Below are 72,089 nucleotides of genomic sequence, written 5' to 3' on the forward strand. Positions count from 1 at the left end.
AGGTCCAGTGGCTCAGCCTCCTCAGTCACCTGAGCTGGGCCTTCTAGGTGCTCCCCTGTGTGGGTTGCGTGCACTGTCCTGTTGTAGTTGAGCCTTGGTTGCTATTGGTATCACTGGGAGGATCTGACCCCCAGACCAATCAGCTGTGAGGACCAGCTGCAAGTACAGCCAGAGAGCTGCTGTGCTGGAGACACCCCTATGGAGCAGGATTTACTTCAGTGGGGCTTTGGTGTTCACCAAGTGCGCCCCTTGAGTGTGTCACTCGTGGGTGTGGTAGGGTTGTAATCCAGCGTGGTCCAATCTGACCACCAGGTGCACTGTTTCTGGGGCCTCCGGGGAGGTGCAAAGTCAGCCTCTGCCAGTGCCTTGCCCAGGGCCACCCAGCATGAGCTACACAGCAAACTGTAGTTGGCTGCTACTTGTGCTGGGCTTGGAGGTGTCCAGGAGAGGCCAAGCTGTGAGCCAATGCAGGCTGCTGCTAGTGCCAGGCCTGGGGCCACTTATCAAGCCGTATGGGGCCCGCTGCTGCTTGTTTGAGAGATTTTAAGAAAATCCTAAGCATAAGGCTTGAGAGACCACTTGCACAGAAAAGCCCCTGGAAATGGCCTGGATGAGCTGCAGGTGGGGAGGGGCGGGGCCTCCGGGAATCACGGGGCGGGGCCAAAGGTGAGTCAGGTGCTGGCGATTCAAACATGGCGCCTGCCTGCCGGCTGTGTGCGGGGAGGACTCGCCACAGGAGCAACGGCCTCTGCCAGCCCTTCTTCCTGGGAGGAAGCCGCCCCTCCAGCTCTCGCCCGGATCTCAGGCAGGTTAGTTCCTCCCCGAGTGTCCCGGGTCCTTTCCGGCTGCTGCCTGGCGCTGGGCTCAGAGGGAGCGTCCGAGTGAGTCCGTGCCGGGCCCTTTAGAGGAGCTGCTGGGGCTCCCTCACCCTCCGCGACCCTCAGGGACAGTCCCCGCTGGTTTCACAGCCCGGAGTTGTGGGAACGTGTCTTTCCTGCCCTGGATCCCTGGGCTGGGGGGCCTGCTGTGGGGCTGGGACCTCTCACTCCTCTGGGAACCCACCACCACCGAGATGTCCTCCCGGGTTTCAACTGGGGCACTGGGTGTGGGCCCGCGGCCACGTCTCCATGATTCAGCCCCGATCCGCCCGCGTCTGGGCCCCTCCTACCGTCTCGGTGCTGCTTCAGCTCCCTGGCTGTGGGGCTTCTGTGCAGCCGGATCTCAGGAGGCTCTGAGTGACGGTGGTTCTGTGTTTAGTTGTAATTTTGATGTGGTTGGGGAGGCGGCGGGCGCAGCTGTGACCTACGCCGCCATCTTGTCTCCTCCTTAACTGAGGTTTTCTTTGTAAACACTTGTAACTGTGCCTGGCACATAGACTCTATAATGTCAGTTATTTATTAATTAATTACACCTTAAATGGGAAGGGAGAGACAAAATAATAGATGAAAAACTCAGTTTGCAAATTAAGAACAAATAATTATTTTCTAAACTTATAAAAGTCATTCTAAATTCAATACCAAGATAGCAGAAATGAAGAACTGTAGTGAGATGACAAGAATGGAAATGTGAGTGTGCTCTATTTACTTCAGTATGGTAACTACTAGTATTGTGAGTGTTGGGGGAATACCCCTGCATGTGTCCCTGACAGAGGACTCCCCTCCAGGAGGCATAAAACCTCACAAGCAAAACATCCAAAAAACAATTCTTTTCAGTAAGGTTAAGCCATCCCCAAAACATCAAGTTAAGGTACCCATTTTATCTAAAACATGGAAAGAGAAACAGTGGCATCATGGCAACAGCTATCATTAACTTTTCAAATGACCACAGAATTAGCCAATGAAGTGGAAGCTGCAGGCTGTCAAAACAACAATTAGTCCTCACTGGCTGAGTAAACACAGACGGGGAAGTAGTCACTTCTAAATGGTTTTTCATTTTATCACTTTCAGTGGTGTCAAATACACTACAATTAAGACTTAAGTACCATGTTAAGTGACACTGGTCTCACTGAATCTAAAGATCACTTTCACAGTAAACACTTTGTTTAGAGGACCATACACCCAATGGGAGAAAATAAATATTAAATGGAAATGATACTGATACCTAAAGTATCATGTGTTGGACGTGTTGACAGTCATCTCAGCTGGAATGCATGGAAGCCCAACTGGATGTCTAGTCTACTCTGCAAGTTATACTCATCAACAAGTTGGGAAGCATTTTTGAAAGAGAGAATTAGTGACCAGCTGTTCTTCCTCTGTGTTAAGATGAGAGGGGAAATGTAGCTGAAATGCAGCAGAAGGGATGTAAGTTATATGGGAGAAACAATGAACTCATCATGGACAATAGAAATTATTAAACACAGGAACTAGCAAAGGTGACTGTAGAATCTTCTTTAAAGATATTAAAAAATCAGTGACAATCTGTGGAGATTCATGTTCAGTGATGCTTCAAATTAATATATATGGATGAAAGTGAACAGATTAGGGTGAACTAGGTGCTTTGTGAGATTCCTTTTATCCCATAGTACTGCAAAGATTTTAAGGATGCAAATACTGAGAAAGGGATATGGCACTTAGGCTTACTTAAACTTTCTATAAATCTCAGGGACTGGAATCCAAATTCAATTATTGCAGCCACTTTTTACAGCTACTTTCTGCATAGGAAGTCAGTACTATCAAATAATTTGGTGGATATTATAGACTAACAATAGATAAAGTATTTAAAATTCCAATATGACCATAATTTATTAGATATCCTGTGCTATAAATCATGAATTATCCAGAAAGTTCTTTCCCAATGAGTGACTTAAATAAGAAAGCTCCAGTTCATTGTTTCTTTTGTTAAGATTAAATGTTAATTAAAATAGAATACAATGCAGTGATTATTAATATTGTGTAGAATAATATTTAGTGGGTTTAAGAAAAGTTTGTGATATATTGGTCTTAAAGAAAGTAGACTACATAACTATATAAATTATCATTTTTAATTAAAAACGTGTATAAGCTCATGAAAAATAAAAGAATAAAGTAGATATATTAGTAGTATCGCTCATGTATAAAATAAAGGTAGCTTTTCTCTTTCCTTCTTGTGTTTTGTAACCTGTCCAAGATGAATATATATTATTTTTATAATGAGAAGCAAAAGCCATTATAAAAATAAAGAACATTGTATCTTACTGGTGAAGGACAGGTGAACGAAAACGCTCTGGTGGAGCAGAAAACGCTATCACGATGAGGGTAATTTGCACCCTTTCATCTCCTAAACCTCCCTGCCAGCCTGGGTGGAGGCAAGTATGTTCTGTGGACTGAGAGGAGAGGTGATAACATCTATTTAAAAATAGCTGGCTTCACCGAATGTTGCAGAAATAGCCTGGCATTTCAGGGTCTAATGAATCATTTGGGTGGGAACTTATTCTGTTGAAATAGAACTACCATCATAAAAATTGTGCCTCTGCAACCAAACTCAAATATATTCAACATGCTTAACTTTACTGATGTGTACTCCAATCATGTGGCATTTGTAAACATTTGAAACAAGCTAAATTATTGCCTTAGCAAAATCTTTCTCCACATTACAAATGACAGGGCTAATGTTTAAATTTCACAAAATACACTTCAAACATCACTTTTTTAATTTATTAAAGCAAGTTCCTTATGGAATACTTACTTCTTGATCTAACTTGAATTATATGTACTTTGCAGTAATAAATTGTGGTTTTCCATTCAAATATAGCATAGTTTTTTAACAGTTGTTAATTTCCATAAAACTTTCACATAAGAATCATAGTATGACCATATAAAGGGTTGAAAGAGATGTTAGTTGCTATCTAAACCTCTTTAAAGATCAAGAGCAAAGGGAATCAAACCTTTGCATATGTACTTTGTATAATGGAAACTAACTGTTATTTATTTTTAAAAAAAGTATTGAAATGAAGATTGGGTGTGACTAAGGTCTAGGGCCTGGATTTAGAAAAGGGACCAGTGCTTTATGACTAGAGCATTAGCCTTTGGTGGAAAACACAAAGGTAGCAGGATGTCTAAGGGAAACCCCAGATTTCTTTAAGGGAATGTAGGGATGTATGCTTTATTTCCCAACATGTAGTTTCAGGAGGCTACAGCTTCTTGGAGAAGCCTCATGACCAAGCAGAGCTTCTGAGCCCTAAAGTAGCAGCTCTCTCCAAGAGTGGTCACCCTACAAACATCATCACCTTCACCTGCAGATTTGGGACCCTACCTCAGATCTACTGAGTTAGAAACCTGGGGGCAAGGATCAGCAATCTGCTTAGTAAGCCCTCCTGGTGGCTCTGATGCACACTGTAGCTGAAGACCCACTGCTGTGGAGTAACCATGTCAAGCAAGATGGAAGTCTTTAGTAATTCGCACTTCCCCAAATATTCCTTATTCTCCTTCTGGGCCTGGAGTGCTATTACATTTGCCTTATCCTAGAGGTTAGGTATGGCCATTTGATTTGTTTTGGCCAGTAAAATGTGAAAGGAAATTCCACGTTTCATATTCAAGATGACATTTGTTAGGTCCAGGAGGGATGTGGAGCAAAGGTCCCGCAGACTCTTGAAGAATATGTTACAAGAGCAAGAAACAAACCAGTACTTCTTTGGGAATTGTTTGTTACCACAACATAGCCTAGCTTATCCTGACTGATACAAGAGGTCCAAGGATCATGCACACTGTTCAGACCATTCACAAACATGGTTGATGATGCTACATACATCTCAGGCAGTTTCATCACCAACATAGCATTAGGGCATCCTAAGAAAGAAAGGACATGGACAGAGCAGAGAAGAAAGGTAAATTGGAAGAGGCAAATTATGAATTCAAAGTAGATTTTTAAAAAATGTGCTCAGACCACAGGTTGCAACAGAGACAATAGGTAACTGCAGCTAATGTGAATGCAAAACTCAAAGACCAAGCACAGCAGAACCCCTCAGCAAAGGGAGCTGGTGGGAGGCCTTTCCACGGGTGCCATAAATATGTGAGCCCAGATGACATCTCAAAAGAAAGAATGCAGAAAAGGGAATGGCAGCAACAGGAAAGACTGAACATTTATGTCAAAGTCATAATTGATGGCTTCTGGCTGGGTGTAGCTCAGTGGTTGAGCACCGACCTAGGACCCAGGAGATCACTGTTTGATTCCCTGTCAGGGCACATGCCCCAGTTGCGGCTTGATCCCCAGTCCGGGGCAGGTAGGAGGCAGCTGATCAATGATGGCTCTCTCATCACTGATGTTTCAACTCTTTCTTTCCCTCTCCCTTCCTCTCTCTGAAATCAATAAAGATATTTTTAAAAAATAAACAAAACCTTCCCATAATTGATGGCTTTAAACTATAGTTGACTATATTTCCTTGAATTTGACTTACCTCCTATACATGCAAATTAAAGCTCATGATCATGTTAAAGAGAAATGTAAAAATCTGCATTTGTCGGTATCTGATTTGTGCTATGATTTTAGAAATCTTCTGGTTAAGGAAACAAAAATACATATATCATAGAATAAGAGATGACAAGGAGAAAGTAATAGCACAATGAGGTAGAGGAAGCTGGGGAGATGGAGCTACCTTATAAAGGGTGGTTCTGGAAAGCTGCTTTGGGAATTGACGGAAGTCTTTTGAGCTTCTAGGGAAGCTAAAATCCTGGCAAAGGAAAGAGCATGTACAAAGGCCTAGAGGCAGGTGTTAGTGTTCAAGTGACAACAAGACTATTTCTACATCTACACTTCTTTCTAGAAAGGTTTCTCAACCAGAATTGCCAAGAGAGTTAAGCCCTATAAGAAATGATCTGAGTGAGAACTTTCTCAGTTCTCTCAAGTTTGGTACCATTCCAGTTTCACAGGAGGAAAGTCATGCACATGTATGTTTAAGGCACTATGGCTAATTCTCTCACAGAACCCCAGTCGAGAAGGACTAGCTGGAGAGGGGGATGCTGGAGAGACCAGATGAAGTCAGGGAGGTAGGCAGCAGCCAAGAGAGGATTTGGGGTTTTATTCCATGTGCAATGGCAAGCATTGGGGGCTTTCAAGCAGTAGAATGCTATATCTGACTTGTAAAACATCACTGGCTGCTGTTTCAAAAACGGACTACAGAAGGAAAAGAGAAAAGGCACTCAGGAGCCTTCTGTGTTATTCTAGATGAAAGATGACAAGACAAGAATGGCTGGGGTGGGAGACGATGAGAAAAGTCAGATTTAGAATATAATTTTAATGCAGAGCCAGACTTGCTTATGGGCTCTATAGGGGGCCAGGTAATAGAGGATGAGATTAGAGAAAGTCATGAATCAAATATTATTTCTGAGCAATTCATGGTTGTGATGTCATTAAAGGATATGGGGAAGATGAGAGGAAGGGTGGAATTGAGGATGGGAGAACCCTGTGGAGATGCCAAGTAGACAGTTGAACAAATGAATTTGGAGCTCAAAAGAAAGGCAAAGCCTCGATATGTAAATAAGAGAGTCCTTAATATATAAAAGTATTTAAACCACATTATGGAATGAGATCACCTAATTCTATTAATTTGTCTTTTAAAGCCTCTCAAATTTATCTCTTGCTCTTATTTCTACTGCCATTAATCTTTGTTTCTCATAAGCCCACTGCAGTACTTCTGTACCTGGTGGGTGGTCTCTCTCTCTCCTCAGCAGTGTTTCTTGTTCATAACTGTATAATTTATCATCCTGTTACAAAAATTAGATCATCCTTTTATTCAATAAAAGCTGAGTACTCATTATGTGCAAATCTCCCAGTTAGGTGCTTTGGTGACTCAAAGATGGATAAGAAATAGATTCTGATATTAGGAGCTTGGAGTCTACAGAAATGACAGTTTTGTAAAGCAACTGTATTTCAGGGTATCAAGTGATAAGATCCTTAAGAAGGAAAAGGAAATATTGTGAGAAATTTAGAAGATGAAGAGGTGACTTTTAACTCTGTGATCTGAAGTCTTTGTTAGGAAGATGGTATTTGAGTTGGAAGGAGATACCAAACTGATCTCTTGACCTTGTTGACGAAATTCATGGTTCTCCGTGGTTGTCTGTCTTTCAGGATCTGTTTAATGGGTTCTTATTCCACCCTCTGACTTTTAAACACTGGCGTTTTCAAGGGTTCAGTGTTGGGCTACCTTTTCTCTGTGCAACACTCATCTCCTAGGCAAGCTCATCTTTTCTGATGGTAAATTTATCATGTCCCTCCAATTTACTGCCAATACAACATGTTTTAAAATGCAAATCTGATTCCGACAGTGTCTGCTGGAGAAACATGTCAACTCTTGCTGCTAGGAGTAATATCCAAAATCTGATCTCCACCAGCCCACCTCCTGCAGGTCTCCTCTTCCCTCTCTGAACTCCAACCACTCCAAGCTCCTCCAGTAAGACACACTTCATTCTGCCTCAGTGCCATTGTCCTTGACATTCCCCGTGTTTGCAAAGTTCCTTCATTTCCACCTTCCTATATCACTCAGCTCACTTCCATGGCTTCTTAAATTAAATGGCAGCCTCAGGAAGCTTTCCCTGATTTCACAGGACTTGCTGTTATACATTCTCACAATAGCTTGTATTTTTCCTTTACTGTACTATAAGATTTATAACTAATTTATTTACTTGTGCAACATTTGCTGTCTTCTCTGTCTCAATAGTCTATAAGCACCAACAGGCGTGAAACCACGTTGCTCATACTCGGCACTGCATCCACAGCACAAGACCTGAGTCATAACAAGTGCACTTTCATATTTGTCACTCAGTGCTAGCATGCTGTCCCACTGGTTGCTGATTTGACTTTATGCTCTCTCATTTCTTGTACACCCCCCATTATCTACCACTTCAATGCCATTTCTTCTATAATGTTATACTTCACATTTCGATCTGTTAAGACTCCAGCCATTTTGAAGGGCCAGTCTGTCTTCTCCTGTGACCATGAAGTCTCCCCTGATCACTTCTGTCTGAGGTGGTTTGCCTCTACTCTAAACACGTGGTACATTCCCTGAGTTGTTCCCACTGACATGGATCACTACTGCCAAGTTTTATGATGACTTGTATGCATGTATTATTACCTCTGACTTTTATATACTTATATTATCAGGCAGTAAAGCGTATGTAATCTGTAACTTTGTGTGCACTGACAGCACCTACCATAACATTGTAGAATTTGGGAAGTATTCAGATCACACTTGCAAAATGAATGGTTATCTCCACTCTCCCCAAAATGTTGGCACTTAAAGGGTTAATATTGATATTTGGAAAATTCTTAACTGTAGGACACCTCATTCCTGCACGAGGTTAGATAAAGAGAGAACTACCATTCTTGGTTGTGGACTATGATTTCCAAAGAGCTAAAAGAGAATGGTCTTATTTTCTGATCTTGAATAGCATAGATGTTCCTAATCCACTTGTTGTCAGGATAATGGGATCTTGTTAGAGCAATGACAGCTTATATGACTTTCCATGGCCAGATGGTCAGGGGACTTAAACCATAACATAGAGGGACCAGTTGGAGTTATGCAACTGGTTAGCTCATTAGAAGATATAAAATGAAAGAGAAACGGGCATCCTGGCTATCTTCAAATATTGAAAAGGTTCTGATAGAAGAGAAATTAGGCTTATTTAAATGGCCCCAAGAAACTTTTCTAGAAATAATGAATAGATATTTCAGGAGGAAGGATATTGACTTACGATAAAGGTGAGCATTACAGTATCTGGAACTTTGAGATGATAGCATGAATTACCTGCAAAGGTTTTGAGACTCCTTTCACTCGAGGCATTCAAGAAGTTGTATAAATATTCACCAGAAAGGTTAGGAGAGATTTCAAACACTGCAAGTTTGGATGGAGCACCTTTTACACCTGAGATTCTTTAATTCTATCATAATAACAGCTACAATGTACAGAGCATTAATCGCAGGCCACATCCTGTCCTGAGCACGTTATATGTATTATTTCATTTCATTGTCACAACAACTATTATTACACCCGTGATTAAAGAGAAGAAAACTGAGGCACAGAGACATTAAATAATTTGCCTTAGTTCCCACAATTAGTAAGAGTTTGATAGAGGAAACCTTCTTTCAGAGCCCAGGTTTTTATTGTGTCTCTCATTATCACACGACAGATGTGAGTCCAAAATGGGCAAGGGCTTGCCTGGAAAAGTGAAAAGTAAGACAGAGAAGTGGGATGAACTCCGGAAGGGTGTGCGAAGAACAGGTCACCTTACGAAACGACGGCCCAGACATTCTCAAACAATGAATCCAAGGAATGACTCGAGGCACTTACACTCTGGGTGATGAGCACAGAGGCCACTGAAACACACAGTTTCACACTGCAATCTTGGGAATATGAAAACAGTGCATTTTGATTGTCTGTATAAATTAATTTTTCTGGGTCATTAAGACTAAACTCTGAAACCTAGTGTCCCAGGAATCAAGGCAGTACATGGGATAAAAAAGAAAGGGGACATGATGTGTGGGGACAGGAAGGAGAAAGAGTGGGGGAAATAGAAAAAGAAAGCAAGAAGCCCTATGCAGAGGCCTCACGCAGGTTTAACCTGGAGGGAGGGAGATAGAAACACCCCAGGTATGTTGAGAAGGGTGCTGAATGCACAAAGTCTCTTGCCCTGCTTCCCATTTTGGGAAGTCTCTGAGAGGAGACTGTTGTACCTGATGTCACTGCACCCACAAGGAGCAAGTCTCTGCACCAACATGAGAGCAAGAAGGTAGCATCCCACTAGGGCCTAGGTGTTACTGAGCATTTTCAATGGGAAACATCGAAAATAACTGAGTCAAGAGCCAGAGGGGCTGTAAGAAAGTTTCCATCATCAGGGGTGAAACCGCCCCCAGAAATCAAAAGGTGGAGTGTACAAGCGGGAGGCCAGCTGGAGGGCTTAGCAGAGATCCACAAACAATAAACACCAGTAAGAGAAAGAGACTAACTGGGGAGACGAGTATTGAACATGCTGATGATGGTCAATGCCGAGAGGAAGAGACTGACCAGCATGGGGCAGCAGGGTTATCAATGACCAGGCAGGGCAGGGGACAGTCCAGGTGTGGCATAGAAAATATTCCATGTGGTAAGGATGCAGAGGAGAACATAAGAACTTGTGCCAGGACCTGAGGCTCATTTTGTTACCTTAAGGACACAGTTTGTCTCTATCCAAACACTGTTTGGGAGAAGGACCTTGTACAAACACTAAAATAATAATAATAATAATTAAAAAAAAAAAACACTAAAAAGTAAAATCTGTGCATTTAAACAAAAGAGTCTGAGTTAACCAAGATGAAGCTAATTCAAAATCCAGAAACTGTTCACTTAATTCATGATTTAAATGCTTTCCCCTCACTGTCCAGTAGGAATTCACAAGCAAGTTGGGATCATCAGCAGATAAATAATGAACTATTGCAGTTTTTCTTTTCCACATTCCAATTTGCTAAGAGTTAAATTTCCCCTCTAAATGCTCAATTAAAAAATAAAATTAAATATATTGAGCTATTTTTGCAAGAGATTTTAATTTATAAAATCATTTAATTTACTTGGGAGACATTTCTCACTGTTCTACTAAAGCAAACCTAACTGGGAGGAAAATACCAAATCGGCATCAGGCCCACTAATGGCTGCACGACATGCAGCCTCCTGACCTGACAGCCTCATGCCGGGAGCCGCATCAAAGGTGACTTTCAGTTCAGGGTTCTTCTCACTCCCAACATTTGCCAAATGCATTCTCCCCTGGAGCCTGAAGAGTGGCCTGGCAATTTCATTTAGGACTTATCACTAAATGTCTTTGTGCTCACATGCAGTTTTGAAAGTGTGCAATTTAATAAAGACAACATTATTTTAATTTCGTAATCCACTGGTGCTTATATTCTGCTACCTCATTTAAAATTATTGTACTTGCTAAAAAATTATATATATAACAATGTAACAGGATGTGAAATAGGAACCATCTATATGTGCCTTTTGAGCATATAGAAAGGTGTTTTGTTTCTATGTTATAATGAGAAATAATATAATTCATACAGTTTACAAAAATTGGAGAAAACTAATATATTGTAAGGGAAAGTGATGAGTGAGATATGAATAGTAAGCTAGGTTTGGAAACATTTCACTTTAATTTGAGTCAAAGTGTAATACGGTGGCAAAAAAATTCTAATGCAGGAAACATCTTGTCACATGGTACCTTAGTAACTACTTGCAGATCTAGTGTCTTATACTTTGGGAAACACTGGTATATAAAATTGAACAAATAAAGGACTGTTGCAGCAAGCAATTTTAAGACTATCTATGTGGTAAACTCAACTGACTATATTTGGAAAAATAGAAAATAAGGTTCTAGTCTTGGGGCATGCATTAGTAATAAGAACTGAGGAAAACAAGTATCTCAAATCCTGTGTGACTCCCTCAATGAGACTAATTTTCACAATGAAAAAGGCAGGACAAATATTCATGAGAGGAAACCAAACCCTCAGGTAGATGAGGACATTGTAAGGCAGTATCCAGGTACTCCAAATAAATATATACTATTATATATATATAATTTCATATAAATTATACCTAAGCATAATATAAATATATAATTAAATATTAAACTTTATATAATATATAAAATTATGTATATAATTATAATAAATATATAATTACGGTATACACTATGAATAATCTATATATAACTTATATATATAATTCTGAATATATATACCATATAATTCTAAGTAAAAATAAAATTTCTGCATTACTGTTATAATCTTTGAGGAGCTATGGATACTGGAGAAAGCAGGGAGAGAAGGGAAACCCATCAACTATAGATAAGTGAGCTAAATATCAAATCTCAAAGTGGATTATTAAAATAATTATACATAAGCATTTAGAAAAATAATTCATCATTTAGATAATTTTCTTTATACTCTTACTAGGACACATCGATGGAATGTGATAGACACTAAGTACCTTCCAATATGGTGTATTGTAAGCAACAAAGGGTAATTGCAGCCAATAAAATGACAATTCTTCAATGATGCAGCCTAACCAATTGCTCTTGTCCTAAGTGATGTTTCTTGTGGAAAGCTGAAGAGCTATTTTTTTGCCCTATCTGATGAGCATTTTTTAAAAATGTATCTTTTATTGATTTCAGAGAGAGGAAGGGAGAGGGAGAGAGAGAGATAGAAACATCAATGATGAGAGAGTCATTGATCTGCTGCCTCCTGCACGCCCCTGACTGGGGATGGAGCCCACAACCCGGGCATGTGCCCTGACCAGGAATTGAACCCCGATCTCCTGGATCCTAGGTCAATGCTCAAACACTGAGTCACGCCAGCTGGGATGATGAGCACTTTTGTGTCTTGCAGACCACTTCTTTTTAAGGAAAAGAAGTTAGGATCTCCTTAAAATTATATTGAGCAATGAAATTTTTATGCAAAAAAAAAAAGATTCCCTTTTATCATATCACTTGTGAAGTCCCATATATGGATGAAACAGTTTTCCCATTGTATCCTACTTCTTGTGTTAGTATTTGGATGTTCTTGCATGATAACATTTATAGCAATCCCTGTTTTGAGCATATTTGCTCTTTCTGCTGAAAATGTTTGCTGATTTAACACTGGTTACTCTAAATAACGTTCCCCAAAATCATAGTTACTTGCATGCCAATGCCTTCCATGTAGACATAAATGCAAACTCCTCATTAGGACAAAAGTCACTCGCACGCCTTATCTCCTGACTCCGCTCTTGTACTGACCAGTACACCCCATGAAGGTTTAGCCACATACAACGACCTGTGTGCCCTTGTGACTGTTATTTGTTTTCTAGTTCCTTTCCTACTCTTTGCCTGGTGAGCTCTGGATGATGAAATATTTAAAAAGCAAATTTAGATGATGTTTATTTAGATACCATTCTATTGTAAGTTATAGAAATTCAATCTAAAAGGGAAAAAACTTAAGAAACTTATTAGCTTATGTAAATTGGAAGGTCCAGAGTAACCCATGGGGGTAGAAACATATTACTGGGATTGCCTTTCTCTCCCCGTCAGCCAGTTTGCTTGCTCTCCTGCTGTCCGAGTCGAGCATTACCTTCACTATCCACAGTGCCAGAGAACGAAGTGGTTCTCTTCATAGCTCCAGCAAAAATCCTGTGTAAGGGCATTGACTGGCCTGATTTCAGCCAGAGTCTGTCTTATCACTGAGGATGGAGCCACTGGACACTTTGGTTGGCCAGCCAGAGAGCGGAGGCCACCTCTGCGGTAGAAGAAGAAAATGAGAGAGAAGTCGAATCATGGCCAAACCACATGGAATGATTGTGCACAAGAAAGGAGGGCGTGGTTGACTAGACAAGGGAGGGGAGCAAGTAAAATGACACATTAATGGAATCTAAGGAACCAAATAAACTGACGAACGAAACAGATCCAGAGACAAGGAAGCATGCAACAGACTGACAAATCTCAGAGGGAAGGGAGGGACGGAACAGATTAACCAAAGAGTTTATATGCATATATGCATAGCCCAGGGACACAGACAATAGTGAGGTGGAGGCCTGGGGAGGGGCCGGGAGTGGGCGGAGGGGGGCACTGGGGAAAAGGGGACATCTGTAATACTTTCAACAATGAAGATACATTTTTTAAAAAGGACAGATTGAAAACCATGAATGCAGCAGTGCACGTCATTGTCTAGGCCCCAATGTGAAATTCTATACTCGGATCCAAAATGAAAAAGTGTAAAAACATAAAAAGGAAAGAAACATGACATTATGGCTAAACACGTGCAAAAGAAGAGGACATTTGTAGTGGCTGTGAACTGCATCAGTGGACTCTGCTGTGTGTTGTGGCACAAAAAACAACACCACCAACAAAAAAATAGACAAAAACCTAAAATACAAGTGGCAATGCCTACATTAAAGAAGAAAAGAAGGTTCTTTCGGGCTTTCAGCTCGGCGGCGGCTCAGGTGCAACTTTCTTTGGTCGTCCTGAATCCGGGTTCATTCGACACCAGCCGCCTCCACCATGCCGCCGAGGTTTGGCCCCAACGAGATCAAAGTCGTACACCTAAGGTGCACCGGCAGGGAAGTGGGTGCCACGTCTGCCCTGGCCCCCAAGATCGGCCCTCTGGGCCTGTCTCCAAAAAAGGTTGGTAATGACATCACCAAAGCAACCAGTCATTGGAAGGGTCTGGGGATTACAGTGAAACTGACCATTCAGAACACACAGGCCCAGATTGAGGTAGTGCCTCCTGCTCTGGCCTGATCATCAAAGCCCTCAGAACTGCCAGGAGACAGAAGGCAAAAAAACACTGGAAATATCACATTTGATGAGATTGTCAACACTGCCCGACAGATGTGGCACCTATCTTTAGCTAGAGAACTCTCTGGAACCATTAAAGAGATCCTAGGGACTGCCCAGTCTGTGGGCTGCAATGTTGATGGTTGCCACCCTCATGACATCATAGACGACATCAACAGTGGTGCAGTGGAATGCCCGGCTAGTTAAGAACTACAAAGGAGAATGTTTCTATTAAAGATAATCTGACAACCAAAAGAAGAAAAGACGATCTAGATACAGAACAACACAAACAAATGTGTTGGAATCAAGTTGGCCAAGGAACTTGAACGCTAGGCATTAGACTGGATCACTTCATCGGTTTTCAAGTGATGGGACAATTAATGGATTCAAGGTGAAAAAATATGAATCAGGAGCTGAAGTCCACAATGATTTGAGGGTATGTTCAAGAATTTGGTCATTAGAAATAAAAATAAAAGGTGCACAAAGGTATAACCTAAGGGCAGGAGCCTCAAAGGAGAAATATGTTTTGAAAGTGAGGTAATGGTCAACCAGTAGCAATTGTGTGCTTGTTTTTAGGGATGTTGTAACAGATTACCACAAATTTAGTGCCTTCTAAGAACAGAATTTTATTCTGCAACAGTTCTGGAGGCCAGAAGTTCAAAATGAATCTTTCAGGGATAACATCAGGAGCAAGCTGAGCTACTCTCCCTTTCGGAGGCTCTAGAGCAGAATCTGCTGCCAGCTCCTTGTTTCAGGTGGCTGCTGGCACTCTTTGTTTTACAGCCACGTAACTCCTATTTCTAACTCCTGATCACATTGCCTTCTCCTCTTCTCTCTACACGTGTCATCAAATCGCCCTTTGCCTTGCTCTTATAAGGATAAATGTGACTGCATTTGGGATCTACCTGCATAATTCAGAATAATCTCCCCATCTCAAGCTCTTTAATCACAGCTGCAAAAAAAAACCTCTCTCTTTCTGACACCACACACACACACACACACACACACACACACACACACACACACGATCTTTGATCTTTGATCTTTGGGAGTGTTTTTGTTTGGTCTGCCACAGATGGTAAAGTAGATGTGGCAGCAGTGTTCCTAGGAAAAAGCTAGAATTACCTTAGACCAGGGGTCTACAAAAAACATCCTGCAGGCTAGTGCCTGTTTTTCGTAAACAAAGTTTTATGCGAGGACTGCCGTGCCAATTTCTTTACGAATGGTCTTCCACTGCTTTCCTGCTACAAGGGCAGAGTTGAGTAGTTGGAACAGTAGCCATGTGGTGCTCAACAGTGAAAACATTTCTATCTAGTCTGTTACAGAAAAAGTTTGCCAATCCTTTGATTTGACAAAAATGTGATGGAATCATCCCAGGGAGATGACAAGGTTTGCATTCACAATTGATCAATGGTCATGTGTGGATAAGGTCAGTGGGAGAAAAACCTACAAAATGCCATTGGACTTTACAGTCAGATCTTGATAGTTTGGGGTAAAAATATTTTATTGAAACGGTGAACATAGAAAACAAATATTAAGAGGAAAATGTTAACAAAATGAATGTTAGTAAAATATTTTGCTATTTGCCTAATAAAATATATTAGTTATCCTATGTACTTACTTATATATATACACACACATATATATTTACTAATTACATATGAAATAATAAAATATATTTGCTTGAAAGTATATTTCAAGAAGTTTGGGTATGTAGTTAAAGAAAAATTTAGGATGGGAGTATATTAGTGTTGCAGGGTAAAAATAATAAGTCTTACGATACTGTTTAAGTCAAAGATGAAAAGGTAGACAAAGAGGGAAGGGAGAGAGACTGAAGGAACAGGAGGGGATGGGAAAGGTAATGATGTGGCAGCCCAAAGGCGGCAGGGAGGCTGGACTGGAGACCTTGGCCAGAAGGATGCACCTGGACAAGCAAGAGGAGTCTTGCTCCTTTCCAGGGCACCAAGGAGAAGGAAATGGAGAGAGATACTGAGAAACCCTGAGGTAGAGATACAACCAAAGATGAGTTTTGAAATTTTATAACAGATGGAATGTGTATAATCATAGATTTTAGAAACACAGGAGTCTATATAGAATCTTGATTAAACTGAAACCCTGGAGGATTTGGTGAGAAATTTTACCAGAAACCCAAAGAGTAGAGTCCTCAGCTGAGTGTATGGAAGTTAAGACTGGGGCTTGGCTGGGGAAATCTGTTTAACAGCTGTGGTAGCGAATGCATGTAGGGATTTCATGAGAGGCTGCGGAAGGGTTTAAGCTCCACTGGGAGCATGAATTTGACTCAGTCAGTAGGGAGGTGGTGTGAACGTGTGAGTGTGTGTGTGTGTGAGAGAGAGAGACTGAGAGAGAAACTGTGTGTGTGTGTGTGTGTGTGTGTGTGTGTGTGTGTGTGTGTGTGTGTGTGTAAAAGAAAGGTAATTAGAAAAAGAGAGAGACACAGAGACTGAGACAGAGAGGGAGAGAGAGACTCCCCCCCAGTGTTCTGCAAAACTGGATTAGGAGCCGCTGAAGTATGTGGAGGGAGGCTTTCCTTCAGCGCACAGCTTACTACATCAGGTATTGCCAAAATTTAAAGGCAGAAGGGATTCGTAGAGAAATGACAGCATTACAATTCCTGCTTCCGTGTCAACAAAGCAGATGGGGCAGGTGCCTGGGAAAATAAGGTGTCAGAGAGGAAACCTTTTACTTCACTCTTGTAACTTTGGTGACTAGAACGACAGTTCCTGGCACATGGTAGGTGCACAAATATTTGAGGACTGAATTAATGAAAAATTACATTTTTGAGAGCCCACAATGTACCAAGCACAATTGTCCTAACAAACTCCCCCCAAATCATGTTATTATTAGCATGCTACACCCAACCCTTACCATCAACTGATGAAACACTGGGTGGGCCCAGAGATGTTTTAAGATTTGCCAGAATAGCTAGCTAGTAAGGGGTAGAGCTATGATTCGAACCCAGGTCCACCTGACCCTGAACCTTTTCCACTCTCTTAAACTTTTTCTGATAAACCTGTGAAGGTCTAGCCTTGCAGAGGCCACCACCCGGGAGCCACCTGTGCCCAGTCATGGTGAACCCCGCCGTGTCCTTGGATATCACCATCACTTTGAACCCCTGGGCTGTGTCTCCTTGGAAATTATTCTGGGATTTATGTGCCAGGGTGGTGACTTCACAAGCCATAATGTCATAGGCAATAAGTCCATCTATGGGAGATTTTGATGATGAGAATCCATCCTGAAGCATATGGGTCCTGGCATCTCGTCCATGGCAAATGCTGGACCCAACACAATAGTTCCAGGCTTTTCATCTGCACTGCCAAACCTGAGTGGCTGGATGGCAAGCCAAGCGTGTGGTGTTCGGCCAGGTGAAAGACAGCATGGATGTTGTGGTAGCCATGGAGTGCTTTGCATTCGGGAATGACAAGATCAGCAAGAAGATCACCATTGCTGACTGTGGACAACTCTAATAAATCTTACTTGTGTTTTATCTTAACTACCAGACCATTCCTCTGTAGCTCAGGAGAGCACCCCTTCACCCTCATCTGCTTGGAATGTTCTATAATCTTAGTGGTCTTGCCACAGTTCATTGGGTTCCATATTTTCCTTACCCCTTCCAAGTCTAGCGGGATTGCAGAGTTAAGTTTATGAGCATGAAATAAAAACAAAACAAAACACAACAACAACAAAAACCTGTGGAGGTCTGATGAAGGCTACACAATAGTGGTGACAGTGGGAGAAGTAAAATCTACTGTGGTTTTGCACTTTTAATTGAAGCTCTGAGTTTGCAACTTTTGTGAAAAGCAGTGCTATTAATACATATCCCTCCTCATTTTGCTGCTGACTTGTATAGAGTCTGCTTGTCCAAACTTCCTGGCAAGCAGAGCCCCAACGTGCCGGGGTCAGGGCTGCCCATGCTGATGGGCTGGGAACAAAGGGGAGACAGAAGAAAGCATCCAGGAGGAAGAGTTAGGAGCCATGGAAACAGTCTACACAAAGAATCACAAAGAAGCGATCCAAAGCGGCTGTGCAGCCATGGACCCTGAGGAAGGGGAGCTGCAGTGGGGAAGCCTGCAAGCCTTGGGGCATTGGGGCCAGCAAGAGGCCGAACGTCAAGACTGCCGAAGGCCCTGCTCCCAAAGCCAGGCCCTCCTGCAAGGGCCTTCATTCTCACCAGTGGATTGTAAAAGGGATCGTGAAGGTGACCAAGCCCATCTGAACAATGCTGAATGTAGTTCCTCTTATGCTAGGTAACCCCAGTCATCTCTCTGCTCTATGATACAGTCTCCCTCTGCGTCATTGTATAACTCATGAAGATTTCTCTTTGTATATCCAATGTCGGTCTCAGTGGTTTTCTCATGCACCCATGTTTTCTCCCTGAGATGAGTTTGGTTCACAGCTTGCTATCCATTGCTGTGAGGGGGGAAAAAAGATCCAGGGTTGCACGACGCGTTCTCTTTGTGATACAGTGCAATCGACTTAATAACAGTGGTTGCTTATGCTCCTCAGGGCTCAAATTTATGTAAGGTCATTGCACTTGCCAAAGGTTGAGTTTTCCAGAAGTGTAATTTCCAAGTCTGTCCTGACCTGAGTTGTTTAAACATCTGTAATTATACTGTGGAGGCTGAGCAGCCAGGCCTTCTCCAGCCTCTCACCTTCAGCTCTTAAGACAAGTTAGCATCCTGGTCCTCGCCAATGTCCGTAGCCAGTCTCACCCACCTTCAGCTGGCCTCCTGCTTTCAGGATTAGTCTGCTTCTGATCCAGGAGATCTTTGAAACAATTCAATAAAGCGGGATATTTTATACGTGCTGTTCTAGTCCCCTGAGGCCGTTGGAAATTGCAAGTCAGCTGCACTTCCAAGGAGTTTGTGGCTGAACAAACCAACCAGTATCCACATCATAATCACCCGCCTTCAGTGTGCCGCTGGATGTCAGTGGTGCACACAGGCCAGACTTCAGAGTCCCGAGTGGAGAACAGGGAGAAGTAGCATCCCCACCACAAATTAATCAACCCAGAGGCTTTTCAAGGGGATAAAAAAGGCAACCAGTAGCCAGGCTTTGGGCTGTTTTCTTCAGCACATCTCCCTGCCCTCCCCCGCTTTCAAGTGCATGCTGGTGTCTCTACAAACAAAAATAATAAGGGCACTCAGGTCCTTCAAACAAAGCAAAATGCGATCCCTTTGTGGCTACTGCATCAATAAATGAATGGCACTCCCTGCACCCGAGAAGAGCAATATCAGATGTGCTTGGGGACCTTAATAATACTATTATTAAGGACTAGACCGGTGGAGAAATGTGTTTTTCCTGTAACACCTGGAGCAACAAAAGTCCAGAGAGACCAGGAAAAAACCCCCAGTTTTTCTTAGATCTGTCTTTGAAATTCATTTTGCCTTCTTAGTAGGGACCTGCCAATCAAACTCCTAAAGTAAAAGAAAAAAGAAAAAAAAAAAGACCATTTTTACTAATAAGAATCTGAGGAAAAACTTAGAGCTTCACTTAGGTAGAAGTCAATATCTTTACATACTCAAGGAAAGGGGAAAACACCTTTGTGGTGCTTTAGGATTTTATTTGGGAAAATTAATATTCTATGAATGCATAGCTCATCACAAAATAATGAATGCAAATCAGGTCTAACATAGGTGCATCGTCTTTTGGGCCAATTCTTTCATCTAAAACTGAAATCTTACCGAATCCCTGTCCAACTTACGTTTTGCTCCTAGAAGTTCTTAGTTCAGACATAGTAGCAGAAAAGACTTCATTCCAACCCTTTTGTGTACAAGGGAAACACCCTCATATTTCCCTCATTGGTCCCCTGCCCCTAACCCCCCTTTGCTTTCCCTTCCCATTTTATAAAGGAGTTAGAGAGTTTTATAAACACTTTGTATATCTTAGAGAACCGTGGAATATTAAAGTTGGAAGAGAGTTTAGACATCAAGTCAGTTCCCTCCTTTTATAGACAAGAAAAGTTCAGACTCAGATACATTGAAACTTATCCAAATTCTACACCTAGTTAGTGGCAAAGCCAGAAATAAAACACAGGTCTTCCACCATCCAGAGTCATGCTCTATCCACTACACAAGGGGTTTCCAGAAGTGCCTGATTATCCAAATTACTGTGAAAAATACAGATCCCAGGTCTTTTCCGGAGAGTTGTAATAACCTTCCCAGGTGATTTGTAGGACCAGGCCTTGTTTGGGAAACACTTCGTGACAACCTGATGCTTTATTCTTTTTTCTCGAAGGGGGATTCTCTTTCACCATCTGCAGGGGATGCCTCGGTTGGGAGAGCAGCGAGCAAAGGGAGGGGAGGGTTTGGCTCGCCCCGGCTTCTGGCAGCCTTCTCCAGGACAGACAAGCAGGAAATGGAAAGTCACTTCCAGGCATGACCACTGCAGCCCCCAGTGGTTTTTCCCTTGTCCACATTCCCATAATTTATTGTCACCTTGGGTAGCCATCATTTGTTGCCTATTATTGAGTTAGCTTTCTATTCACATCTGTATTCCTTGGGCACATTAATAAGCTGGGAAATTATTAAAAAGGGAAAGAATGTCTAATTCATCCTTATTGCTTAATGTGTGACATTGCCTTGTTAATTAATTGATTTAAGGCCTAATTTGACTTCCAATTTGCAAGACAAATGACAAGACAGTATTTCCTTCTTGTCCTGTCCTAGTCACCCAAAAGCAACTAAGAGAATTACAAAAATAAATGTACATTCCATTTTTATAAGAAATAGCAACACCCGGAAAATCAATAATATATGAGAAAAGGCTGCCAAATACTGCGAAGGTCATAATAGACAGGCTGGAAGACAGAGAGAGAGGGTGCCCATAGCTGCGGACTTCAGACAGTCAGAACACTAGTTCCCCAAGGATCTGCGGCATCCACACCCCGATCAGAGCGATGGGAAGGGGCTGGTGGTAGGAACTGCCCTAGATCCGTTTGGTTGTACAGAAGAGCAAGGCAGGAAGCTGAGTGCAGAGCATAGGTGCAGGCCGTGCTTCTAGGAAGCAGTGAGTAGCCGAGGTGGGGTGCACCAGAGAGTCTGGGTGCCAGGGGCAGCCCTCTAGCTCCTGCCTCTGTTGGGGGGAGAGATGGAAAGGTTTAAGTCATCAGATCACACATACAATCTTCTTTCATAAGGAGGATTCCTGCTGGCTTGGAACTCACCAGATCCAAAGATGAAATATGAGAAGAAGGAAGAGGAGGAGATAGTATAGGACTGCACAACTCTAAGAAAAAAATGAAACAAACACTCATCAGAAAAACATACACAGCCAGGTAAAAAAATATGACCAAAATATATAACCACACACACGCCCAAAACAAACAAACTGTAAAACCAAAAAACTAGATTATGAATTTGCTTCTATAAAACAAAAGTGACATAGTAATATAAAATCTCAGGAAAGAATGTCAGGAAAAGTTAAAACCTGAGCTAGGAGACATCAGGAAATAAGTGGAAAATTATGAAATACTGCCTCTGAGGTGAAGGCCTATTGGAGGTAGTAATATACCCCACCCAGTTCATCATTCGTTGCAACACCTCGCTGTTCATTCTAGACCTCAAAATGATCAAATTACTCCCGGGTAAGAGAGTTTTCCATGCTTCCTCATCGCCTACAAATTAAAATCTAAAATTCTTTGTATAGAGTATTAACCCCTGCCTGATACTTAGCTTTGCCTCCCCATGACGTAGTCACTAATTTTTGTGAATTAATTTGTCAAATGCTACAGGCAATTTGAGGGTGATTTGTAAAATCAAGAAGCTGTTTCTTTGCTTTAGTCTTTGCACCAGTCATCCTCTCATCTCAAAATGTGTCCTAGAACTACTGAAACCCAACTCATGATTGCCTCCACTCTGAGACTTTCCCTCAAACCTCCTATCTCATCCGCACTCATACGGGCACCACAGGCGCTCCCTTCTCTCTCCTCCTTCTAGAACTTATTGTAAAAGTGCTCACCACATTGTTAGAACTCTTAGAATGGGTGTCATTTCTTCTTGTGATCAATATAAGAGGAAGAATTTGTGTTCCCCAATCCCCAGTACCATGATTCTCACATGATAGGAAACTAATGAAACTTTGTTAGATAAAGGAACGTCCTTCTTTGCTTCCTTGCAAGATTTCGGAGCCTACCTCATATATTCCCAGCTAACTTGTACTGTCCTTTTCAAAATGTCATGATATCTATAACTTTGCTACCAATATTTAAGATCCTAGAGGACATTACAATGTGGATATCAAGATGAATATGTACAAAGCTGAATTCACAGTGACCTTGCAACCAATCCAGCTTCCTTTCCTATGCTTCTTCCTTTCTGTTGGTAATATTCCTGATCTGGAAACTTCGTATATTGGGATCCATCAGATTCATCCTTCTGTCTGATCCCTTCCTTAAAATTTGTTATTCCACAGTATTTCCTACATTCTCTCACCCCTATTTGCTCCTTTGTTTCAATAGTTTTCAAAGTAATCTCCTTGCCTAAAGTGTCTGGTATGTGATTGATCCAGACAAAATCTACTGAAAGTACTCTTTCATAAAGTCATTCTTTAATTCTGAGCTTAAACATTTCTGTGTTTATCTGACGTAAAAATCTCAGCCCTTTGATAACTTGCCCCCAGATTCACAAACCCACCTGAGTGATGTAAATCCCCAGATTAAAGCTTTCTCTGTTTTTGAGTTAAGTCTCATTCTTCACCCTATAAAGCACGCTCCCATCTGCACTCATGCTGCTTCACACCTAAGTAGCCCATGGCTCCTTCTATTGGTCATGCAAATCCTACTCATTCTTGAAGGACAAACTCAAGTTCTGCGTAAAGTCTGTTTGAATACTTCAGGGGGCATTGATCTGGACCATTTCTGAATTCTTGCATCACAACTTTAACATATATATTGTATCACTTCCTAAGGACAGTTCATGTCTTAGTCTGCTCAGGCTGCTATAACAAAATACCACTGACTGAGTGGCTTATAAGTAACAGAAATTAATTTCTCAAAATAATGGAGGCTGGAAGTCCAAGATGAGGATCAGTAGGGGCAGGTGAGAGCTTTCTCTTCAAGGTCACAGACTTCTCATTGTGTCCTCACATGCTGGAAGGGAAAGGAGCTCTCTGGAACCTCTTTTATAAGGGCACTAATCCCCTCAGGAGGGCTCCAGCCTCATGACTTAAGCACCTTCCAAAGTTCCCACCTGCTAATACCATCACCTTTGGGGGCGAGGACTTCCACTTATGAATTTTGAGAGGATGAAAACATTCAGTCCATAGCAGTTTGGGTGTTCATCTTAAAGGTCACCAAATATATGTGAGGGGGTGGGTATGTAGGTGGATGTGTGAATAGAAAAGGCAATAAATATTCCATTGATTAGAAAAAAAAATGAAAGCAGTTGGAATTGTTTATTGCTCTGACTCTAGCATACTCTCTTTTAAATCTGAATCTTCACCATGTCAATCAGAGCCACAGGAGTAATTAACACTCAGCAAGTGGGATAATTGAGTCTTGGTAAGTGGTCAACATAAGTTTGGAAGCCTTAGTTAAGAATGGGAATTGTGTATAAATGGATAACTGTGTAGATTTAGCTTCCTATTATTTCTAATTTGCTTTTATATACTTGGGGGATAACTGAAGGCCTGTCCTAACCTTCAATACACACAAATCACTTTGTGTGGAGGAATGTTTCAATTGAGAAAAATCATTTGAAGGTCAAGGCATACACCTGTGAAACTTTTGTGTGTGGTCATGAAAACTGAGACGACACATTAATGGATGGATATGCTGTGGCTGTGGTGTTTGGGTTTAGATGGTAAGATATCCAGGTCTAGGGAGAGGTCCAGTGCCATGAGAAGCAAAGACAAGGTCATTAATCAAATGGACTTGGGTGACAATGGTTAAACTATATATTGAAAAGAGATGGACTTGACTTAGCACAGTGTCTTGGTGTCACCCAACATGCTGGTCAGGAACATTGCCTTTCATAAGCCTCTGTATGTATCCTTTGTAAGATCATCCATTCATCAGCTGCTTCCCAGATTTCTGGGAGGGTCTCTTGGGGAATATTTCTGATCAAGATTCCCTAAAGTCTGTGGGTTTGCTGGATGGTAAACATAACATTAATCCTGAGTTGGTAACTTAAGTCTTATATTTCTAGGACTCTTATCAATATTACCAGGAAGGCTGAAAGGTACACTTATGATTCACCTAATAAATAGTTTCTACAAATCTAGATAATAATGAAATAATAAAATCAAAATTGATTTGTGCTCCCCTTGCTGGTTTTGCTCAGTGGTTAGAGCATCAGCCTGTGGACTGAAGGGTTCAGGGTTCGATTCCAGCCAAGGGCACATACGTCAGTTGTAGGCTCGATCCCCAGCCCTGGTCAGGGTGTGTGTGGGAGGAAACTGATCAATATGTCTCTCTCACATCAATGTTTCTCTCTCTCTCTCTCCCTTCCACTCTCTCTGAAAAGTAATGGAAAAAATATTCTCCAGTGAGAATTAAAAAAATTTTTTTAATTGATTTATACTAAAGAATTTGTATGTCAACTTTCATTGAATATTTTTGAATTTTTTTCTTTAATCATATGATTTATATCTGCTTGAAATTACATGGATAAGAAAAAATATATATAGTGCAGTTCTCAGGAGACAAGCTCTGGGCTAAAATCCAGGAAGCACCAGGTACTAGCTCTGTGACGTTAGACAAGTTACTTAATGACTCTGTGCTTCTGCCTCTTCACCTATAATATAGGAAGGGTATTAAATAGTATTTACCTCTGAAAGTTGTGTCATGATGATTAAAAAAATTAACAGTGCTGATTAGGTATCATGATCATATTTTTATTATAGATCTGGTAAATACCAGTTCACCTTGGAGTTCAGAGTCTCATATACAAGAAAGATCATATTTAGAAAATAATTATTCTGATCACCTTTAATAACTCAGCTGACTAGCCTTCACATTCTATTTGCTTTTTTGTTTAATATCTGAGTTACTAGGCAAAGCTGGAGATAGCACATGTTATTGGTCTCTATAATTAATGGGGCCATGTTCAAATTCCAGGTCTGACATTTGCTCTTTTGTGAACTCGGGCAGATAACTAAACGCTCATGAGCCTTATTTACCCCTTCTCTTGATTACCTCGTGGAGGTTTTTTTAAAATTATAATTAATTGTAATAGATAACGTACGTTCCAGAGTTCAATGGTAATGTGCAGTTAGCCTTCAAGGATCAAAATAAAAGACGGAAAATGTATAGAAGACACGGAAAGAAGAGGTGAAGCCCACGTGGAGATGGAAGCAGAGATTGGAGTGTTGTAGTCACAAACCAAGAAATGCCAGGAGCTACCAGATGCTGGAAGAGGCATGGAAGGATTCTCCCCTAAGCCTCAGAGGGAGCACAGCCTTGCCAACACCTTGATTTTGGATCCCTGCCCTCCAGAACCATGAGAGAATACATTTCTGTTATTTTCTGTTTTAAATGTTTGTTATCATAACAAATGTTAGCCATCCTGGGAAACAAATACACTGGGAAGCACTGAGCATGAGCTCTCAGCAGGCCACACTGCCAGCAGCCGGGGAGCAAATGCCTTTGTTTTCAAAGGAGGGATCTGAGATGTATACCTCAGCATCCACCACACCATAAACACGTTTTCGTCAGTGCATCTCATTCTTTATAATGGAAGTTCTGCTTTTTGTTAAATCTCCATTAGTATCTATCTTTCATGCAACACACTTTTATGGAGCTATTGTCAGGGAACATGTGAGGCTGTGGGCATGGCTGTGATGATCGAAGCAGTCATTGCCCTCAAGTAGCTCAAAGAGTGATAGAAAAATAAGTGTTGAAAAGGGTCGAAGGGCTTTGGTGGAGACGTATACAAAGCGGCATCATGCAACCAAAGAAAGGAATGCAGCCTGAGGTTCAGTGAGAGGAAAGAGTGATTTTTGATTGAGTCCCTAAAAAAGAGCTGGCTGGGTAGATGAAAGTCTGGGAAGGCGGTGGGGTCAGGCAGCAGGACTGGCTGTGAACGTCAGAGGCTCAGGTAGGAAGGAACCAGCTGAGAACTGCCATGGGCTCCTGTACCTGGGCATCTCCTAGTGTGATCACAGCCTGCATCCAACCCATGGGCATGATCAATCACGTCTGAGGGCATTTGTGCTCCTCACAACTCTGTCTAGGAGTGTTACATGCAAAAAGTTTGATAACCGCTGCTCTAATATTCTGTTAGAATAATGCAACCATGCACACATTTCATTTTTTAAAATGTAACTACTATATAAAGAGGTGAGCAATTTATTACAAGAGCAATATAATTTTTTATTTTTATTTATTTTTTAAAATATGTCTTGATTGATTTCAGAGAGAGGAAGGGAGAGATAGAAACATCAATGATGAGAGAGTCATTGATTGGCTGCCTCCTGTTCACCCTCACTGCAGATAAACCCCGACTGGGAATTGAACCTCGATCCCCTGGATCATAGGTCAATGTTCAACCGCTGAGCCACACTGGCCGGGCGCAATCTAATTTTTTACACTTCTCTTATACATATACAGGTGTGCATGGATACGCTATACATATACATATATGTAAATACATATATAAATAATCATTTAACATTAGTCTATCTCTGAGTGTGTAGGGGTCCTGACTAGTTTTTACAATGGGCAGATAAAATATGACACAACTATTCTTTCTTTCTTGCTAATGTTCACAGTTAGATCTCAGTATGAAGGTCTAAACTGTGTAAATATAAGCAGGATTCCGAGCCCTGTGCCATCTGTGTTGACAATGGCTCGAAGTAAAAGCTATCAATTGGTGCCGAAGACCTAAAAGGATTAGCAGCAATAAAAGTCACCCTGGGATGGAGCACCATCCTGAAAGCTGGCCACCACTCAAAGGCCCTCTCGCTCCTGCTTCTGAAGGTAATTGCAGCATCTGTTTCTTGAAGTCACTGAAACCAGTACATGCCTGGCTTCTATTCTGTGAATAGCAAGTGCTTGGAGGGGAGAGGGACAGGGCTTTGAGAAGAGGCAGCCCGAGGCCCCCACGGGTCAGAAGTGAGGCGCAAACAGCTGCTTTTTCAATAGACTCCTCCGGCTTCTCTATGACCCTTGCACTTGTCCACAAGCTGCCAAGCAGGGCCTATTGAGGGATTTTTATGCGGTGGGAACTCCGGCCTTAAAGACAAATGGACTAGCTTAACTATTAAGTGTCAATCAAAGCTGTTAGGGGGAGTGTTAAAATTTTAATTAGTTAGTGTGGTCTTTTGTTTTTGTTTTTTCATTCTGTGATCACTCTAGCTTCCTTTGTTAAGTTTACTACATTCAAGTGAACAAAATTCCACAGGCCTTTTATCACTGGGCCTTTTTATTCTATTTTATAGTGGTCCCGGCAATAATCTCAGGTCTTGGGTGTAGAGTCCCAGTTTCCTGGCACTATGCACATACACGTACTGATACCTGTGAGAACTCGCTTACTGTGCTCACAGATTTCACATAAGGAATAGTCATCAGAACCTAGCCGAGCTGGGCACTGTGCTTTCTTCCTGTGCTCTGTAACTAGCTCACTAATGAGCTTGGCTTGGAAGAAAAACAAATGTGGGGAAGTAACCAAGAGTAGTAAGTGATCGTTCATTTTCCCTTTCTCAAAAAACAAGTGATGCAGAGAATAGGAAATGTACGTAAGGAGAATTCTTCCTTCAGGATTGCGTCTGTGTTTGCAGAGAACATGGGAAGAACTTTTACGGAAGAAGCTCCAAAGAAGTCCCGGATTTTTAGCTCATCGAGGACCCTAATTCACATTCCACTGGGAACGTGCAATGAACTCTGAGACACACTCCTTTCCTTGAAAGTATCAGGACAGAGGTTCATCTAGCAATGGGTCTACCTGAGCAGCAGAGAGAAAGTCCACCTGCAGAGCACTCTTCCAGGTAACAAGTGTAGTGTCCATCACACCTTCACATGAAGACAGATCCTGTTCCTAACTAACCAGACATCTCAGTCCCTGGTATAAAATGTCCACCTTTTGTTTATAAAATATTATCTATATAAAGACAAAAAGGAGGAAAATAACAGGAAAGCAAGCATTTTTAGCCCTGTCAAATAAGTGCAAAATTGGCTTTTGCCACCTGGAAGGAAACTGCATGCAGGGTGTCTGAGGAAATCTGCACAAGGACTATCTATTTTTGTGTTGAAGTATGGAAGCTGTGCACCAAAATAGGTGAAAATAGCATCCGGGGCCTGAAAAACCCACACGATCTGCATGTGAACCTCCAAGACAACTGTTTAGAATTTTTTTAACTACAGTTAAAGTCCAAAATAAATTTAGCAGTTTGATGTTAGCTAATAGAAAAGTACAGTGAGAGGGTTTTCAATGGGAAATCAATAAAGAGCTCCAGGTAGCACTGTTGGGAGGAGAGCATGAAGTTTACTCCAAGGAAAGGTTTTAAATCCACTGCCCTCAAAACCTCACTATCCCTCAAACACAGCTACAATGGCATTAAGGCAACTTCCCATTTAAATTAACTGCTACTAAAAAATTGTAACCAAGCTAAATGGTCAACAATAGGAGATTGATTAAATAAATAAATTACAGTGTGAATTGTGCAAAAATAAGTCAGAAAATATTCTTGTGATAGCAGGTAGAAACAAATTATGAAACAATCACATTTTTAAAAATACGGGCATCAACAGGTCAGTATAGAGCTACTTAAGCAGGTACATATGCACAGAAAGGAGGTAAATTAGGCAAACTAAAATTTTAGCAGTTACCAATGGATGAGGAGATTAGGGATGACTGTTATTTTCTTCTTTGCATTTTTCTTTTTTTTCTTTCAAATTTTCTAAATTGAATACACACCAAATATAATTTTTAAAATTTCTAGTATATTTGTCCTCCCAAAATATGAAGCTGCTTTTATTGCTATTCTTTTTAAAAAGGATTTCTTTTATTAATGACAAACTTCTGATCTTCTAGTTTTCAAATGAACATTAAATTAATGTACATAGTTACAGTTACATATTAATAAGCAGTTGCTAATTGATAATAAATTTACTTGATTAAATTATTTTCCATAGTAAGGATTATTTTAATATTTTTGTGACTCGACCTAAAGAAAATTTATTAGGTGAGTATTGGTTTCATTGAATTTGAACAGAGAACTAGAAAGAAAGAAAGGTTTTAAAGCTTTCTTCATGTACAGTGTTAATACTGTTTCATTTTTACGTTGAGGTGAACACCCCAACGTGCACATGTACACACGCAGACAAAATTCCAAAAATTAAAGTCATCTATAAAAACGTATACTCAAAGTTATGAGTTTTAAAGCCATCATAAAAGCAACATGTAAGGGAAATGAATATGAATTTCCTATGTATTAACAATTATGCATTCTGAAAATCTAAAGCATTTTTTAAAGTATAATTTAATCATCTATGGCACCTTGGCACCCTACCTCGGCAAATGTCATGTGTAAAAATATAAGCCCAAGTGGCCTGTGCATGAAATACAGACCCACCAGGTTTATATGAAGAAACTACTTTCAAAATGTGTTCCATTTAAACAACTGTAGAAGGAGCCGCAGCACCCAGGCGGCTGAATGGGAGCAAATGGCCTCTCTCTCCTGCACTCACACGCAGTTTTAGTTTCTTCAAATATTTACTTGTTTCCATTTGCCAAGATAATGTTTTGGGGGGGGGGGGATCCTTTGCGAAAAGGCAGCTGCAGGAAGTCAGAGGAAATCTTTGATTTGGACTATCTGTTAATATTCTAATATTCTAAGTTCTTTATCAATGTTGTTTTAATTATATATGAAATAGTGATCTCAAACAAGAAAATACTACTTCCACACAGAAGTTCTTTTATTTCCAATATTCCAATTACTCTGCTGGTTTCTACTTAGTGTCTCTTCCCTCTATTATTCCACCTTGATTTGCTCCTATTTTCCATCCTGACACACAAATGATTGTTAATATCGTCTCTCGAAGCTGACTTCTAGTTACATTTCTCTTCAGTTAATAGCTTGGAGTAGGCAGGCATGATCCCATAAAAATACAATCTTTAATCTTAAGGACTTCCTGTTCAGAAAGGCGTCAGAGCAGACCAAATGGCACCAAACGAACAGCGTGACCTGCAGTGGCTCTCAGTGTGGATAAACAACCCTGATTAAGAGTTACACTCTGTTAGGATATTCTCAATGTTTCTGCATCAGAAACACCCATCTTACCTATGCTAAAATTTCAGTTTGTTTCCCCCGGAATAAAATGAAGCTTGTTCAGAGGGTGAGTGCTGCGGAGTGTTGGATTTCCTTCCCTGGGTCAGAGAAACACAATAACTCCGTTATGGGCCTTCCCACTGGTACCTACAAACCACCCAAAGAGGGTGGGGGACCGTTTTCCTCAGACCCAGCTGTTAGGGTCTGAGCTCCAGTGTCCTGAAACACTTGCCTACTTGCTAACACCCTTCACTTTTTAAAGCTCTTACAACGTCTCTCTGTGCCACAATTGAAACAGTGCAAACTTAGCCATATGCTCATAAATCCTGTACTTGAGCGTCTATGTTGAAACCATGCCAATCTAGGACTTCACACTTCCCTGGAGCCTCTTACCCTGGATTCTCTTCTTTGCTTGCGAGAAACAGATACTCCCCTGAAAACAATAGGCTGTAAATTGAGAAAAGTTAAGAATCAGCATCAGTTTCTCATAAATCTAATTTCCCATGTCCCACCAGTCTGGGTTCTATGTATAAACTCTAACACACACTCCCCTGTGGGAAATGCTTATCCATGTTCATAGACCTGCCTCGACTTATTCAGCTGGTTTTTGTCCTTAATGGAAGGAAATCATATAATTCAGCAAAGGAATTGTAGAAGGAAGTTATTAGAAATGAGTAGATTTATTAGAATTTCTTTTTTTTAAATCCTGGCTGGGTGTGAGAAGGGAGATATACTTATCCATAGCAAATGACATGGATGCTTTTCCATGCTAACGTGCAGTTGCCCGGAAAGAAGAGATTAAGTCTACATTCTTACCATTCTGTAGAAGAACATATCGTAAAAACATCTAAAAGAAAGTGTGATACCATGAAATAACCATTCATAAGGGCTAACCTGAGAATATTTAATTCATTTTGACACAGCAGGGAAATATAAAATAAGATTTTGTGGGTATGAATAAAAATATCATACTCATATTGGAATGAATATCATAAACCTATAACTGAAAACCCTTAAAGAGTTTGCTATCATTGAAAGGTCACATTCAGGATGAATCCTTTATGTCAGACCTCTTAGGCTCAAACTCACTTTACCGAGACATTTTACATATCATAAGTAGTATATGTTGTACTTATTTGGTTAAAATCCATTTCTTACTTTTGTGACAAAAATCTAAAATGTATGCTGCTGAAAGCTAATACAAGTATCTCCTTTCAAAAGTTGCAACTCCTGGCCCTGGTTGGTGTGGCTCAGTTGGTTGGGCGTCATTCCATGCAGCGAAAGGTTGCTGGTTCGATTCCTGGTCAGCGCACATGCCTGGGTTGCAGGCTTGATCCCAGGTAAGGGGAGTACAGGAAGCAGCTGATCAATGTTTCACTCTCACATCAATGTTTCTCTCCCTCTCCCCTCCTCTCTCTCTAAAAATCAAAAAAAAATATATTTTAAAAATTGCTATACCTTTAATATACCTGTCTTCCCATATTTTTAAACCATATGGTATGGTCAATATTTCTTCAAAGCTTGTGGGCGATGTCATCACATATCTATGGGAATAAATAACTTTTCTTCTACAAACATCTCCACTAAGATAGCTCAGGTAGAGTGCTTATGGTATCATGTAGCATTTAAAAATTCACAGATTCCAGATCTCAGCATAAAAAAATGTTGATAATGACTTTTATGTGAATATAAACCTATAGTTGGAAAATAAAAGATATCTGCTAACCCTTATCTTTAAAATAAATAAAAATCTTACCAATGAGAATATGTCCTGGAATAAGAAACATCCCCCTTGAAAATTAGTTTGTGTTCTCTGTAATAATCAATAAGGAAATTTAAAGCTTTAAAAATAATTTTTTAAAATGTACTGAGAGTAGAGAGAACTCAGGACAGCAACTAGGAGCCCTGGGTCCCCATTGTAGGCCAGCATGATTCCAACAAACTTTACTTCTTTGGGCCTCAGTTTCCCCTCTGTGAACCTCTTCTAGGGTGCACAAGGCCCATGCCAGACCCCACACCTAGCTACACAGCTAGCACACTCCAACTGCTTTTCCTGCACTCACTCAGTGAATCCTCCCCAAACCCCAAGAGGCAGGTACCATTGGGTGAGAAAATGAGACCCAGAGAAGCAGAGCTCTAATTGAAACTCATACCCCAGACCAACTGTGTGACCTGAGCTGCTGGCCACTGCACTACACTGCCTTTCATTGTGGGGTTCTACCTCTCATTTGAAAGGGAGCAAGAAAAGGCATTGTTGGCATGAAATGTCCATAAGGCATGTTTTCAAAACAGGGAGACTCATTCGGCAGCTGTACACACACCGGTCTCACCTTAATGTAGTCAACATCTGGGCTTGGGCTTGTCATCATATTGGGAAACTGCTGGGTACAGATAACAGAGTATTTAGTGGCAACAGAAGGGTTGAAAGACCAGAGTCTACCATTTTATCCTGCACCTTTAAGTGTCAGGAACTGGATTTAAAAATAAAAATACACAGCATGCCCAGAGGTGACTATACTTACAGTAGCAGATTCACATTTACAAGATTGATAGGGAAATTGTTCCATAAACCTGAGCCACTGCAGTCATGTATGAAAGAGCCATTCAGATTTTCTTGGTTTCTGCAGTGGTATTCACAATCTTCTAAAAGATTTAAACAAAATAGATTTAAAAATATAGTAACTTGATGCACCTCATATTTTATCACAATTAGTAAGCAAATGATAACAACTGCAGGTGTAAAGCACAGCAGGATAGATTTCTCCACTCCAAAGTCCCCAGGAGAATCTCAAAGCACCTGATGTTTCCCTGGCCTGATGTTTTCTTTAAAGATACAAAGTCATCGACTTAAAAAAAAAAAAAAAAAGCCTACTTGTGGAATCATAGTGTTTGGTTTTTCTTTTGTGACTGGCTTATTTCACTTATATGAGGTACTTAGAGTCATCAAAATCATGGAGACAGACAGCAGAATGTTGGTTGCCAGAGGCCGGGAGAGGAGGAAATGGGGATTTATTGTTTAATGGGTATAGAGTTTCAGTTTTACAAGATGAAAAGAGCTATAGAGATGGATTATGGTGATGGTTGCACAACATTATGAATGTATTTAAAACTACTGAACTGTATGCTTAAAAATGGTTAGGATAGTAAATTTTATGTTATATGTATTTTACCATAATAAAAAATCGGGGTGGGGTGGGGTGGGAGGTAGAGGCTAAATAAAAATACACCAACATTTTAGTACTTCTGTTTGGGTGGTAGGGCTGTGGGTAATTTTTTTCTTCTTTTTCTTTCTGCTTTTCTTCATTTTCCAGGGAATTCTTTATGGAAAAAATAAACATTAAAAATAATAGAAAAAAGAAAGGCCTACTTGTTGTCTACCATTTTTTTTCATGGATGGTAAAACCCAAGCTTCCTATTTTTATCAATCCATGTTTCTTTCCAAAGATTTGGAAATAGTGGTACAGAAACTAATTTTTTTAATGTCTTTTTATATAAAACCTTGAATTTCTAAGCCTGAATTATTTCATTTGTTTGAGTAGCTTATAGACTATTAGGATAATTGCTTGAACATTTAAGAATTGACATGGTGATATAATTGCATTATTTTTATCTTTCTAAAATACCACACTGCTTCTGAGGTCTATTGGGAGTACCTGTCCTTTGTTTTATATCACACTTGGCTCTCCAAACTAACAAAATGAACCACGCTGAGTGACAAAGGGCTGGATGAGTTTTTCAGAAGAGAGGTCGCTCCAGACGCTGTTCCTGCCCAGTGATTCTAACCTGGCATCATCCTGTCATGATGATAAATTGTATGTACATTTCATAGTTGGAGCAGATGGGAGAGTGCAGTCTATTAAAATCTAAATCTGCCCCCTTCCCTGAAAAGATATAGATTTCTCATAAAGGAAATTTTGGATATTCCAGTTTTAATAAGTGAAGCAGTTATGCAATTAAGGATGCCTAAACTATTGTAAAATTAAGGTTCATTCTAAATGAAATTAAATAGAAGGCACTCATTCATTTATTTACCATGTTCATTGCATGCCTGCTAGTTTTCAGAAATAGAAAGGTTTAACAGAAAATATGCTGTAAAAATAAATAACATTCTATGTATTACCTCACTATGTGCTGGACACTTTTCATTCATTGTCACTTAGCTCAACACAATTCTGAAAAGCTGCAGATCCACTTTACAGTGAACAAACCTGTGTCTTAGACAGGAGATTCTGCCTAATGTCTCACAGATAAAGGGGCAGAGCTGGGACTAGAACTCAGGTCTGATTGGCCTCCAGGACCCCTCCCCATTTCACTGCACCACATTGGCCTCCAGGACCCCTCCCCATTTCACTGCACCACAGGGGAAGGGACATAATGGAAGAATACAATTCAGTCCTGAATTTTTATGGAATAAAGTGCTCTGTTCCATTTCAATGTTAGTATCGATTTTTCTTTAATGACTTACAGTCCAAGTACTTTGTTCTCAGAAAATATAATTGTGAATTCCTATCAGCCAGCTTTTGTCAAAACTTACCAAAGAACTCAATATATGCAGGGCCAATGGAATGGGCATTCTTCTAGAGTTCTAAACCACATTCCTGAATAATGATACCATCAAAACCCAGAGAACTACGTAGATTATGTTATCTTCACTCTCTTAGAGGAAATTCATTATGCAGCTTGAAATTTAATGTAATCTCTTGGGCTTGAAGAGATGGTATATAAGGCTTTCATTCAAAGAATTCACTCAGTCAACAAATCTTTACTGAGTGCTTTCTTATGCTAGCCCTGTGTCTGCAATACAATGTTGAACAAAAGTAGATTTGGCCTCTACTCTCACTGAACTTACATTTATTTAGTGCAAGTTATAGATAATAATCACATACTAATTACAACTCTGCTAAGTATTTTGAAGGAGAGAAATATGATGCTCAAAGGTTGAATCAAAATGGGGTTTGACCTGATAAGGAAATTCTCCAGCAAAAAATCATCCTGCAGAATATAAACTATCTAGTTTTGTTAGAAGCATTCTTTGTAGAATTAAGTCAGTTTGAAACATGTTTCATTACTGATTGTGGGTGTGTTGGTTTTTTTCATCTGACAAGAACCAAATCTAATCTAATCTAATCCTTTTTTAAAACTTACTTTCTAGAAATTCAAAGCTAAATTATTGGTTCAACGTTATTAAAGTGTGATTTATTTCTTTATTTTTTATTTTAACTTAATTTTGTATCTTCATATTTTATTTGCTCCGTTTTAGATATGCTTTAACATTTAATATACCTCAAGTATTTCTTGATATATTGATAAGTATAAATAAAAATAAATGACTGATAGCCTAATTTTAATTGCCACCTGATTTGTTGCTAAATTTTAATTATTTAGTTTTTGTTTTTGTTTTTACCACAACCCTGGTAGAACCTCAGTGGGGAACTTAAAATTCCTTTGGATTTTTTTAGAAGATTTCAAAGGAAATCTTTGTTTTTAATAAACCTCAGGGCAGTAAATATTTTAGAACTATTGAGACCAAAGGTCTTAAATATCCTTCAGGAGAAAAAGTAAAAAATTCACAACCATCTATCTTTCACTCTTCAACTCTTTCTATTACAAGGCATAAAATGCAGAATAAAAATGCCTATCCATTTAATCAACATTTCACCTCATACGAGAACTGGGCAATCTAATCATGGCAAACTGCTTAGTTATAACTTGCCCACCCAGACTTAGGCAGTGAGAGATGAAGGAAGCTAAAAAACAGACATCTGTGAAGGCCAGTGGGGACCCTGCTCACGAATGGGTGCTCCACTGACAAAGCAGCATCCACACCCGCACCTTCCACATGGAGACCGGACTGAGAGTCAGCATCAGGGCACATCCACACACCTTATGAATTGTTCTTTTAGGAGGCTCTTACTATCTGAGGTTTACACATGTTGTTTGAGAGTTACATTAGTATTATATGAGGAAAATAAGAGATTTGGAGCCTGCCTGTTTCACTATCTACCTACTTTTATCATGGGAATTTTTTATTGAACACAGTAACAACACTTTTGATTACTTTTTCCATTCGTTTATTTATTTATTTTTGTTTTCTTTTATACCTTGGCCTTAAAAGGTCTGATGTCCTAGAGAATGACCTTTTGCTGACTTTGTGAGATATGCTTATTAAAGAAAAATTATTTTCCTTACACAACAAACATATCTAAAAACATTTGCTGTACTTATGGTTACTCTATGTCAAAACTTAATATCCAAATATGCAAAAGTACAAATAAGCTTTTTAATTAAAAAAATAAAGGTATGTCTATATAAAAGTTTAAAATGTTAGAATAAAGTCAGTAAAGTCTGGATAGCTGCATCCCAATTCTTTACATTTTCCTTCTCCTTATTAAAATTATGTTTTCTTTAATGAGTTGTAGTATTGACAATGTGTTCTTATTAATCTAGCTAAACATGAAAGATGCTGTGTTAATGAGTGATTCAGACACAGGGTAGGATTTAAATATTTACACAAAATTATCATGGAAACATTTTAATTAAACACATTGCTTCTATTCCAACCAATCTCCTTGTGTCGCAAAGCAGATAGCAGTCTCTCTAATTCCATCTCTCTATTGGGTATATGTGTGGGCTGTTTTGAAACATGAGCCGGTCACAATAATATACCTAGTTCCATTCATAATCAAATGGTCTTTGTGTGCTATCATTTTATATTGTACATACCTTTATCTTGGTTATGAAAGTTTGAAAATGCAAAGTGAAGTACTGTCAATTTGGTTATTAAACGCTAGAAAGATGAACTGAAACCAATTTTTATTCAGATTGGGAGTGCTTGAGAAGCAGCAATGTCTTTATTGGTCCAACCGTAGCTCAACTTAAACACATACACACACACACACACACACACACAAGAAACCTATCTCCACTAATTCTAGCCTGAGAGCTGAGTTTCAGCAGTATGACCATGATCCATTATCCAATGGATATGACCTATATTCATTCCCCTTTCCAGTATTAGTGGGCCACAACTACTTACAAGCAGGTTACAACACCAGGGAATTTACTAGATGAGACATAGCCGCTTGTGCGTTACCCAAAATGACACCTTTTCTTTTAGATCGTGTGCCTTTCCCATCCCCAAATGTCACTTTTGCTCCCAAATGTAGTTACACTTTGTAATCAGTTATCTAAAGGATACAAAAGAAATGGTCACTGTGATATCAGAGGTTGAAATCGCCCTCCTGTCCAACACGCTGGAGCACTGGTGACTAAGCACATCAGTCTTCTATGTCTAAATCCATGGTGACCTGAAATCAAGTAAAAAGAGGTCTTCAAGGTCTGCTGATCAAGGCCCAGCTCCGGTGCCTGAGAAAACTTCGGTGAACCTGCCCCTAGATAAACATCTGCAGCTTTTTACTTCCCTGTGATGAAGGCACGGGCTGCCTGAAATATTTCCACCCTGAAGTTTCCCGGAGGAGGAGGAGGAGGAGGAGGAGGAGGAGGAGGAGGAGGAGGAGGAGGAGGAGGAGTGTTTCTTGTGTTTCAGGAAACTTGAGCTAATGTGATGAACTATTGTTTTTCTCAACTACTCAAGCGTCATTAATGCGATTGTCGCATCATAATGTCATTAGTAGGTGACATTGGATATATGAAGTAACAGCTCTAGGCAAAGCTTGTACTGGAAGAGAAGTGGAGCTGCGCACCCATTGACCGGCTAAGAAAAAACCAAAGTGGACCCCAGGGACAGCAGGACAGAAACTACAGCGCTAGGAAAAGAGGAGAAAGTGCGCAGGAGAACAGCGCCGCAGCTCACCCGGGAAAGCGGTCCCCAGAAGTCAGTAAGGAGAACACACTCAGCTGTGGTGACAAAAAAAAAAGTGGATAGTGAATAGCAAGTTGTTTAGAGAGCAGCATGGTGACAAAATGGTAATGCGCAGAGGACGGGACATGTAACCATCGCATCACACACCACAGGCAGGTGAGAGTTCCTCTCGCAGGGATGGTCATGAATATCAAAGGAACGTCAACAGCCGCTCATTGCTGGGCCGTTTTCAATATTCTGCCCAGTGTGATGCTTTCTATGCCTGTTTCTCACACTTCCTAAGCTCTTTGTTTAAAGGCATACTTTGGTGTTGAATCTTTTACACTCAGACAGCATAAACGTATTTGAAACATTAAGCCTCTCCTAAATGAGATGTTCAAGGGGAGACACTGGCAACTCTGGTTTGGCAAATCCTGCTTTATAATGCACTGTTTTTAAATGAAGTAAGGCTTGGATGGAAAAGCACCACCGCCGGACTTGAAAATGGTTGTATTTCTGTGAAATCCTGGAGAGCAAATGAAGACATGTAAGTGGGAGAAAACATTTACCCAAAATTTTTACACAAAGAATGTTGTGCAGTTTATTGCAACTGGCTAATAAATGTTTGTCTTGAAGTTAACTTACAGTGATTTAAGAAAAACATTAAGCTTAAACTAAGCAAAGCGAGTCTTGTTCACCAGTAACATTAAAATAAATTTATATCCTGGCAGTGCCTAGTATTTGCTGGTTGCTCTATAAAGTTAACCAAAAAGATGCCAGCCCATAAGGACCATATGGTATAAACAAATGGACAGAGAAAAAGGGTCCATTTTTATTAGCACAGTGGGAGAGGCTCTCTTTTCTTTCTTTATTAAGTGAATAAGCATTTATTAAGCACAGCATCCACCTGTGTATCATAAGTCTGGCCAACCGAGGGTCTGGGGAGCCAGTGATGGACAAATCTGAAGGACAGCTGTGAATTACATACACTTGTTTTCACAAGGAGATAAAAAAGAGGGATTAGAGTAAAGGAAACAACCAACAGGAGATAGAAAAAAAAAAAGAAAACATCCTCTGATGTGAAAGCCCTATTTGAAGAAAGCAAACTGGAAAACTGAAGTAATGTTACAGATCCTTCAAATGCAAAAATTGTTTTGTGGTGAAGAATTTCAGTCATGAGCCTTTGTGGGTAGCATAGTGCCCACGTCTCAATTTTTTTAAAAGAATGTATGTTGAAAATCTACCAGCCATCCTATTTATGTCCTTACTTTTACAGTGCTCCTCAAAAAAAGGCATTTAAAAGAAGGAAAAACAAACTGGGCACAGGGCGACTTTTGGTGAAGAAATATTGTCTTATAAATGTGAAGATTTACGCCAGTGCCAGAGGGGGAACCAAGAGACCAAAATGTCAAAAGAGCCTGGGAATCCTTGGGGCTTTTGAAAGTCAGAAGGAAAGATATAGAAATAAACATGGGTCTTTATTTAAATAAAAAGTATTGTCAGGCAGAGCTCTGACTTTTATGGACGTCCTACAGCAGGAGAATCGAGTCTAATCGGGATGGATGGCTCAGTTAAATTAAGCAAAGGTGGACAGAAAGAAAGGTTTTAATTATGCTTCCCAGTTACTATTTTGCAGGTACTTTGTCAAGTATCTTTTCAAAGAGAAAATGCAAACACAAAAATAAGATGTAAATGACTCCCAAGTGGACTAGTATGTCTTAACAGAAATGTTATGGGATTTAAGTCTTGTTTTAAAACTTGCTACTTGCCTTAAAAGTCATCATATTTTTCACAGCTCTCTTACGGTTGAGCAGTTGAAACTTTTTCAGCTTTATGCTGAGCTGTCTACATTTGGCTAAGTACATTTTAAAAATTTTTGTGACTTTACCATCAACGTAAACTCTTAAAGTTTAACGTCAAACGGCACAGTACAACTCAGTAGGATTTGTGAAAATCGAAGTACAAACCCCGAACTAAAGGTGTGGTTTCTAATGGGTTATAAAGAAAAGATGGGAAATGCAGCACACTCCAGTGTTATCTATTTAGGAAATGTGTCATTTTTTTATTCTTTACTCTTTTTTAAAAAAAATAAATAACAAAATACTAGGTTTGTAGAGTGTGATTATTGCCAGATGTCTTTGTTTTTGATAATGTGTCAAGGTTTGGTTCCTGTTTACCTAATTCAAGGAAAATAAGGTTATTGCGAAGGCTACCCGTGGCTGTTTACATAATATACCTCATGATTCGGGAAATGAGTACTGCTTCCCCCTCAGCACTGGAAAAGAGAACTGGGGAGTGGAGTGTGCTGACACTGAAACACTCCCAACAGGTAAGGTCAGCGAAGCCTTAAGTTAAGGAGAAAGGTCATTTCTACCTTCCCATTCAGCAAACAGTGTCAGATTATTCTTTACACACCATGTATTTTTACCTCTTCCTCTTGCCTAAAATACCATTCCCTTTCCCTGTCCTTTCTCCAAATGATGAACAGCCATTCATCTTTTAAGCCCTAATTCCAATGCCACTTTTTTTCTAAAATATTTTCCCCAACTGTATCAAGCTAAAGAAATGATTCCCTCTTCCGCATTTCCATAGCATTTTACAAACACTCATCTTTTAACAAGTATTACATGGCATTGAGTTAAATGTGTACATGTTGGATGGCAATGCTAGACTTTAAGTTTCCCACAGACAAAGCCCTCGACTTATTCAAGCTTCTGTTCCTAGAAACTAGTGATACAGAAACTGTCATTCAACACCTGTTTTTCGATGAATAGATGGATGAGTGAATGAATCCATTACCCTGAATCAGGGCTACTTGGTTCACCTTGTATCAGAACCATATCAAAATGATAAGACTTACGGGATTTTTATGCAGGAAGCAAGAAGAGATAATCCCAAACAAACATGAGCTGGCCTAAAGGGTTTCTAAAATCTTTTCTCACTCTAACATTCTGTGATTTCACATAAGTGGTGAGCCATCTCCTGCGTCTCTCTGCTCGTGTGTGATACAGGATGCGTGAAGGGTAAGGGGCATTATTTGAGCATAATTTTCCCTTCACTCTTTTTCAAATGTAACCGAGGTGTTAGTGAAGCACATGGGCTCTTCGTGCTGCACAACTGTTGCATACCCAGGGCCCCCGCCTCCCTGCCTCACCCGGCAAGCGCTGTGACGTTGCGGTCCTTTGCTGCGTGTGCCTCATCAGGCCTCCACATGCCGAATGCCACCGACTCACCGTTACTCATTTTACCTTGGGCGTGGCGAGAGTCAACTGTGTGTCGACTCTGGCTGTGTTATTAACTATATTCTTTAAGATCATCTACAGTTTTCAAGATGAAGTACTTCATTAATATTTCCTCACTAAACAGATTTTGACATTTCTACAGGAAAAGGTGATAGCTACTAAAATAGCATCTCTACAGAGAAAGGAAAATCACTTGAGATAAACTTAGTAAATTCGGTTGAAAGATAAAGATGATGACCATCAACATATTCATGAGCAAAATAGAAATCTTGGAAGAGCAATGCCATACACTGGCCCCTATTAAAGCTTATGTATCTATATATTTCTCTACAAAGAGATGAAATGTTATTCTCACAATGTCATCTGACTGGTTACAGACAGAAAAGAATTTACTCTATCATGAATGACTGTAGTCTCTCAGTGTAAGTATCACCTTTGCATTTAATCCCTTCTTTACCGAGTAAATATTTTTTCCCCGTTGCAGACTCCATACAAGGTAATGTAGCTCCTCAAGGTTTATTCACAGGCCTGGAGTAAAGATTCCATAAACACTGGGAATATTCAGAACAAGACCAAGCATTAAGACAGTTTCTCCATTTCACACCACACATGGGCCGTATCAGTTACGGTAAGAAAAGAGCTGGTCCAGCACACAAGCCCCATGTTCCTACACTTGTTTATAGAAGAGTAAAGTCATATCACCAGTATTTTGCAAACTGCACCAACAACTAGGTAATTTTCATTAGAAATATAACTATTGTTGCTTACAATGAATAAATTGTAAGAGTAAAAAATATTTAAATGATAATGAATAAAGATAAAATCAAATGATAGATTAACTCACAATTTAGGTGGGGGGAGGAGGAGAGCTTAGTTTTCACAGAAGACATGCACATTAGCTCAGAGTCTTCATGAGTTTCAGTTTTGATTCTGACTTTCATTACTAAGAAGTGCTCTAAATCCCAGCTGTTTTTATCTTTAAAATGTTCACAGCCCGGCAAGCATGGTTCAGCAGTTGAGTATCGACCCAGCATCCAGGAGATCGAGGTTCGATTCCCGGTCAGGGCACATGCCCGGGTTGCGGACTCCATCCCCAGTCGGGGGCATGCAAGAGGCAGCCGATCAATGACTCTCTCATCATTGATGTTTCTCTCTCTCTCTCCCTCTCCCTTCCTCTCTCTGAAATCAATAAAGATACTTTTTTTAAAAAAAATGTTCTCAGAGTTGTTATGAAGATGAGAAACAAAGTATTTTGAAGAAAATTGTAGCTTCTTTTTAAGTTGAAAGGCTTCATGGAGGTGATAGAATTTGATTCCATCTTTAAATGACAGAAGTTGAGTAAATAAAAAGACGTGGAGAATATTCCCTTTGAACAGTATCATGAAACAAAGCCCCAGAAGCCGCATCTTGCTCAGCATGCAAAGGCTCAAAGGTTTGCCTTGATTGTGTTTAACATACTTAAAATTCATTTCCCCCAACAAAGCATCACTTGCAATGTATCAGCCAAGTCCAAAATAAGAAATTCCCTGACTGCTTTCTTGGATTTAACGGACTAATTACTCTGGCTGAGTTCTAATCCCAGTTTAGTTGCAGCCTCCATAGGCTACTCTCTGTGATCCTTCACTCCAGATGTTATGAGGATTAACCAATCAATTTGAAACACCTTGTAAAACCATGTCAGGCTTTCTAATTCCTTTATGAATTAATTCCTATTCAATCACATTTTTTACTGTGATGGATTTTAAGCTGCATGTACAACTCTGGCACACCTGACCCAGAACTCCCAAATTCCCCCAGCCCACTCGTCTTGCATCATATTAATATTGCAAAAGCAGCAGAAACAGTGCTTCCAAATTCTACTTAAGCAAGGGCTTTCTAGGGTAAGATTGCTGTGATGTTCTGCGCAGGCCAATTTAGTATTGCCTCTCTTCCATTTAGTCCCATTTATGAACATGTTGCCAAAATTTCTAAGCCATGCAAAAACAATTTGAAATCAAGGTGAGAATCAGACTTTATTGCTTTCCTCATCTTAATGTCCAGAAGAGGCTGACAGTCTCTTTTTTCATGAGAAAAACATGTAAACAATCCTATTGGTGTCCTGGCTGGACCCCTAGCTATGACACCAGAGAAAGCTGAGCTAATTGGAGCTGCTGCATTGCATGAGTAGTCTTCCTCTGTCAACTCTCTGAGACCTCCATGGACTGCACTGTGAGCAGCGCCATCCCAGTACTTTGCAGAATAGGCTCTTCCCAGCTGGAACTCACCTGCACACATCTCAGGCTGGGTGTTTAAACTCAAAGACTGAACCCAACACACTAACAAGTGCAGGGGGTCAATCTGGGGGACAGAGAGCACCAAAAGGAGTCCCTTTCTCTTTCCTGCTCAAATGTATCTACTTCCAATGGTCAAGTAACAAGATTTAGTCACCCTTGCCTTTCTTTTTTACCTTTAGCTACAAATAAGAATAAAGTAAGTTGGCCATTTTCTAGAAATAATTTTCTTGCAGAAAACTTTTCTGTGGTAAAAGCTTAAAATTATTGCTTGTAAAAAACAAAACCAAACAACCTAATAGATTTGACCTTAAAGTAGTATTCTGTAACTATTTACAAGACAAACTTCATTTCCAAGATGTAGCAGAGCCATGATAACTTATAACGTGAAAACACTGTATATTACAGATGGCTGGTGTAACAACTTTTTTCTCACTGTCCCTTAGCCATTCTATAGAATAGTTCAGTATGACAATGCTGAAATATTTTTGGAATTTATCATTTAAATATATTCACTTCAAGATTTATTTCCCATATACATACCCTTTCATCTCTAGGAAAACACATAGAAGTAGCATTCCCAGGATAATACCCTATTTACCAACCACTGGCACATGATTATAAAACACCTTGATTTACAAAACTTTGTGCAAGAGCGCCCTAGATACAGCCTTTTAGATAAACCAGTGTTTCAAAAGAGTTAAAAAAATAAAGGCACATATCTTAGTAAAAGAGCCTATTTGAAGAAGAAAAGTCCTCAAAAGCTTCTGACCAGGAATTCCACCTCGAAAATCTAGAAGGGTCTCAAACCGGTGAAACGGATCTGGCTGCTGCTTTTTAAAGAACAGACCGTGCCAGCCAAACCGTTAGCATGGAAACCGGCGAGGCTGCACTGCCTGCGCCCACGCTCCGCACCTAACTCGCGACTCTGTTCCGCGAAGCAGAACTTATCTGACATCTCCATTGCTGCTGCCTGGGTCAGAGCTCTCCTTTGAAGGGGTTTCAAAGTAAAACAAGATAAGAAGCACCTCTTCCAACAGAATCCTTCGGATGGAGTCCTGTGATGTGAAAGAATGAAGTGCAAGTCCACTGGTATCTTTGCCAGACCACTTTTTTTTGGTCCTTTTAATAGATAAGATGAGTAAACTTGCAAAGGGGTAGGGCGCAGGGGGTGAGGAGAGTGCCACCAGATAAGAAACAGAGGGTGTCTGTTCTCCTTGGAGGGGAACCGTTCAGTGGAAACTGCTGTTACGCACCAGAGGCAGACACGTTGCCTGTTCATCCCGTTAAGCCACTAGGAGTCCAGGAAAGACAGTGGAAGAGAGAAGCAGCGATGGCCCTGGATCTCTGATTCAAACCTGCTGGTAACGTGTCAACTAGGGAGAATCTGACCCAAAGGCTTGAGGCTAATGAATTATCCTAGTTATTTAATATTTGATAGAATCGGTGTTAGGAAATATATTATCTACTGGCTTAAGGAAAACTGGTAAGATGTCAATTTTCAGTATAAAATTTTGTATCCAGGTTCCAAGCCTCCAAAATTAGAGGCTTCAATGTGGTAGGTCCTTCATTGTCACCGTTCATGAGTTTCACCCTTCCTTGACTTGCTGTGTTTTTAAAGGAAAAGATGCGGCAGAACTAAAAGGGCCCTGGCCTGGATGGGAGGTTTCCTCTCTGAAACTCACTGGCCACTGAGTTTTGCAAATCCTTTGCCCCTTGAGGGGGTCTGGGCTGCTATAAAACACTTCAGCTGTCTTTATCAATATGGAGCTGGAAGGGCTGGTATCTCGAGATCCTTTGAGCTCCCAAATCTCTGAGTCCGATCCTTCTTGACCATCCTAGGTGTGAGATATCTCTGCCTCTGAGCAGAAATAACAATTTCAGCAGTTAACTTGGCAATTAATGCAGGACTGTCTGTGACATTTCTTTCACAGTCAGCCCTGGCTTACACGTTGGCTGATTTCTAAAAAGTGCATTTGTAAAGAACACAATGTATACAGTACTTGGAAAACATTTTCCAATAAAATGAAAGTTACGCTCAGTCAGTCCCCCAAATATCTATTTAGCACAAATTATATTCTAGCCCTGAATCAACACTGTATTAGCCTAATTATTCACCTGCCCACCTATTTTCACGTGGCCTTCTATGTGAACATGTCCTCTGAGTTTTGATTTAGGATCACAGGAACACACCGTCCCTGACAGAGGGAGGAAGAACCTTCCCTAAGTGACTCCAAAGGCTTCCTCTATGACCCCAGCATTTTATCAAGGAGGTTCTAGGGGCCTCTGTGGGGCACCTTAGGCTCTCCAGGTGTTTTGGAGGCAGATAGTGGTTTCTACAATAAAAGGATGGGTTTATGCACACAGGCACTCTGTTAGATGTTTCCGAGACAGGGCTGCCTACATTACACTCTCAAAATGTCACTTAAGTTATTTATTTATTTATTTATTTATTTATTTATTTATTTATTTATTTGTAGTATTTCTTTTTTAGAACAATTTTAAGTTCACAGAAAAACTGAGCAAAAGGTACAGGATTTCCCATAAACTCCCTGCTCCTGCACACACACACAGTTTCTCCCATTATGAACATGCCCCACCAGAGTGGTACATTTATTACAATCGAATAGTTTACATTAGGGTTCACCCTTGGTGATGTACGTTCTATGGGTTTGGGCAAATGTATAGTACCACGTATCCACCCTGACAGTATCATATAGAGTACTTTCACTGCCCTACAGATCCTCTGAGCTCTGCCTATTCATCCCACCTTCCCCCTGTTGAGTGTTATTTTTATAATAATTCTTCATGTATTTAGGTCTCACTTCTGCCACCAGAGTAGGAGCTTTTGAAAGCAGGATCTGTACCTAGACATCTTTTCATTACTCACAGTAATCCAGTACATAAAGGGACTCCATAGATCTGGGTCGATTTGATTTTCATTTGAATCTTACTGGATTTTTGGAAAATGCGATCTGACTTATGACATTATAACAAATGCTTAAATAATAGAAGCCTGTATATTAAGGAGCACCCTTGCCCTTTGCGGTTCTTCGTATACAAATAAAAACAGGCTGTGTTCACAGTGCAAAGCCAACTACAGAATGAGAGCGCAGTCCGGTGCCCCCTCTGTGCACCTATTCACCGCATGCTCACCCACGGCGGCCCTGTGCACCTGCCCACGGTACAGGAAGGTGGAGACCGAGTTGTGCGTGTTCATTCCCCACCTGCAGCTGCGTTGCAGTTGGCTCTCCTAACAGGAGATTTTGTTTATTCCAAGTGCACATCAGCTGGCCTCTGTCACACTGGCCTGTGGCTGCTCCTATTCTGGCTGCCCAGCCTTCTGTCACATCCTTCCCTCCAGTCAAGCATGCACTTCTCTTTTTAAAATTACATTTATCAAAGTCCTAGCATGTAATGGGTATTCTAGGGGGGCAGAGGAGCATACTGATGGGGCCAACTTTCAGCATGGAGCAGGCTGGAAACTGATATAATGTATGTTTCATTTCCATGGGAAGATTAACAAATCTCATCATCAGCTTGCAAAACCTAAAACTCCAATACAACCAACTTTTTCTTCCAAAATACATTGTTATTGAGAAGCATTTAAGAAAAATATTACCAGATTTTTAAATCCGAAATGTGCTTTTTAATTATTTTCTCTCAATAGTAAACATTTGTAATTTCAACATGAGATAATCTCACACAATTTAAAAATTCTGTAAAAATGAACTATAAGGACAGTGTGCAAAAATGTACATAAAGCCCTTTCATAGAATAATGCAATTATGCCACAAAGATTTTCCATCTTTAGTATTGCTCAACACGTTACACATAGTAGCAAATGAAATATTATTTACATGAAGTTTAATACTCCGCCTTGATGCTTGGGCAAAGCTGCACAGAAAAACCATGTAGATTATACAGTTTTCTCTATTATGAGGTACTGAAAGGTTCCATTTTCACCAGAATTGCTCCAGGTTTTCCTTTCCTCAACAGGTTGACTGATTTGCCCAGAATGCATACATCAGTGTCATTGATTTATTTTAAACTCTTGTCCTTTTTATGAATGTAAAAATCTCATGTATTTTTAATGTTAAATAAATTAGATATCATGGCTAAAACAATCCAAGCAATGACACTAAATGCTGCTTTGATGTCAGTCTATACCCTCCCTGTCCAATAGCCCCCTGTGATATCCCTGCCCAGGAGGTGGCTCACTGTCTGCGACTGAGAGTTATTACTGTGCAGGACCAGGCCAGGAACCACAGTACTGAAGCAGGAAGCAAAAAATTATGAATTGATTGATTCGTCTAGTCAACAGTAGGTAAACCAAAAAAAATCAAAGAACAAAAAAAACCGTGGGAGGGGGCGTGGAGTTGGCAGCCAACAAGGAAACAAAGAAAGAGGTGCCAGGAGAGTGACAGGAGATGAGCTTTTCACCCAGCCCGTGGGTCAGGCAGCCCCGCCCTGAAGTCGACCTTGCAGGCCCCCAGCCCCACTTACATCCCCAAATGAAGAGCGCCCTTTTCCTCCCTGTCCCCTTACATCCCCAAATGAAGAGCGCCCTTTTCCTCCCTGTCCCCTTTCCCCCGGTCTCTGGCCAGCGTCCCCCCTCTCAGGCCCCACTTCTCAGCTCACTTTGTTTCCTGTCCAGGGCACGACGCTGAGTGTGATGTGAACGCATATTCCCTCCCTCTGGCCTTTCCAGCCATTCAAAGCAGGTGAGGCTGCAGGCGCCACAAACACGCGCGGGAGGCCCTGGAAGGGGGAGGGGGAGGGGCTCAAGCAGCACACGCCCACGCCCACGCCCACGCCCACCCATACACAAATGCTCCCCTCACTGGCGGCCCTGGAATCCCATCAAATACTCCTTCGCCCCACTTTGCAGTTACCCCTCTTTCAAACAAAGAGATGTGGGAAGGGAGTCAAATGATCAGCCGCACAGTCCCCAGCCCCAGAGGGGAGCGCCTCACCGCAAACGCGTGCCGCGCTGTGCTGAAACCGACGAGTCTGCCATGTGCCAGGAGGATTACTTAGCGTTTTGTTCAATAAATCCACTTGGGGTTCGCACACAGTTCTTTCAGGGGAAAGAAAATGTTTCAAGATAAGCAATGTAACAATAATTTTAACTCTGATTTTTCTACACACCCTCCAAAAAATTCTCTTCCTTAGAAAAGAGGCAGCTGGTACTGAGGCCTGGGACCCTGGGAAAGGGCCGAGAAACGGGCCGGAGCTCGGCTGAATCCACCCAGTGAAACATGAGGAAACCGCCGCGAGGCTTCTCCCCCGAGGCTGACAAGCCAAGACCCGGCTCTCCCACCTTCTCGCCCCGGCGGAGTGTGAATAGTGAGCGGACGCGCGCAGCAGCTCCGTCGCTGCGGACGGGTTTCGCGTTTGGACGCTGCGGTGCTCTGTCCGTCGGGGCCATTGCTCGGGAGAGGGAAGGCCGAGGCCCAGCTGCTCGCAGCCTCACGGGGTCCTGCCAAGGGCCACAAAGGGGTGAGGAAAGGCAAAGATTTGTAAAAGAATTGGGGGCAGCTACAAGGAGAGCTTGAATGGAGGCCTGTTGGTGGTAGGATGCCAGAGGGTGGTCAGTCCTGTGCTACGGAGAGTCAGCGGGTGCTAGGGAGGGTCAGTGGGTGCTCTCCGGCACCAGAGGAGGAAGGAGGGAGGGAGTTTACGAGCAGCAGTGCTTCTCACCAAGCCCCGCCCGGAGCGGGGTCTATCACCCCCGACTGATACAGGGACTCCCATCACTAAGTGGGGGCCTTAGCAGACCCCCAGAGAGTGGACATGGAGAATGAAGCAGTAAATGCATGAAATGTTTAGAAAGGTTTACCTCTGAATATCTAAATTGGGGATAAAGTCAGACAGGCTGGTTTTGAACTCGTTATATCACTTGGTGGCCATGTGAGCTGATAAGATTTTTAAATCATTTGAGCACTCACTTTCAGATCAGAAAAATGGGAACAGAAATAGCACCTACCCCACAGGATTGCAGTGGGTGTTGACTGAGCTAATTCATGGAAGGATTTAGAACCACTGCCTACCAATGAGAGCTGTGACTGTTAGGATTTTTGTTATTTTCTAAATGATGCTCTCGAAGGCAAGGTTTCTCCAAGTGTGACCCCCCTGACTGCTTGGACCAGAATCAGATACAGATTCTACTGAATAAGAATTTCTGGAACAGGTCTGGAAAATACAGTTTTTGACAAGCACCAAGGTTGCTTTGGTGTGCCCTGAACTTTAAAATGCACTGCACTAAAAGTATAATTATACTTGAATTCTCTATAAATGTACCTAAGTCAACAAGAAAAAGGTTAAAATGTTGAGTAAATCCTGCTTAGGTATCTGAGATGTACATATACCCTTGTAAACTGATGTCTAACAAAAATGAAGAAATAAATTAAAACTTTATTTCTAAGTACATTTTACTTCAAAGAAAAAAGCTTTTGTTATCAAGAAACATTATTTATGTGGAACACATCATTCCTTGAAGATGTTAAAGGATGTGTTACTGTATTAATGTCTGTTTTGTATGTAAGATATAATTTTACCCATTATAGCACAAAAATGCTTTCCTCAATAAAGAGTTGAAAGTATCCAGATTTTTTAAGCCACGGAGAAATTATGTCTATCTGTAATCAAGTAAATCTGTTTGCTTTTAAATGAAAAGAACATAGCTCAAAATGATAAGAAATGAAAATTTAGACTTGTGTAAATTTAGACTTTTTTCCCTTTGCAGTCCTTCTTATTTACTCTCTGTCCTGCATAAATAAAATCTTAAAAAAAAAAAAATAGCATTAAGAACATTCACTGTGATACAGCTGATAGCATCATTTGATAGCAACATGTTTTTAAGTTGCAATCCTAGTCACAAACCCTGATGCTTCTATGACCAAGTGCACGGCGGGCTCTCTGGGACATGTCCACACAGGCTAAGTGTGAGTCCAACAGTTGTTCTACTCTTGCTCCTGGCGTCATCTGGGGAGTCATGTTAGGTCAGGATGGAAAAGTCGTCAAACTCATTCCACACACAATTCAAATACAAGGGAAGGAAATTCAACACTGTAAAATGCAGATTTATCTCAATACACATACTGTAATTGTAGTTAGAATAAATTTCTTCACAAAATCCAAGCTTTCATAACTTTTAAATTTCCTCTGTAAAATAGTTTTACTTCAGGAAGTATTGAGGCTGATTTCCATATTAATTTTAAATTTCAGGATTTTTATCACTCTAAATGCCTATTAGGAAATCCATCTAATTTATAGACTATACCTTGCTTAAGTAGGTGATTTTGTCTAGGTATTTGTGAAATAAATGAGAATTTTGGATGACATTGATCTATTTAATTATACTAAAGAGACAACCATTTAAGTGAATGATACTCAGAGTTATTTTTAGCTCATGATAGATATCAAAATATTCTTTTAAAAAGTTGAAGAAACTTGGGCTTGTGTAATTGGGGGAGGGTAAATGAGCATGCCCACAAATCTTTTAAGATATGGCTGCTAGCAAAAGTTACATCAGCATCCAAATATGCCTCAAAATTCCATTAAACACACCTCCTGTTCTCATAGATGGTCACTTAATGACCATTATAGCAGACTTCAACACTTCAGTGGTCAAGGTGATTTAGACATTGTGGGGGTTTGCCATTCTGCTCCCAAATAAAACGCTCCATTTCAACCAGCCAGAGCCATCATAATACTGAAAATAATATTACCATGGTTTAGTCTCCTTAGACTCTCTTAAAAACTCATTGCCATGTGCCTTGTCAAAATAATATATTAGGAAGCTGAACTTGAGTGTCACATTGTAGTGAAGTAGGTAAAGGTTAGAAAGAATGTGATTTAATAGCAGAGGGGTCCCTCTCAATGGGATCAACAAAGACAACCATAGAGGGTACTTCATAAAGAATCATGGGTGCCCAGGAGAAGAGAAAGTGACTGGATGACCCCAAATGGTAGTTGTCATTTGTCTTGAGTTCATTTGTGGGAGATGTATCAATCTATGAAACATTTTCTTTCTGGTTACAGTAGTCCAAAAGCTAAATAAATAAATACACATAAGGAAAAAGCTTGCAGTCTTTTTAAAAAAATTTGACAGGCTTTCTATAAGGTAATTCATTTCAAACAGGCCATAAGTGTTTAAAATGTAATGTCTTGCCATTGGCTGTTTTCATTCCAATGTGATAAAAACTAATATTCTAATCAAACCAAACAAAATTTTCTAAAATAAAAAAATTTTTTTCTAACCAATAATACTATATTATTCAATTGTTCTTCCTCTCCTAAAAAAAAATTAAAGGAAAAAGCTCTCAATAAGTTGAACAGAATCAACTTTTTCAATGTAGAAAAGACAAATAAAGTAAACCTCCTAATTCAATTCTTTCATTCATCTAATCTTATTTTCCCCCCAGGAAAAATTCTCAGTCCAAATATGGCTGCAATGGACTGAATGTTTATGCTCCCCCAAAATTCACATGTAGAATTTCTAACTCATAAGGTGATGACATTAGGAGGTGGGTCCTTCAGAAGGTAATAGGGTCATGAGGGTGGAGCCCTCATGGATTAGTATCCTTATGAAAGAGATTCTAGAGTGTTCCCTAGCCTCTTCCACCGCCTGAGGACACTGTAAACATAGCCATCTAGGAAATGAGTCTTCACCACACATGTAACCTGCCAGTGCCTGGATCTGGGACTTCCCTGCCTTCAGAACTATGAGAAATAAATTTCTGTTGTTTATAAGCTACCCAGTATGAGGTATTTCTGTTATAGCTGTCCAAACAGACTAAGACAGTGGCTTTCTCCAACTTTTAAATTTATAGCTAAGGATGGGTAAGAGCTTGGTTCCTACTTGCTCCTCCAAGAAGCCAACACAATGAACTCCAACAACTTTTTGGTAGGCCACTGAAAAAGCCAACACCCCAATCCACCCCTGAAGATATTTGCTTCTGCTCCAACCTTGAAACTGAATACTTTTGACACATCTTTGCACACTTCTGTGGACTTTCATTGTTAAAGAGGAAGATACAGTTCAGACTCTTGAATTAGATCTTCCCCAGAGCCATAGTAGTACTTTGTAGGTAAAAGAGGCTAAGTAAAGTGCATTGCTCCTTTACTTCATTATCACTTCATTTTCCTAGCTTTGTTTAATGTTAGTTCAGGTACCTCCTATTTGAAGTCTTCATGTTGGACCTTTCTCTCTAAGAACTGAGTAGGTTTGGAAACATTTTCAGAAAAATCCCTTGCTGTTCAAATTCTATTCAGTTTCTGAAATTCAAACACTGGATAGTATTCTAGGATTTTACTAGCTGGGAAAAGGTCTGGATGCTGACCATGACATTTAACCCCATTGGGTCTCTGCTGTTTCACTTAATCTAATTCAACAAACACTCATTCAGTGCTCACTATTAACCAAGCACCTTGCCAGTTCAGGGAGGGCACCTACACCAGTTACCCTAAAAACCTGAGCTGTCCCTTTCAAGTGCTCAGTTGTGTGGCTATCAAATATGTGGTTTGTGACTGGTAAGATAGAAACTAAATTTCAAATTTTATTTATTTTGAATTAAAATTTAAAAACTGATACTTCATTGAGTTATTGGAAAACTTTAGGTATGCTTGAAATGAATTGAAGAAGTGATTTGAATCTTCAACTGTTAATTTTATGAAATTTAATACAGATCCATTATTTCCAATGAAAATTTAGTGTCCAAGTTGGGATGTGCTGTAAGAGTACACAGTTTGAAAGCTAGTTAAAAAAAAAAGTGTAAAATATCCACTAATTTTTATAGTGGTTATGTTGAAAGGTAACATACTAGGCTAAATATAACATTTTAAAAATTATTTCACTGATTTTTTTTAAAAAAAATTAATGTGGCTGCTGTGACTCAGACATGGCTTACAATATATTTTTATTAGACAGCACAGCTCTAGGACTCCAAAATAAATTATCCCCTGCAACAAACTTGCCACACTTCTATCTAACTTCCTATGTACCATGCAACTTGTCTTTTTTTTTCTTATAGAAGATCCAACTGTACTTTATTTACAGCTTTTTCTACCCTGCTTACTTCGGGATCTTCCCCTGAAATAGCTTGTTGCAATACAGTTGTTTGCTCTGCTGTTGCTTCCAATATGTTAAAATTCCAGGAGGAAAGAAACAGCTTGGTTTGCTATTGCACCCTCAGTGGCTGGCATAACACAGTGCTACACACAGGGCAGAAACTCATAAGTGTGTATAAAACAATAAGTACAAATGTTCCTGAGATGGGTCTAAATTTAGCATTTAAAGGTGCTGACAAGTTGTTTTTAATATGACAATTCACCTTCAAGTAGAAAGACACCTAAATTACTTTAGAAAACTTTCCAGTTTCTTGAAGAAAACCCACAATTATTTCATCAAAATCACAAATGACAATAAATATAATTTAGTTTTTAATATTTTTACCCCAATAATTTGAATTAAAATTGGCATGTCTTTAGAAGCATAGACAATTTTCTCCACACATACCCCTGAAAATAGTAAATAAATTAATTTCTCCCATTGAAACTACTGCTTAAGATATAAGAAGGTAACACTCAACTTCTCAATAAAATCATACATTAGTAAAGCAATTTGTAAACAGACTTGTCAGTTCAATCCTTTGTTTTTTCTCATTATAGGCTTTCACTTCTTCCCTGGCATCTGAGGCTGTCACCTATGGCTAATATAATACATAGCATGGGAGCTGCTATTTGTGTTTTAATTAGATTGAATTCCCACTCATAATGTTATATGTGTTTGCATATTATTGCTAAAATGTAGAAATAATAGAGCAGTATTCTTTGAAGAATTATTTTGCAATCTTAACTCCCATTACTAAATAGCTTTTGCTTTCATTTGTCTTTTAATTTGATTATTATAAAAGCAATATCATCATTTAACAGAGAATGAGCTCCATTCTCCCCATGTGTGAGCTCAGCTATTCTTACTAAGAACCCCCTGGATTCTGGCAGAGGAATATCTGAAAAATAAATAGAGCTCATAAGTATGTAAAAAAATTTATCATCTCCTTATCATGTTATCCACCAATGCTTCTGCCCCAAAAGTTAATTATTGATCAGATACCAAAAATGTGAGTCCCAGGGCTGGAAGTCAAAGCCAAAATCTGCTTTCACTTCAATGGGCTTCAGTTTTGCCTCCCAGACTCTTTGCCAAAGAAACTCTACCAAAGAGGTCTTTACTCAAAATCCCAATAACCTGGAACTTAAAATACAAAAGATCTATTGGGTTTTATAGTTACCTTGTCATTAAAAAAGAAAAGAAAAAGAAGCACTGAACTAACATGTAGAATGAATTAGTACAAACAAGATAATATATATATATTAGTGTGCACAAAGGAGAGTCATTTCTGGAATGGTGAATGAGAACTGCTGAAAACCTGCCCCTCCATATATGTAATGACAATACTGATAAAATGATCAAAATCAGCTTTTTTGAAACTGTGGAAATTATCCAAAGACTTGTGAAAAATCTAAGAAATGTTTATTCAATAAAAGAAGCTGAATCTTAGTAGAAACAGTGAGTTTGGGGGGCATTTTAAATTGCTGTACTCTCATCTTTTACTCTCCAGCTCTACAGTAGCCTTGAAAACCATCATTCTTGCAATCATGCTAGTCATGAAAAACAGCAGCTTGCCAGCCACTAGTGGGTGCAGAAAGGCTTTGGAGTTACTCCAAAAGCCCCTTTCCCAAAGATGTCATTTTTTGAATTGTCTGGCTGTTCCATGGGAAGCCTGATTTGCAGGGACTGTCTTTATTTGACAATCAAAATAATCTCACTGCAAACAAGTCTCTTCCCCAGGACATTTTTCAAAAACAATTACTGACAGCTGCTTAACATTGCAGCTGCCTGAGGCAGTGACATAGTTTGAAAAAATAAAAAGCTGACCAAGAGACTTAAAGAGAAATCTGGGGGTTGAAATGTACATAAAGTCTTTGAAAACTCTGACATGTTCCTAGGAATCAAGAAGTCCACATGCATGTGCAGGACTGTGAGCAGGCTCAGAAAAGCCTGGGAAAGGTTTAATCTCTTAGCTCTGATAGAATTTTCACCTCTGCACAAACAAGAAATAAAAGCTATCAAAGAGAAGTGGCCTGTTTCCTGGACTGTTCAAGGCATGCCCCAACATGCAACAGAGCCAGATGACAAAGGCTGCAATAGTTGTTGATTCAAGGGATTTCAGGAAATCTTGGTCTAATTATTAGCTGACCAGTAAATTAACTGAGCAGAGACCTCAGTGGTCATAAACAAAGAATATAAAATTTACAAAATTAGTTCATGAAAGTCACTAAACAAAAAAGCAGCAGTAACAACAATCCTAGGGTCAGGGATCTGATTTCCAGATTTGACACATTATATTATTAAAGATACATAGTTTTCCACAAAAAAATTATGAGACATAAAAGAAAACAGGAAATTATGTTCAAAATACATTTTAATAAAGCATTAATGAGAAACCTTCCCTGAGGAAACTCAGACATGGACGTACTAGACAAAGACTTTAAATCTGCTATTATAAATATGCCCACAAAACAAAATGAAAACATGTCTAAAGAACAAATGAAAAGTATGAGAATTATGTCTCACTATATATATGTGTTGGGTGTGTGTATATGAATACAAAGACATAAATTATAAAAGAAACCAAGTAGAAATTCTGGAGCTGAAAAGTACAATAGCTAAAATAAAAAATTTGCTAGAGAACTCAACAGAAGACTTGAGCTGGCAGAAGAAAAAAATCAGCAACTTTTAAAATAGATCAATTGAGAAACATCCGGTCTATAGAGAGAGAAAAAAAATAATAAAAATATGTGAACAGAGTCTCTAAGACCTGTGCAACATAATCAAACCTATCAATGGATGCATAATGGAGTTATAGAAGAAGAGGAGATAGAAAGTAAAAGGAAGGCAGAATATTTGAATAAATAATGCCTGAAAACTTCCAATATTTGATAAAAAACATTAATATACACATTCAAGGAGCTCATCAAGCTCCAAGTAGAATACAATCAAAGACATCCAAGCCTAGATACCTCATTTAAATAGTCAAATTTTTGAAAGCCAATGACAAAAAGAATCTTGAAAAAGCAAGAGAAAATGGACTCATCACATACAAATGATACTCAAGATTAACAGTTGGTTTCTCCTCAGAAGCCATGGAAGCCAGAAGCAGTGGGATAACATATTTTAAATGTTGTAAAGAAAAATAATGTCTATCAAGAATTCTGTATCCAGCAAAACTCTCCTTCAGAAATGGACAAACTAAGACATTCCCAGATTAAACAGAGAGTTCCTCACTAGCATACCTTACCTATAAGAAATACTAAAAGGAGTCTTTTGAAGCTGAAATGAAAGGACATTATAGAGAAACTCAAAACCATTTAAAGAATAAAGAGCATCAGTGAAGGTAACTTGCAACTAAATATAAGATAATACAAATGTATTTCTTGTATGTAACTCTTCTTTTCTTCTATCTGATTTAAGACAACTGCATAAACAATAATTAGAAATCAGTGTTCATGGGTTTTTAATGTGTGAAGATCTCACTTGTATGACAATACTAGCACAAAGGATGGAAGAGGAACAAAGCTATATAGAAGCAAAGCTTCCATATACTATTGAATTTAAATTGTTATTAATCTGAACTTAATTGCTACAAAATAAGATGATAATTGTAATCCCCAGGAAACCACTAAGAAAATAACTCAAAAAATATAGTAAAACAAGCAGAAAGGGAATTAAAATAGTACATAAAAAAATCCATGTAACACAGAAGAAGGTAGTAATGGAGGAATAGATGAACAAAATAGATGTCAGACATAAAAAATAGCAAAATAGCAGTGTTATGGGCTGAATTCTGTCCTCCCAAAACTCCATATGTTGAAGCTCTAGCCTCTAGAGTATGAGTTGTTTGGGAGATATGTCCTTTAAAGAGTTTATTAAGTTTTAACTCATTAATAAAGCCATTGGAATGGACCTCGATCCAATCTGACTTGTGTCTTTATATAAAAGAGGAAATTTGGGACACACAAAAGAGACAGCAGGGATATGCATATATAGAAAAAGAACATGTGAGGACGCAATAAGAAGGCAGCCATCTGCAAGTCACGGATAAAGGCCTCAAAAGATATCAAACCTGCTGATACCTTAATTGTTTACTGCTAGCTTCCAGAACTGAGAAAATTAATTTATACTGTTTAAGCTACGCAGTCTGTGGTGCTTTGTTATGGCTGCCAGAGAATTATTATAACAAACATTAAGTTTAACTTACTAGTGTTACACTAAATGCAAGTAGATTAAACATTCCAATCAAAAGGAAGAGATGAGCAGAATAAATTGGGACAACCAAACCAAACAAAACATAATCTAACGATAAGCTCTCTCCAAGTGACACACATGAGATTCAAAAACAAAGATAAGTTTAAAGTAAAAAGGATGGAAAAAACATATATATATCACGTAAACAGTAACCAAAAGAGAGATAGAATGACTGTATCAGACAAAAAGCCTTAAAAAATGGATAGTAGAGACGAAAAAGAATATTACATAATGGTAAAAGGGTCAATCCATCAAGAAAAATTCTAAATATGCATGTATCTAACAAGAGCCCCAAAATACATGAAGCAAAAATTTAAAGAATTCAAGGGACAAGGAAACATTTTAACAATAATGCTTGGAGACTTCAACACCTCACTTTCAATAATGGAGAAAATTAGACAGAAGATAAAAAATTTACAAGACTTGAACAATGTTATAAACCAATTAGACCTTAAAAACTTCTATAGAATAGTCTGTCCAACAACAATAGAATACATATTCACTTTAAGTGCACACGGACTATTTGTGTTATTAGGACATAACACAAATCTCAATAAATTTCAGAGTTAAAATCATACAAAATATCTTTTCTAAACACAATGGAATAAAATTAAAAATCAATTACAGAATAAAAATCTGGGAATTCACAAATAGGTTAAAATTAAACTACACATTCCTAATCAATGGGTCAAAAGAAATTATAAAATAATTTTAGATAAATGAAAATAAAAATGTAACATCAAAATGCATGTAATTCAATGAGAGCTTAAAAGAAAATTTATAACTATAAGTGCCTATATTAAAAAGGAGGGTCTCAAGTAATTATTCTGGCCTTCCACCTTAAGAAGTCAGAAAAGAACAGCAAGCCAAAGGAAGAAAAGAACACTATTCAGAGCAGAAATAAATAAAATAGACAATAAAAAATTATAGAAAATAATGAGCTCAAAAGTTAGTTCTTTCAGAAGATCAATAAAATTGACAACACTTAAGTAGTTTTACAAAAAGAAAGGTAAGACTCCAATAATTAAAATCAAGAATGAAAGAAGGTATATTTCTACCAACTTTACAGAAATAAAAGAGATTGTAAGAGAATACTGTGAACTATTGTATACCAAACAAATTAGACAACTTAGGTGAAATGGACCAATTCCTAGAAAGAAATAAACTACCAAAACTGACTAAATAAGAATTCAAAAATATGAACAAACCTATAACAAGTAAAAAAACAAAGCAAAGAACTGCCCCCAAAGAAAAGTCCAGGCCCAGATATCTTCACTGGTGAATTCTACCATACATTTAAAGAATAATTAACACCAATCCTTCACAAAGTCTTCCCAAAAACAGAAAAGGAAGGAAAACATTCCAACTCACTTTCTGAGGCCAGTATTACTCTGATAATAAAACGAGACAAAGACATCAGGAGAAAAGAAAACTACAGTCCAATATCCACTATGAGCATAGACATATAAATTCTCAATAGCACACTAGCAAGGCAATCCAGCAACATCCTAAAGGGATTATATACCATGATCAAGTGAGATTTATTCCAGGAAGACAAGCTTAGTTCAACATATGGAAATCAATCAATGCAATACATCACACTAATAGAAGAAAGTACAAAAAGCACATGAGCCTCTCCATCGCAGAAGAAGTACTGACAAAATCCAAAATTCTTTCATGATAAGAACATGTAACAATTGGGAACAGAAGAAAACTTCTACAACTGATAAAGAAGTCTATAAACACACAGACACACACACACACACACACACAAAATGGTGAACAAATTAAAAAAAAATATAATGGTGAACAAATGAAAGCTTTGTCCCATAGATGAGCAACAAGACAAGGATACCCACTCCTGCCACATTTATTCAACACTGTACTGGAAGTTCTAGCCAGGAAGATTAGGCAAGAAAAATAATAAAAGACATCCAGATAAGGAATAAAGGAGTAAAACTATTTCTATTTTTAAATGACATGATCAGGGATATAGAAAATCTTAAAGAATGCACACACTCACACTCAAACACACAAGGAAAATAGGTTCGGCAGGATTACAAGATGCAAGATCAATATACAAATATAAACCATATTTCTACACACTAATTATGAACATTTTGAAAATAAAATTAAGGAAATTATTTCATTTATAATAGCATCAAAAAAATAAAATACGTAGGAGTAAATTTAACAAAATCAGTGCTACGCAAACACTGAAAACTAAAAAATATATATTATTGAAAGAAATTAAAGAAGATTAAATAAATGGAAAAACATTCCATGTTCATGAATCAGAAGACTTAATATTGTTAAGTTAGCAAATATCCCTAATTTGATCTACATATTTAACACAGTGCCTATCAAATTTCTAACTGGCCTTTGGAGGCAAAAATTGACAAAATGACCCTAAAGTTCATGTGAAAATGCAGGGGGAACTCTTAACAGCCAAAGCAATCTTGAAATGGAAGACTGAAGTTGGAGGACTTACACTTCTGAAAATCATAATTTACTACAAAGTTGAAATGAGCAAGACAGTGAGAGATGAGCATAAGGATAAACATATAGATCGATGGAAAAGAACTGAGAGTCCAGATACAAACCCTTACCTTTGTGGTCAGTTGACTTTCAGCAAGGGTGCCGAGAAAATTTAATGTGGAAAGAACAGTCTTTCCAATAAAGGATGCTGGACAACTGAATATACACAGTCCAAAAAATAAAGTTAGATCTCTACCTCAGATAATATACAAAAATTAACTGAAAATAGAGATAAATGTAAGAGATAAATTATGAAACTCTTACAAGAAAACATGGACTTAAATCTTTAGGACCCTGAATTAGGCAAAGGCTTTTAGATATGATATCAAAGCATAAACAACAACAAAAAAAGATGTCAGCCTTCTTCAGAATTAAACCTTTATGCTTCAAACATCAGAGAAAGGCAAATATCATCTGACTTCACTTATATGTGGAATCTAATGAACGTAATGAACAAACAAACAAAATAGAAACAGACTCCTAGATACAGAAAACAGACTGATAGCTGTCAGAGAGGCGGGGGTTTGGGGGGCTGGGTGAAAAAGGTAAAGGTATTCAGCAAAAAAAAACTCCTCATAGACACAGACAACATTATGGCAATTACAAGAGGGAAAAGAAGAGTGGGGGCGGAGGAAGAGGGTAAGGGGGGTAAATGGTGATGGAAAGAGACTTGACTTTGGATGCTGAACACACAATACAATATACAGATGATGTATTATAGATTGTACACTTGAAACCTACATAATTTTATTAAACAATATCACCCTAGGAGATTCAATTACAAAAATAAAATAGGAAGTGAAAATGGGAACCAGACAATGGTAGAACATAACTATAAATTTTATATCTGATAAAGTTCTTGTACCCAGAATATACAAAAACTATTACAACTCAACAATAAAAATACAAAAAAATCCAATTTTAAAATGGTCAAAAGATGTGAATAGACATTGCTTCAAAGAGGATGTGCAAACGGCCTATAAACACATGAAAAGATGTCATTAGTCATTAGGGAAAGGCAAATCTAAACCACAGCGAGGTATCACTTCACAGCCACGATGATGGACGATGACTGTAATGAAAAAGATGAACAATAAAATGTGCTGGTGAGGATGCCGAAAATCAGAACTCTCATACATTGCTGGTGGGGATGTAAAATGGTTCAGCAACTGGGAAAAAGAAGTTAAACACAATGCCATATAAACCAACAATTCCACTCTTAGGCATGTACCCAAGACAATGAAAAATACATGTCTACACGAGAAAAAATGTACATGAATACTCCTAGCAGCATTATTTTTAATAGCCAAAAAGTAGGAACAATCCAAATTTCTGATGAATGAATAAATAAAATGTGGTATATTTATACAATGGATTATCATTCAATTAAAAGGAAGAAAGTACTGATACATGCTAATCTGTGAGTGAAACTTTTTCAAAGTTCACATCATTGGAAGTGAAAGAAAACAGTCACAAATGATCCCATATTGTATGATCCCATTTCTACGAAATGTCCAGAACAGGCAAACCCACAGAGATAGAAATTAGGTTAGTGTTTGCCAGGGACTGGATGGAGGGCAGAATGGGAATTGATTGGGACTGAAGTTTCTTTTTAGGGTGATGTAAATGTTCTAGAATTAGATAGTAATTATGGTTGTATCATTCTGGATGTACTAAAAACTCCTGAACTGTACACTTATAAAGATGGACAAACAAGAACACAACAATGCAAAAAAATAGTGAGTGTAGTGAAAAGTAAATCTAGAGTTTTTGAGATGAATCTTGTAAGGATGGGTATGACTTTGACAAAAGAAGAGTATTACCTCCATAAAGAGAGAATAGAACACATCAGCTAATCTGGAAATTAGAAATGGTCTAGTTTGGCTAAACTGTAGAGTCGTCTGGAAAGACAATGCTGTGGTTACAGAATGAAATAAGATGTCAGAAGCCCCTGAAAGCCCAGGTGGAAGTTCTTATCATCTGGGACTAACGATGGCAGCCCTGAAGGCTCTGAAGGATGGGTGCCTGAAGAATAGCATTGCAGCCCTGGCTGGTGGCTTAGTTGGTTGGAGCGTCCTCCCATCACCACAAGGTTGTGCGTTTGACTCACAGTCAGGGCATAAACCTAGGTTTTAGGTTTGATCCCCTGTCGGGGCACGTACTGGGGAAAACTGATCAATGTTTCTCTCTCACATTGGTGTTTCTCTCTCCTCCTTCCTCTCTAAAATCAATAAAAAGATATCCTTGAGCAAGGATTAAAAAAACAAATATCATTGCAAGTCAGTTTGGACCCCCGCTCCTAGGAACTCTAGTCAATGCTAGAATCATAGAATATTGCAGCCATTGGGCCTATGGTATCTAGTTCTATGATTTAAAATCAGTATCAGCAATACATAGAACAAAGAGAAGGGGTTCTATGAGCCAAACACTGGGACCCTGTCACCTCAGCCACCCTCTGGACACCCACTGAGGAAAGCAACAGCAGCAGCACAGTCTGACGTAGCATGCTCTCTTCATTTGAGAAACAAAGACACTGTGTTTCCAAAGACACTTAAATTGCCATCAGGAAAATATGCAATTCATTCTTGGTAAAGTGTATCCAGGCTTTGGAGGAAATGACAAAGGCAGAGATGATGTGCAGAGCATGTTCAGGAATGTTCAGGAAAAGAACAGCACAGCGTGGTGGGAGCCAAGACAATTCCGTCTCTGTGATGAAGTCATTTAGACCTGGCATAGTTTAAATTAGTTAGTGATGTAACCCCTGATGTGTGGGAGCTTAAGCAGGTCTGCATCTTTCACAATGATCTGCACATAATAAATACCTATTGATTCAATGAGCCAATCAATGTTCTCCTTAGATTTGTTCAAGGGCAGTTCCTGTGGTGGCATCTGATATGTATCTGCAGGAGGTCAGAGGTGGCCCTCTGGGGGAAGTTGATACTTCCCTGCTCCCACGTTTACCTGACTACGGGGGACACGCTGGGGGAGGGATTCCATAAAGCTCATCTCTCCTCCAAGCTCAGGAAGGAGGGCAGCAAGTTTCCCCTGCATGAAAAATAAAAAAGAGAGTTTATTGTACACTCTTACTTCTTAATGGTCTGATAACAATATACAAAGCCCACATTTTGGCCTCAACTTTCAAATGAACTGGTCCATTCTATAAATATAACAAGCTGACATTTCCAAGAGGTCTCACCAGTCCTGTCTGACCTTCACTCGCCACCCCAACAATTGTGGTAATCTTTGGTGGTGAGCGTCCCTGAACTTAGTCATAGTCTTAGTTGAATGGGTAGAAAAAGCATATGCACTTATCTGAGAAAGAAAGAATGGTGAGAAAGAGACTTCTTATCCTGGAAATGAGAGAAACCCTTTGTCAGGACATTTCCCAGTTTTCAATGCCCAGTGAAGACGCACACAATGGGGAAAACTCACGCAGCTGAAGAGGAGGAAATCTATTTATTTGCACTGTATTGTTTCTTGCATTAGATCATGATTCCAAGGAAGTGCTGTTGTGACCATTTGAATTGTAATCGTTACAAGATGCAGGCCATGCCTCAGGATGCTAATGTGAACACCAACAGTCACTTTTAACACATAATCATGGCATTATCCAATGAAAAACAGTGTCATACCACCACCCCAATTATGGGAAACAACCACCAGCTTAACTTTGGGGACAGCCACAAGATCACAAGGCTATTGCTTATTTAATAATCTCAAGGAAAAAGTCCTAGCAACTATCTGCTTGTCATGGTAGAGTTTCCTGGATCCTTTCTTTGTCGGACATTAAAGCTATCAAAGGGCTTCTATAAATAGTCATGTGTTGTTGTGGGGTTTGTGTTTTTTTTTTTCAGGTATATTCTTCTATTATTAAAGTTTATCTGACGGGAGGTTTTTCTTTGGGGAAATCTGTGCCCAAGTGTCTTTCCTGAGGATGTAACACATGGAAAGATGTAAAACAATTCTTCTGCTAGGGGGGAAAATACTCCTGACATTAGCCATGATGCACTTTGTTCTCATTATCGTAAAATGCAATCGCTGCCCATAAACTTTCATAGAAGACATGAAGAGAATGTCTCTGTCACCAGGGGAACATTACTCATCTTCATTTCCACAAGTGGCTGTCAGTTCTGGCTCAGGGGCGCACACCCAGAGGATGTTGTCGGCTGATCAAAGGCCAGCTGCCCTGGTCCAGCCTCCTCCAGCAGGACGGGTCAGAGGTGTCCCTCTGACGGAAATTGAGTGGCTTCAGTTCCGCAAATGGGCCCGGGACTGACACCCCTCTGCTCCTCCGAGGCTGACCTTTGCTTCCTTGGTTGCCTTGTTTCCAGCACTGTTTTTTATTCCACTTTAGAGCAGCTGCAAAGAATTCCTGTTTAGATTTTGCATGTCCTTCTTACCTCCCTCTGCCAAAAGTGTACCCCTTTCTTCTTCGGGGGGTGGGATTAAACAATATAAATGATTCCTTTGGAAACAAGAGTCAAACTTGCCCTCCGTAGCACCCTCGGCAAAGGATCGGGATGAATCAAAGCATGCTTCACATTTTCAAAGAAAATGCCTACTTGAATCAGATTTTTGATGAGTTTAATTTTCCCCTTTGAGCCTCCAGTGGAATCATAATTTCCTTTATGTGGAAGAAAGTACATTGGCTCCGTTAACCAAAATACTACAAAGCTGCTGAGTGAAGAGCAGAGGACAGCTTGGCAATCAGATGCTTATGTAAGGGATTTTGTTTTATAGTAGCCGCTTCTAACATTCATGACTCCATGCCAACGGGCTCCATATATAAAGCTTGTTATGATGTTATAATGAAACATCCTGGTCCATTAGTCCTCAAAGCATTAGGCTTTTTTGTTGCTGTCTTTTTTTAGCTAGCAGGCTGTGCTCCTAAAATATGGTGCACTGCTAAATGAAATCAAATTAAATTAAAAGAAACAAATAAAACTGGAGCTGGGAAGGGCAAGCCTCACAGATTACCCTCTGACTTCTATATAAGCTAATTATGGCATTGGTTAACTTTTCTTCTTTTGTTAATCCCTTGTGTGAGTAAACTTTGATGACTATAACAATAGATTAAATAATTTAAGGGCCACTGTGTAGTATCCTAAAAATATAAACAGAAACAATCTTCTCCATTGTTTTCCTTTTTGATAAAAATGAATGTTTTTCTCATAAATAATAAATACTTTAAATAAATCAGATATTACTGGATTATTCTGTAAAATCTGGAAAATGCTTTCCCCTCTGTGTGTTGGAGGTGAGAAGAAATTTCTTTTCCCCTCCACTTTTTACATTCTTCGATGCCACCAGGAATGGGAATTTCATTACAAAGCTAGAGGGATGTTTTTAACTTTGCATGTTCCCAAACCTTCCTTATCCAAGATAAATCACCCTAAATCACACTGTATTGTTGAGTTCAAAGCTATTCTTGTGACCTTGACTATAAAGGCAAAAGAAAATGGGACAACAATTATACAGATGGCTGAATCTGAGGCCAACGCAATGCCCTGTGCTCCTCCAGAGCACTGAATACACGGCCTCAGTTCTTCACTTCATTTACAAACACAAGCGTGGCCTTTCTGGGCACAGCAGCTCTCAGGGAAAGCTTGGCAGTGGATACAAACCTTCTTTACTCAGTGTTTTCCCTTCCTTCACTTTTAGACTTTTACATCAAGCATAACACGGGGAACATAGAGGAAAGAACTTTAGGGTTGGGGTCTAGCTTTCTCTGCAGCTTAACTGGCTGTGATACTTGGTAAATTACTTAACTACTATGAGCTTCAATTTTGGATTCCTCAAGTAGGGCAAATATAACTTCCTATGACCCTACGGACAGTTGTCTAGGTGAGAAGCACTGTGGATCCTATATAGGCGTGTAGATTGGCTCACATACCTGTCTTGTTAATAAAGCAGGCTGTTTTACAAGACCATGTGGTGACAGATGATCTCTCATATTTAAGAATTAAATTCTCATATTTAAGAAGAATTTTATAGAGGATTCATTCAATAATTACTATTTAGCTTTAATTCAAATTGGATCCTTAGGGCAGTGGGAGGAAATCATGGATCTATAAAGAAAGGTTTATGTCCTCTCATTCCTTGCTCTTATGTCTCACCACCACCAAAACAAACACAGAAAATCAAAAATACATTAGCACGTATGAGATATTGCAATATGGTTATAATAAGGCTTAACAATTCACTTTGACACATTCCCTCTTGTCTAGGTGGCTTCAACAAAAATCTAAATTCCTTTCTATCTGTGCTTCTCTCTGTGTCCTTGAGCTGCATGGGAGCATGGATGGTGATGCTGGCCATTCCATCAGCGGTTCACTTAGGCATTATTAAAACAAATTTCCAATGCAATAAAGCCTCTCCCTTTTGTAAAAGTAAATTATATTAAGTAAGCCTGGGAACATGTAAGGTTGCCAAATCTGAAGCAAGACAGCCTTGATGACTTCAGTCCGTTCTCAGCGCTTGATTACAATTTGATTTCCTTTGGCATCAAAAGACAAACTATTTTAGTGGACAATGTTCTTCCTTTAGCAAGAGTGAGATCTAGTTACTTGGCAAAGGACCTATTCTTTTGCCAGACTACATGTCCGACCTCTTAGCAGCAGATGAAACACTGAATCTGCTTTAACAGCCACACTGAGTGAGGAAAGGGACAGGATGTATGTGGCTCCCCGAAGTGCATACGTTGGAGCACCAGCTGGCTAACTGTCACGCCATCATTGTCTTCTCAGGTTCATTTTTTCTATGAGGTCACATTTAGGAACGAAAGCTACACCTTTCATTGGTCCTTCAGCTGGACATTTAAGTTAGTATGTGTCAAAATATTATATTCTACACAAAATTCTTTTTCATTCCCTGGTCCTTCTCCAGAGCCACTTGATGTGTAAAGCTAACTGTGTGGCTTCGGTCTCCTGGGGAACCACACAACCTCCTCTGACTTCACACTGATAAGTTGCTCTCACAAGAACTTTTGGCTTCTCTCAGCTGTGTGAACGCCTTTCCCTGGGAGTTCATCTGAGGTTTCAGCTTGTTCGTGTAATCTAATTTGATTATCTAGTGAGTATTGTTAATATTACTGCTAGCTTCATATTAGCAAGTTGACTTCCCTCCCATTATAATCAGGAAGAATTTTCCGTGAGAGAGAGAGAGAGTGTGTGTGTGTGTGTGTGTGTGTGTAAAGAGGAGTCAGAAGCATTTCTGCTCTCTAACTCAGCAAACAATAGTTCTCAGAGACTCTGGGTACTGCTGTTAACACTGCATTTCTCAAGCTTGAGGAGAACACTAACCACACACCCTTGTCTCCAATATTTTCCACTGTGGACCAGTTCTGCTCCAAAGGAGAGAGCATCTGTAGCCACATGGTCTTATGAAACAGCCTGCTCTATAAACAAGACAGATATGTGAGCCAATCTACACGCCTATATAGGATCCACAGCGCTTCTCACCTAGAAAACTGTCTGTAGGGTCAGTAAACTAATCCCTTTGAAATCTCTAACCAACCAGGCCCTATGCTAACCCTTACTACCCAGAGTTCTCCAACCAAGTCTGTACTATAGGACTCTTCCCATGCCCTAGATCTCATCAATCCTATCCTAAAAGTATATCTGTTCTCTGTCCTATTCTTGAAGAATGCTGCTCTTTGTTGGTTGATGAACTAACCTGACATGCGTGCCAGATCTAAGGTATAAGTAGATCCTAATGTATTAATGGTTCCCCTCTCATGTACTATACTTGCATTTTAATGGAACCATATTTCAGACAATTAGTTTTGCCTCAGAAATGTTGGCTTAATTTGGTAGAAATTTCTGGCAGCATGAGAGAACCTCAGGGGGGAAAAATAACATATTTTGAGGTAAATAGGACTTTCGCATTTACTTAATTATATCATAGAAGCTTATATCAAAGTTGGTTTAATTATTGGCTAACTAAATACAGCATAAAAATAAAATAAGTGCAGGTGAAACACCAGAATCATCCATAATTAGGCATCCTGATGGAAAAATCGGGGCATCACCTCTTTTCTTACTTAAAACTTGTAGCACAACCATTTCCCACCAACTATCCAATAAGATCTTTGCCTGAGTCAATTTTATAATTCTTTTGTTTTGTTTTATTTAATAGTAAATGATGTATTTCAAGAGATACTATAAATTTGATGGAGAAGAAAGAGCTATTTATTATTATTTGGACATCTTTGTCCTCACTCTGACATAGTTGAATGGATCACCCAACTACATTTTTGAGCATCTCTTAGATGAAGGCCATTCAACAGTAATAGAAGATTCAATTCCTAACTTTAAGTTATTTCTAATCTAGCAAAGAAAGTAAGCATACATATGAAAACAACCTATGTGTCATGAAAAATATGTTCTGATGATAAAGTAGATATAATTTCTGAGAAATGTAGGAATGATTCAATCCCTTGGGAGATGAGAAAAGATCTCTGTAAAATTAGATTCTCTCCTAACAATTCTTCAGGTCTATCACAGAAAACTTGGAAAATACTGAGTGGTTTATGGAGCAACATGTGAAACAGTACAAATCCTACCCTACAGTGATGTGATTAATTCATTCCACCCAACTAGCAAACTTACTGGGTACTTACATATGTATGTGAGGGCATTAAATTTTAAAGAACTGAGATGGTATTATATAGAATGCTATCATGCTTTCTTCATTTAGGATTAAATTATTAACTTTTCCCCAGACTGTGTAACTTTTCTAAAAACATATGTCTCATATTTTTGTCCAAGCTGCCTGTTAACAATACCTATGTAGATAGTGGGAGAAAACCAAGAGCAAACCACAGATAATGTTGGAAAACACTAGGTATAGTTAAAGCCATCCTTATTTTAAAAGAAATATACTCAAAAACACACACAAACATTATTAAAATACAAAGGCGGGGGAGTGAGCTCTAATGGAGTTTATAAAAAAAATACCAGGCAGACAGCATATTGGAACATCATCTAAGGATGTAGAAGAAAACAATATCTCTGAACATTATTAACAGAACCCATAAGAAATGCTTTTAAGTTTTTGAAATTCTTTATAACAACAGTATTATTTACAGCTGTTGCTTCTGAACTTTTTTAGCAAAAGAATCTTATTTTTCATATGAAGGATCCTGATATAGAAAATTCGATAAAGGGCAGGGAGCTGGCCAACCATGAGTGGTCAAGAAATAGCTCAGCTCTGGTTTCAGATCAGTAGCTATAATAGTGAGCTCAGTCTGGCACTGTTATTATTCAGGAGATTAGAAAATTACCCAACCTTCCTACACCTTCCCACCTAGGGGTGTAGACTTAATGTGGTGCCCTGAGCTCTAATATAGGCAGTATGCATTTATGGGGAACCTCCAGGTTGAGAATTTTAACTATCACATTTGGAAATGTCCTTCAAAGACACCATTCCAACTTAAAAAAAAAAAAAAAAAAAAAAGCAAGAGGGTAGGGAACCAGAAATCCAGAAATCTCTCTGCTAACAAAGTACAATCAGATTAGAATTTGGTGCCAGGTCTGCCCTCAAATGTCTATGGATGGGGTAGGGTCTAAAAGAATTAATATAAGCCGTGGTTATGTTTTGTCCCACTCTACCTGCAATCTGTACAATTAAGTCATTATTATCTCTAATAGGGAAACTAAGGTATGGTGAGGTTAAATACTGAGAATCACACAGCCCATGAGCAGTGAAGCCTCAGATCCCAGTGCAGTCTCATTCCTAAGGCTGAGTTTTTCCCACTTCACAAAATGTTGGCTCCATATATGGGTTCTTTCAGAAGTCACTTTAGGGTAGTTCTCTGAGTTTTATCCATTTCATTTTCTTATTGCCTTGGCAAATAAAGAAGATCCCAATATAAAAATTAGATTTCAAAACAAATAAAAATCTATGTGTGGGAAAAATGTTAAAGTTCTTTTAAGAGAACTGGAACACGTTAACTTTGTCCTGGATGAGGGGACAACAGTGGTTTATTTTTTATTCCTTTGTGTATGTATGTATGTTTACAAAATCTCTACAACTAATTAATAATGGAAAAAACAGTGAGTTTGTTAAAAAGGAAATATAAGTTAGTTAAATTTATTTCCCTCTGTCTACACACACACACACACACAAAACAGAACATACAGAGGAAGAAATACATAAATGTTGAAGATTTACTAGTCATGTTTTTCCTAGATATTTTTTAATTTTTTTTGGATTTTCTATAATGAACAAATAGTACTTGTATAAGTGAGAATTATAGTGTTACTTTTAAATGCAGAAAAAACTGTCCATTTCTTTTCCATTTCCTTCTTAGAATAAGCCAAAATTGAGCACAGTTGAAGCAGAAAATATTCCTAGCAAGTATTTACAGGATTTATTTAACCCAGAAGTAGGATTCGAATACATTAAATAATAATAAAGGTCATCATTTTTACAGACTTTCCGTATGCCAGGCACTGTTCCAGGGCTTCAGGCACATGATCTCTTTAGTAATCCAACAGCTCTATGAAGTAAATACAACTGCAGATTTTCATTTGGCAGATAAAAACACTGAGGCCTAGAGTTTAGGTGTCTTTACCAAGATGATGGAGGCTGGATTTGAAGCCAGGCAGTCTGTCCATAGACCCTGCCTTCACCATAAAGTCATCCTTCCTTAAAAAAGAGCAGAAAGGGTGGCACAGAGGTGACAAGTGCTTCCAGGAGACATGAAATAGCCTTGTGCGCAAGCCATTGAACAATCCTCCCCAGCAACAGCATGTTTCAAGATTCTAAGTGCATATGACCTGGGGTCCACACAAATGATGAGGCTGTTTGCAAAACCACAGTTCTTCTACTTACTAAAAGAAGGCTCTTGGTGCGTGTACACACTCAGAGTTCCAGCACATTCTGCACCAGCTTGCTTCCACAGTTCATTCCCTTCCAGGTTAGAAAAAAACAAAAGGAAAAAGTATATGCATGCAGTATATATGCGTTTTATATGTATGTACATATATATACATATATACTACACATACCTATAAATACTACACATACATACATATACATGTACAAATACATGCTATATATATTCCTTATATGCATTCATATATATTCCATGTACACATGCATATATATATATGTATATGTTATTTTTTTCTTTAATTAAAGAACCAAAATTTGACTTAGGGAGGGAGTTGCTGGTTTAATCACTAGCATCACTTCCTTCACCATCTTGATAATGATTTAGAAAAGGAAAAGGGAACAACAATAGTTTCATAATGTTCTTTTCCATGGGAAAGAAAGATTAAATACCAAAGAGCTATTCAATTTGCATATGGAAACCCATTATTTTCTGATAAATCTTCCATGGTGGGATGAATTCATAATCTTAACCAGTTATTGATGAATAGAATCTGAAAGATT

General features: G+C 39.3%; 2 pseudogenes across 2 annotated transcripts; both read left to right on the forward strand.

Moving 5' to 3' along the window:
* The first annotated feature begins 13,910 nt into the window (after positions 1-13,910).
* LOC308553388 (large ribosomal subunit protein uL11 pseudogene) lies at positions 13,911-14,452 on the forward strand (annotated as a pseudogene). The gene has a single exon. The product of its transcript is annotated as a large ribosomal subunit protein uL11 pseudogene (transcript).
* Positions 14,453-17,412: 2,960 nt separating this feature from the next.
* Positions 17,413-17,728, forward strand: LOC308553240 (peptidyl-prolyl cis-trans isomerase A pseudogene; annotated as a pseudogene). Its single transcript has one exon. The product of its transcript is annotated as a peptidyl-prolyl cis-trans isomerase A pseudogene (transcript).
* Positions 17,729-72,089: the final 54,361 nt, after the last annotated feature.

The sequence above is a fragment of the Miniopterus schreibersii genome (genome assembly GCF_964146895.1).
Source record: "Miniopterus schreibersii genome assembly, chromosome: 2".
NCBI classification, from domain to species: Eukaryota; Metazoa; Chordata; class Mammalia; order Chiroptera; family Miniopteridae; genus Miniopterus; species Miniopterus schreibersii.